Source organism: Haliotis asinina, chromosome 14 (assembly GCF_037392515.1).
Source record: "Haliotis asinina isolate JCU_RB_2024 chromosome 14, JCU_Hal_asi_v2, whole genome shotgun sequence".
Classification (NCBI taxonomy): domain Eukaryota; kingdom Metazoa; phylum Mollusca; class Gastropoda; order Lepetellida; family Haliotidae; genus Haliotis; species Haliotis asinina.
Window position 1 is genome coordinate 2,902,319 of NC_090293.1, and position 72,089 is coordinate 2,974,407.

Genomic DNA, 72,089 nt, shown 5'->3' on the forward strand with positions numbered 1-72,089 from the left:
CCTGAAAAATGTTTAAACGGCGGTTGAAGAAAGGGCATCCTAGCTACCCAGCTACTCGGCCTTCAGTAGTATTGGCTCTTAGTATACCTTAGCCTTCACATTCTGATTACTCAGATAACTTGACCAACGCAACCAGCCGTTAATTGAAAGGGTTTGGTCACAGTGTTGTTCATGATCATATGTAAGAATACACCTTCAGTTCACATATTATCCAATTCACATAGCTGCAACAATCTTGGTAAATGACATTTCGTTACATTATCAAATCTAAATAACACACACACACCTAGTGTTTGAAAATATTGTTACAATAAAACCATGCCACTAATAGCAGCTGGACGACATGTTGAGAAGAAATCCTCACTTTAGGATTGTGTCTCTGTCTAAACAGTACATAGTCTCATGTACTCAGTCTGGTAATTTCAACAGTGGCAAAGGTGCGAGACAAGGAGCAATTCTTTCACCCCTGTACATTCTCTTGTGTTTTATGGGTACATGTTTCAACATTAGTGTTTAGAGGTGTATTAGAAACAGAAATGATGACGTTAATCTGTTTTCCTCGTTAAGTTGTTATCGACTGATAAATTCTCATAGACCATAAAATATATACTTTTATCAGTTATGAATTACTGCATTACGTACTTAGAAGTTAATGATTCCAACAGAATGTCTGGGTTTGTGGGATATGTCTCTATGTCTTTATGCTAAATATCAAGAATTTTAATGCACTGTTGTTATCCAGTGGTGTTCAGGAAGCATCGTTAGATATCAACGATATTCATCACCCTCGGTAATACTTCCCGGGGGAACCTGAACAAACACGCACCTTCACGGCAGTCGTATTGCCATTGGCTGATAAACAACAAATGTCTCTCTCTGATTGGTTGGAGTGGAGAGACACAACTTGAAATATGTCCTCGCAATGGTCGTTTCTAGGATCATTTTGTGTATCTCAGGATACACAATATACAGACCGGACACAACTTCGGGAGTCAGGTGTGTTACCACAACATTTTCCTCTGCCTGTTGTGGTAACAGATGATATTAAAAGGGCGGAGTGTTCGATAGGTTCCATATAGCTTCAACCTAACCAGGCGATGGCCATTTCAAGCAGCATGGGTCATTTTCTTCATATCTCAGGTAAGGAATACATTCCTCATTGCTTCGCGCCGTCTACTGAAATATATGAAAGAATTTCCAGGACATTCATAGATCGTATCCCACGACTGATACGGGAACCTTCTCTTCTGCATATTGTAGACTGAATCCCAAAGACTCACATTATTTAACCCCACTGATTTATGTTTATCCTGCCAGGTATTAATTTTTGAGCTATTTCCCTTTTCACGTTCAATGAATATTCGAGACTGGTTAATCACCATCAAGGAGTTTCATGAGTGCTCATTTTAATACATATGAGCACTTTGTAATATGTAATGAATTAAATATTTTTATGATTGAACTTATGTGTCATACGGATGGCAATTATCATATAAAAGCATCCAGGTCATATCTCGGCCACATCACTTCATCAAACGCTGACTTATCAATAATTATCTGGTTTTAGACTTAACCCTGTCTTGACTATTATCAGTTTCCTGTTTGCCGCACACTGACACGTCGATACAATGGATTATCATTTTAAGACAATCAAATGCTAGAAAGATCAGGGCTACGTTTCACAAAAAGCCTCCTAAATTTAGGAGGTTGAAGCCCTTATGACCTTGTTTACGACACAGTGTGAATGTACGAGGTCATTGTGAAACGGGGTTGTTGAAGTTGCAGTATGAGCTTGTGAGTGCTCTGTTACGTATTTTCGAATTATAAGATACAAATCGAAACTGATCTATGTCCATAACGTTATCTGGGATTACATCAGAACCGGATACAGCTTTTCTAGAAAGCCCACTCTCGAGAAAGGGGGCGCACATTTCATTTTCACCCCTTTTCAATGGTTACTTAACATACTCTCAGTACAAACTGGGGTGCGCACTCCTTGGATCTTTTATAGTCAAATGCTGTACTCATGCTTTGCACAATCATTGTGGCTGATATTCGTGCTGCAGGACATCCACGCACATCATGACACTCAAGTTTGATAAAACCGGTTGCAAAAAATGTTTGAGTTTACAATGTGTACAAAACTGTAACTATCATTTTTTAATTTCATTTTGTGTTCTTTTTTTCTTTTTTTTTTGTTTTTTTTTGTTTTGTTTTGTTTGTTTCTTTTTTTGGGGGATTTGAAGTGTGTATACAATTTAAATTTATTAAACGATGAAACCCAGACTGAGTATGTTTGTGGTTGGTTGTTATACATACACACATTTCTTCCTTTCAAAGTAAATACACACACATACCTTATTTATACAGATTAGTTTGTCTCCTCCAGCCTCAAATGAATAAATTGTGACAAGGTATTTTGCCATCGGCAGTAACGCTACTTTGCGTCATCGTCACCGGGACTTGGGCAGCAAACTGCCTAAACGACGCCAGTTGTAACGGACATGGCACCTGCCCCACGGCCTGCACGTCTCCTTGCAGCTGCACCGGCGGCTATGGCGGTGACGACTGCTCTGTTCGTAAGTTGATCTTCGTACTTATGAGAATTCAAAGGTGTTCATTTTACGATAAACTAGATCTAGCTATGTAAATAAATAAAAAATGCTTCACGAGATATATATACTCTTATACTCTTATATATATAAACTCTTGTCTTGCCTCACTATTGTCTGGTACTCGGACCGTTCAGTCCATGAACACTTTTCAAAATACGTTTTCTAACACAATTGCATCTAGCAAACGAGAACGATTCTCACTAGAATATTATGTGAGGATGTAACATCATATTAAGCTACATCAACCAATTGCTGTAACGGAGCTACAATGCTTTACACTTATTATACATCTTCTTACTTTTCTCTTAGTAGTTAAGTTCCAGTGTCCTTGTGATATCTGTGATGATACAAGGTGTACGCTAAAGGGCCCAACTGGTGGCATTGCATATCACTTCTTTGCCTAAATACAACGTGCACATTGGCTACAAGGCAAACTATGGAAATAAGAAGTGCTTAAACTTAAATACGCTGACATCAATATTGTTTGCTTTCCTTAAGTGTGTTTTTATTGTTCATCACGAACACATTTCTCCCATTTTGGTCATGGTCGTTAAATTGGAGTTAAGAAGATAAAGTCATTGATGTCTATTATACATTCAGCATGGGAATATTCAGCAAATTGTCTCCGAGATATTCATATCATATGTCTGCACAAAATATCGCTGTAAAGCAAGTTCACATATGGATGCATTAACTTGATTTTCAAGCTGTTTTTTGACGCCATCACGACACGATTCGCACGAGAAAATTGATCTGTTCAATGTTTAGCCGACAACCTGTTTCCCTCTTGTTTCAAATGTAATGTTCTGGAGGGCGTTCCCATGTATGCAAATTGGAGTCATTTCTCAGATCGTGACTCAACTAATACTTGTCAAGCAGTACCGTACAACCCACCTAGTGACAACAGGAGAATTGCTCTAAGCAAATGGCATACGGTGACTTTCAAAGAAGCTAGCGACCTTGATCAGCCAGCCCCGTTAGCCTCATCTGTAGCCCAAATGTGGCCCTTACAATAATTCACATCTCTTAGTTCCACTCCAAAATTACCAATAACGAAAATGAAATGTCATTGCAGCCCCAGTGTGCACGGCTACCGGAAATCAGTGTGGCACCAATGGCAACTGTTCAACTACATCCTCGCCCTACGTGTGCACCTGTGAGAACGGATACTCCGGACCACTATGCACCGTCGGTTAGTTCAGTATTATACTTCCTGATCCATTTCCTCAGCTCTTTCATTGTCATGACTGCTTAAATTGCGACAACCCTGAAAGAAGCAACTGAATTGGTCACACTTTAATCGTATGTTCAGGATGAATATATTGATATTAAGTGTCGTAGTAAGACAAATTAACTACACGTAGATACAGGGTTGAGACGGCCAAAGAGCCATCTAACACACGCTTCACGTCGGGCATGTATCCCAAATTAAGGTGGCATGCAGTGTGGTTATTTCACCGACATATGTTTAAAGATGTCCACTCACTCAGCTTGAATTAAGGAGTTTTTCACATTTCTCCATTTGTGTCTGTTTCGCGTGTTCACTTCAGGCAGCGCTGTAGTGGAACTGCACAACCCCTGCCTGTGTCGCTGCTGTCAGTATCGCTAGAACCAAGTTTCACTATCATTATAATTCCATTCCAGCCCCCATCTGCACGGCTACCGGAACTCAGTGTGGCACCAACGGCGACTGCACTACTACGTCATCGCCCTACGTATGCACCTGTAAGAACGGATACTCTGGACCACTATGCACCGTCGGTTAGTGATTCTAGAATAGAATGTGTAGAACAGAGACGTTGGTGATGCAGCACACGTAGAGCGTAATAACTTTTCGCTGGATAGAGTACGTTGGGGACGTTGTCAAGATCGCTAGTATTTATAATGTACATGTGCTAACTTCAAGTTACAATGTTCAAAACATGTTAAAAACAGCTCATTCATTCAACAGTGTTAAGACTATATGAACCATTATATTAATGTTATTGCAGCCCCCATCTGCACGGCTACCGGAACTCAGTGTGGCACCAACGGCGACTGCACTACTACGTCATCGCCCTACGTATGCACCTGTAAGAACGGATACTCTGGACCACTATGCACCGTCGGTTAGTGATTCTAGAATAGAATGTGTAGAACAGAGACGTTGGTGATGCAGCACACGTAGAGCGTAATAACTTTTCGCTGGATAGAGTACGTTGGGGACGTTGTCAAGATCGCTAGTATTTATAATGTACATGTGCTAACTTCAAGTTACAATGTTCAAAACATGTTAAAAACAGCTCATTCATTCAACAGTGTTAAGACTATATGAACCATTATATTAATGTTATTGCAGCCCCCATCTGCACGGCTACCGGAACTCAGTGTGGCACCAACGGCGACTGCACTACTACGTCATCGCCCTACGTATGCACCTGTAAGAACGGATACTCTGGACCACTATGCACCGTCGGTTAGTGATTCTAGAATAGAATGTGTAGAACAGAGACGTTGGTGATGCAGCACACGTAGAGCGTAATAACTTTTCGCTGGATAGAGTACGTTGGGGACGTTGTCAAGATCGCTAGTATTTATAATGTACATGTGCTAACTTCAAGTTACAATGTTCAAAACATGTTAAAAACAGCTCATTCATTCAACAGTGTTAAGACTATATGAACCATTATATTAATGTTATTGCAGCCCCCATCTGCACGGCTACCGGAACTCAGTGTGGCACCAACGGCGACTGCACTACTACGTCATCGCCCTACGTATGCACCTGTAAGAACGGATACTCTGGACCACTATGCACCGTCGGTTAGTGATTCTAGAATAGAATGTGTAGAACAGAGACGTTGGTGATGCAGCACACGTAGAGCGTAATAACTTTTCGCTGGATAGAGTACGTTGGGGACGTTGTCAAGATCGCTAGTATTTATAATGTACATGTGCTAACTTCAAGTTACAATGTTCAAAACATGTTAAAAACAGCTCATTCATTCAACAGTGTTAAGACTATATGAACCATTATATTAATGTTATTGCAGCCCCCATCTGCACGGCTACCGGAACTCAGTGTGGCACCAACGGCGACTGCACTACTACGTCATCGCCCTACGTATGTACCTGTAAGAACGGATACTCTGGACCACTATGCACCGTCGGTTAGTGATTCTAGAATAGAATGTGTAGAACAGAGACGTTGGTGATGCAGCACACGTAGAGCGTAATAACTTTTCGCTGGATAGAGTACGTTGGGGACGTTGTCAAGATCGCTAGTATTTATAATGTACATGTGCTAACTTCAAGTTACAATGTTCAAAACATGTTAAAAACAGCTCATTCATTCAGCAGTGTTAAGACTATATGAACCATTATATTAATGTTATTGCAGCCCCCATCTGCACGGCTACCGGAACTCAGTGTGGCACCAACGGCGACTGCACTACTACGTCATCGCCCTACGTATGCACCTGTAAGAACGGATACTCTGGACCACTATGCACCGTCGGTTAGTGTTATGCTGTGTTTCTCCTAAAAGTCTTCTTGTTCCTCTCAAAAGGCCGTTTCATAATCATTTCTCATCTTCATGTTAAAACCCTATTAAGGTGAACTTTTTTTACGATATTTACTTGAATGACTTTTGCTCAAGAAGCCTTGGTGGGTTCGGGTAAGGGACAAAATGTTGATATCCAATAACGGCATCGCTTCATGTTTTCACTTTGGTGTAAATTAAATCACTCCATTAATTCAGAATGACGATCTATTAAGCTATGTTCATGTTTAGTCTGTGTTCCTATACTCATCCGTTCCACCCATTTTGTACAGAGCAAAGAGCCGATTTGCACGGCAACCGGAACATCCCTCATGTTGTCGCTTTACTATCATATTATTTTCCTTCTGCAGCCCCCATCTGCACGGCTACCGGAAATCAGTGCGGCACCAACGGGAACTGCACAACGGCAATTTCCCCATACTTCTGCACCTGCAAGAACGGGTTTACTGGCAATTTGTGTACTGTAGGTGAGTAGGATTACAAAAACCATTTCCTGTCTCTCCAAATATACTGAACAGCAAAAGAAACAGATTTGAAAAAGCAAAATCTCATAACATTCAGCGTTTGTGTTTATGTCCTATATCTAAAAAACTGACAAAACATAGTTGCGTTTCTTTTGCAGCTCAGTATATACGTTTCTTGTACTTGTGTATATTGAGCCAATGTAGTAGCCTCCATGATACGTTCAATCCCTTCAGGGAGTTATTGATATTCCATACTAACACACCACAGCAGGCTGAGTGTTTCTATGTTATAATTTCATTCCAGCACCTGTCTGCACCGCAGCAGGAACTCAGTGTGGAGCTCATGGTGACTGTAACTCCTGCAACACCAACTACGTCTGTCAATGCAAGGACGGATATGGCGGTACTACCTGCTCCACAGGTAATGCAAAACTCACACAAAATATCATGGTTTTCTTAATTTAGCGGGAGAGAGCAACTGTTTGGGTGTGGAATATATCATCACATTTGAAATACCAGTTCATTAATGATTCACAGGATGATATCGGGATCATATTTATTGTTAAGGGTGCAACATACCTCGGAGAGTATGGATGCGCAAGGATATCGTTGACCAAATAGGACATAATCAACAGGTAAACTATATGACCTTGATCACATATCCAGGAAGTAAGTTCAATTCCAGGTTGGGCGATTCCAGCATGATAAGACGGTCTCCCTTCTTCATCGTTAAGTTAGAGCTGAGTTACAACAGTCGTGAGTCTAGGATCACTTTGTAGATTAGAGCAGTTGGTGCAGCACACACAGGACGTAAAAACTAGCTGGATGGAGTACTCTGAGAATGTCCTCATAATCGCAAGTTTTGCAAATGTGTATATTCTAGCTTAAACTATTTTGACGAAAGTGATTTGTTAAAAGGACATTTGTTCCATTTTGAATTTCCAGCCCCGTTCTGCACCGATTCTGGGAATGAGTGTTTGAACCAAGGTACCTGCAACACCACTGCCGCTCCCTACGTGTGTAGTTGTCCAGCCCCCTACTCCGGCAACACATGCAGTAAGTACACCACGTTGTCTGTGGTTTATGTTTCTTATACCAAATATATTAGATTTCAGAACTGATTGAAACAGTAATTGACACCAATACCACATTACTGTAAACTGGACTGTACAATCATGACATTGAGAAGAAAGATTACAATACTATTTGTAGCAAAATCCTAAAACTTGCAAGGGCAAGATGTGTTAGGGGAATAATTGGCTCATCGACTGGTAAATTGTCGTTGAACTTGATTTCATTCCCTAATGAAAATGTTTCGGGTTTTTTTCCAGCTATCTTCAACTCAAGTCATCACGTGACCTACTTCCTGGCGTCAATAATCCTGTGCCTTTTTGGAAGTGTTCTGTTTATGTAACTGTTGAGTTAACAAGTTACCAAGCCGGTGTTCTCATCAACAAGAACACTTGTTGCACGTGTTGTTCAGATAGACGGAACTGCTTCGTTAGACCATATATTTAAGTGAATATTATAACACAGTGTACTTGTTACCTACTTTAGATGTAATAACTGTGTGGTTCTGTTACAAACGCGTGTGTCTTTGTATTATCGCACAGTGTGATCTGATGTCATGTTGAGAGGGATGCTAGCTGCTCGTTGACACGATGCAAAACTATATGCTACCGACACCTCTCCTGTAACCAGTCAAAGACAACCATCTGACAAATGTTTGGGGAACCAAGTCATGTTTGTGGGTTTGTCGGGGAATATTAGACTTTGACAAATGCCTGTAACCAAGTTGTTCTGTACCGTGATGACGTGTCGAGTTACTGACACCTGTTGGTTGTTCCACTGAAGTAAAGGGTATCGTTCAACAATCATTGTGTGCGTGTGTTTCTAAAGCAGGTCCGGGAAAGTGCTCTGTATTAGATATGAAGATACGTTGGCACCTCATTCGTCGCATTAACCTTGGGGTGCTAATAGTTGGGAGGGATACAGCATTTAGGCACTTTCAACTGCCTGGGTCAAAATATAGTGCAAAGCTCCATGGGATTGTGATACCATGTAGTACCTTCCAGAGTTCTGTTTAAATATAGCATAAATGTAAGAACAAAGCTCACCACTGCCCCCTAGACAATGTCAACAGAAATAATGCTACACAGTTAAAGATTGTTAGTCAAGGAATGACACACAACAGTTGTGTTAACAGTCAACCCCAACACTATCACTTACAATATTCATAGCTGCAATATTACTGAACAAACCAAAGTCCCAATACTTCCTTTGAGTCACGGAGCACCTGATTTGTTTAACAAATCCACCAAAGCTAGACTATTACCGTGAACATGGAACGGTATATGTTTTCCAAATCCAGGAATTAAAGCTATTTCTGAATTAGATCCCAATGCTGGTTCGCCCCGAATATATATCGTCGTATGAATGTGTATCAAGCGCTAGATATGAATGTTATGCAAGTTTTAAGATTAGCCTTGAAGGTAATACATTCGACCTTGTGCACATTTGCAACCGACTCTGTTCCCGCTCGAGCTGGGTGTACAAGGTTAAATGTTGATACCGAGAGACTTAATAAACCAGTAAAGTCTGAAAGGATATGTACTGTAATTTATACAACGTAGACGATCTGTTACATGTTCACATATCCGTCCTTAAAGAACATTCGAAAGCAAACACATACAACGTAAATCTTCAAGTAGCCACTCGATGCAACCATGCGTCTTATGCCAACAACAAACTATCACGATGTAAAATACGTAATGACATGTTTCAAAAACGCATTTAAGATTCTAAAGATTAAAGATATGAAACTGTAGTTTATTTTCTAAGTTATCACGGTGTAAGAATCTGCACCGAAACGTCAGTCAAAGCAATATACAAGATGTAGTCCACAAAACCTTCATGATAGCATATCTTACTTTTCTCTCCTCGTGGACACGTCAGTAAAATGTGGGAAATAGTTGTTTGGAATCTACGATGGCAGATGACAGAAAAGACTTACTCTGAAGTTTCTTTAGACAGTGATATTTTGTAATGAGGTCAATAACTAATATTCCACAAAGGTTTACCCAATGTCGTGGATATCTTCCAATAGCAGACTTGATAATACTTTTAACCATCAAAAACGTTTTGCGGAGGTAATTTTGCGGGATTGAGCGATGTAACCATACGCACCACACTATCATGTTAATGATCTCTACTGGACGCAGGATGAATGTGAGGTCACAGCAAGCTGCCTGAACATCGCAAAGTTCTCACAGTACATAGTCCGCTTCTATAGAAAAACATGGAATGGCTGTTCTTCTGCTGTTGGTAGTTACTGAACTACTGCCGCCCGCATAAAAGTGAGATGTTTTTGTACTACAAACATGACACGCTGTCAATAATGAACGATATGTTTATTCCCAATACAGGATATATACCACCCCAATACACAGTAACTTCATAGCACCTCTATGCACATGCGCACCTTTGTAAGAGGTCTATGTGTATGACATGGCGCTTTGAGAAATCCAAACCTAAATCTTGAAATAAATATAAACCTAAACCATAATGTAGACCTACACTTCAATCAAAATGTAAACCTAAACTCAAGACTAAAACTTAAATCAATACTCACAACCTGAATCTAAATTAATTTTGACCTACACTAAAACCCAAACCTAAACAGATGATTTTGTGACATACTTGCATTATTTTCTCGAGATTTCGATTTTATGGTATTATAGCTAAAATCGATAGAATTATCGATAAAACGCCCACACGTTATCAGAAATGAGCGGACAGTTGTAACTTGATAATGCCCGCAAAATGCTTGACGACGGGCCATTATCAAGACCTTTGTTAAGTGACGTCACAAGTAGCTCAGCTGTCGGGTTCATTATTGACGATACGAGGCTGAAAAGTAATGATGACGTCATTTCCGCTGTGACTGATATTTTTAGGGTAGCTGAAGAAGATTTCTTCCTGACCGGGATTCGGGCCTTGCAACATCGCTGGCAAACGTGTGTGAACTTGGAAGGGGACTATGTAGAAAAATAAATTACAAACGTGGACTTTGTAACTTTTTTTCAACGAGCCAACCCTCGTATATCTGGCTAACATTCGTCACATGTAACTGTGCCATTATGCACTTTCTTGCCTGTGCCATCCATAGCAATTGTACCATAAATTACAACATACAGCAATGAAAACATCGACTGGTCGTCTAAAGTTGTTGAGCACTGAAAACAATGGCGGTTGATAGTATTGGCAAAGGTCAAGGTCGAATGTCGTCACTCTCAATAGTGACATCATCTGTGTTGTTCTGTGACGTGTCTATGTTTGTAAAAAGTGTGTCAGGGACATCCGTCGTTTGTTGTTGGCAGTAAATGCTTGTAAACCAATTCCGTTGTTTTTATTCGTATTTTATTAAAATTTCTATTGATTTTAGCTATAATAACGGTAACGCTATTTTTTCAGGGCATTATCATTTGCAGGAGCCCTCTGTCTTTTCGTCGGGCAGTTAATGAATGACCTCGGGCTTCTGCAAATCATAATGCCCCGAAAAATAGCGTTACCCTTATAATAAAAATATGCACATAATTACAATAGCTAGAAACCAGTGACTAACACACAACACGCCCCCTCTTATGTCGGTCCTTTAAGGTTACTCACCTTTGTGGAAGATAATCTGGGGGCGTTTGATCTGTGGTAATGTGTGAGTCGTATGGTAATAATATCGTCGTTTCAAATACCTTTCTTGTGACAGTTTGCCGCGTAGTTTGTTTTGACGGTCCTTAAGATGAGGATAATGGGACTGTGCTTGAGTTTAATGACATGTTAGGCACACATCTCATGAACCAAAGGTTTCTTATCTCCACATAAGCACATCTTAACTAACACGAAACGTCTCTACAGAAGCTATATCTGTCATCATAAGAAATCTTTTTGTCACGCATACTGTTTTCATCGAAACGTTCCAGTGTAAAAATATGTAAAATAAGTAACGAAATCATGTTCACAATCATAATAATCACTGTTCAAAGCAGAGTCCATTGCGCGAATATATGTTCGTGGACGCAATATATTTTCAGTTGCTACCAAATGGGGGATAAAAGTAGTTCACTTGAGCGCCTTATATCTGTTCTTTGACAGTTATATGCGCAGTTAAACTTATTTGTTATGTAATTAAACTAATTTGATAATTCTTTACAGAAAATAGCTCAGTTTATTCTAAAAAGCTCAATTTATTCTAACGAGAGAAAATAATTGTATGTGCAAATCCATGCCTTGTGAAACCTGTTATTTACGAGGAGCGTGACAAGGTCAACTTTAACAGATCTTTGTGACGCAGAGAAAGATTAGCCTGTCCAAATTCATTCCTCAACAAACTGTGAAATAGCAGTCGAAATGTACGACGCTGACAGGAGGGGTAACCTGATACCCTTTTACTGTGCTGATGTTTAAACAGTAGTTCAAAGGTGTGTTGGGTGTGGACACGGACGTGTGGTATTCGTGTGACACGGCGCTGCGTTATCTGCTCCCATAGAACAGGAAAAGAAGGAATATCCATAACTATAACAATTCTTCAATCACATAAATACGTTAAGGACTTACTTGCAATGAGCTTGTACACGCTCTTGTCTTTGTGTTTACTCGGATATTTCGGCCAGCGCAACCGACGTGTTCACATATCAGAAACATGTTCATCCCTTGTGTAGTCACCCGTGAAGATCCGGGTTAGACTAGGTCTTCTCCTTATGAATCTATCAAATAGTGATAGAACTAGCTATATATAGATGTCAGCAGGAAGAAGAGCGTATCCTGCCCCATCCGTGCCATTCACAAACGAACCGTGAAGGTCCGGGATAGAACAGGCCTTCAGCAACCCATGCTTGCCATAAAGGGTGACTATGCTTGTCGTAAGAGGCGACTAACAGAATCGGGTGGTCAGACTAGCTGACTTGGTTGACACACGTCGTCGGTCCCCAATTGCGCAGATCGATTGTTGATCACGGGATTGTCTGGTCCAGACTCGATTATTCACAGACCGCCGCCATATAGCTGGGATATTGCTGAGTGCGGCGTAAAACTCAACTCACTCACTGATGATGTCGTGAAATGACTTGGGTTTTGAGGTCATTACGACAATGTTCCTTACATTACTTCAGACATGATTATTTTACGTAGTTGAGCAAATTTTCATACAGCGAATCGTACAGAATATAAATTTCCTGATTCTTTAAGCACCCTCCTGCTGTCGTACTGGGAATGAGTGTTTGAACAAAGGTACCTGCAACACCACTGCCGCTCCCTACGTGTGTAGTTGTCCTGCCCCCGGCGACACCTGTAGTGTTTACCATCATCATGGCATCATGGTAACTATTTTCAAGTTACTTTTCTCTTTGGCAATAAATTGGTTGTTTGGTTGCATTTTGTTTGATACGTCATGAGGCATTAGTGTGAGGTGTATATGAAGACATATGACGGAGGTGAGAAAGTAACGAAGACTGGACACCCCACCACAAGAGGTTCACCCAGCCATATACAGGCAGAGTGTCTCTGAACTTTACTGTTCTTTTTGTTCCAACTCAGGTCATCGCGTGACCTACTTCCTGATGTCAGTAACCCTGTGCCTGGTTGGAAGTGTTCTGTTAATGTAAGTGTTGAGTTGCATCCTGACCGGTGTTCTTTCTATCTAGAACACACTACTGTCTCCACACACCTGGCACAACAATATCTGTGACGAAACAACGACTAGGAAGTATTAGCATCATATCACAACGAATGTCTATAGCTTAGGTTTTTGGGGTGGGGGCGTACATGATTACATTTTCTACTATGACTTCTCAGTCGGATTTTGACACTGGCCAACGCAGCCATAAACATGATCGATATCTCCAGAGAATACATTTCGATAAATCCTCACTGTACCTATGACCTGATGGATGTATTATCTCCCTTGGCTGGCTCAGCAGTCTCAAAGTAGTCAATCAGCTAAGCCGCCGTTACAACCGAGCTTGCGAGCAGTGTCAACAAAGACAGCGGCCGCAGCTGAGAGAGTTTGTTTGCAGTGCGGCTCAGATTTGGGGGAAATCATACAATCTGACAGATCCGAGACTTTAAAAAAATCTATGCCAGAATTCCTTCTCACTCTTTCAGGGTAGAAGTACCCTGCATGAATTGTGTTACCAATTTTAATCGGAAGTGAAAGCGCAAGCGAAAGTCAGTTGTCATTAGTATCGAGTGTGCCACATAAAGCGTCCTACAATGTCTCAACTTGCTCAAGTCACACTTTTAACCAGACGGAGGAACAACACCAAGCGGTGTCCAGAAGTACGTCATGTGGTACATAAAGGTCAAGTGAACTCTTCTAATGGATATGCTCCTGAAAGTTGAAAGGATGTTCTGCCTGCCACATTCACTGCCGAGAGCTTCACTAATATATTTCAGACAATGACACACATGTATTGCAGACAGTGTAAAGTATCTTTAGTTATCATACAATGGGTAGTGTTCTCGGCAGGATGTTGGGGTGACATAGGGATACCGATGCAAATTAGAGAGGTCATATGCAAATTTTAGGGACTACTTTCACACAGTAAACAAACATGGCGTCATAACGCCCATCTATCGGCGATCGTGTCCAGATTGACGACCGTGGTTACGGTACTGTGAGTGCCTTGATCAGAGAAAATTGTTGTATGGTAATGATAGATGAGACTGACTACGAAACGCAGGCGTCTTGCACTCACTGACTCGGACAGCAGCCAGGAAAATCTCGAAAGAACTGTTTTACATTTTGTCAGTAGACAAGGGCGCTGGCAAAATGCCTCGCGAACAATATAATTATTGTTCAAAAGTTTAACTGAAATTTACCCCAATTCCACACGTGTTCTTGTCATTTTTCAAACTAAGTTAATATTTGTTGACAACAGTACACACTTAAACATAAAAACTGACTGGGAACTACATGACGTAACGCAGTCAAATGAGTGATCAGTAGAACCCTTCGTCACCGAACTTGTGACGTCAGGTATTACTACGCACATATTTGTGACGTTATAGATATGCGGGCAGATGTCAGGAAGTTTAGTTTCATGATCTGGGGCAAATGAAATCACATTTTTTAAGATTTTAAAGCAAGAATGGCATTGTATGATAAATAGGTTATCACAGTCGTGTGTCTTGGGATGGTTAATATCCTGCATTGGTAACAAACATTGTATTTAGCGAGCCTTGGCGAGCTAAATACATAGTGTTTATTCCTAACGCAGGATATTAACCATCCCAAAACACACTCGCGTGATAACCTATATGTCTCCACATTCAAGACGATCTCTGTTAAAAGCAGAGTCGATTGTACGTGTGTTCAGAAGAAGCACTGTTAAAATAGGGATGATACCAGAGTTCGATAATAGGTGAGCATATCCCGTTCAACCCGTGGCACCTGTCACCAAAGTACAGAATGTTTCACATAAGAAAGAATGCAATAAAAAATCAAAACGTTGAGTAACAGAGTGCCTACTCAAAGTTCATGCACCCCCGAATTAAGATGATCGGTTTCACTCTTGAATTCAGATGGACAGTGGAATGATACGACATATCATCGATCAATTAGACAGGCCGAAAAAGACCACGAATTGCCCTGCTGCTGTCCATCCTGCCCTTCAACTTTCCATTGCCTCATCAACATGTCATTTGCACAACTCTAATTTTGGTACAAGGTTTCTTCCAAAGACCCCGTTGCAACTGTTGGCAGCGAAATACATCTGGCCACGGCAAGGCTTTTTTGTCTTACCTCACACAGAAATGTCGTTTTCTGATTGGCTAAGCCAATCAATACATCCCGTTCACAAACGAGTAACATATTCTGTTATACCCGCTGCTGGATATTGAAATTAGTTTGGTACGAATTTCGTGATAGTAGTGTTTGGACTGTTGCCTAACTCCTGTAATCCTTATTATCATCCAGTATCCTAACAGTGAAGCATTCGGTAAGACAGATACCATTCCCCACATGGGTAGAATGTGTGAAGCCAATAATCTAGTGTTCTCAGCCGGGATATTGCTGGGATATTGCTAAAAGTGGCGTAAAACTAAACTCACTTACTCATTCCTTGAAATGTTTTTTCACAGATAATTTCATGATGTCATTACAGAAAGCAGGACACGACCAACTAGCAACACGCGCTCAACGTATGTAAATGATATTTAGTGATATCATCTGAGATGTTCTATATTGCATGTATTTTCAAGTCACAGCAGTTAGTCGATAATATTGTGTAAACAGCACACTGTCAGACAAAGCCAGAGGCATGACAGGAAGAGGACGGTACACATATACATTTACAGATCAAAGATAATCTTCTTTACAACAGCCTTGAACACGATACTGCAGCACATCTGATGGGTGGACATAAAACGGAATATTGTTTGGTGGATGCATAAAAACAACCCTTCCGTCGGGTAACTGTCTGGATCTCTCTATATATATAAACAGACACACACACACACACACACACACAGATATATATACATATATATATAGAGAGAGAGAGGGATAGATAGATAGATAGATAGATAGATAGATAGATAGATAGATAGATAGATAGATAGATATCAGTAGATTGAGGAATATGTCGTTTCTGTGACGGAAATTATGTCCACTAAACTTTCATACATGTTATTAAACTGTCGGACTAGCGTCAAACTTTATATGACTGAAGTAATGATTTCTCTCTGGATCTGAAATGCATTACAAAGACAGTATCAACTTTTATGAATGTATACACACGGCAAGCTTCGTGTGAAGATCAATTATAAATGATTTTCTTAAGTCAAATAAAGATTCTTTCAAAACGTATTCTTTAGGACATCTGACCAACAGGGGATACTAAGAACCGATTCCAATCGGTCCCATGGTACATTTAATCAAAGAGGTATTCGTTATTTCTTACTAGCTGAGCAAACAGACACTAAAAGTTTGTGGTGAAAATGCCTCCAATACCCATCAACAGACGTCCCCGTCGCTATCATTCTCCAGTGAAAGACTGATATTTCTTGTAAATGTAAGTTAATTGATGGCGTTTGATGGAAATTGAGATTGTTTGCACGTGATTCATTATCGGCAGCAAAGGCCAGTGTAAACACACTGGAAAACCATGTCACTTGGCCACGAGCAGCGCGCCACAACACCAAACAGTATTCGATAAGACTTGCACATACAGCACTAAATGTTAACATCAGGAAACATGGGCAAGGTTTTCAAATATCACAGACTGTACAGAAGGTCACCATCCTGAACGGTGCAGTTGTGAAACAGGCTAACAGATTCATTTATATACGTGTGAACGATATTTGTTCGGGTTTATTTCTGCAATTTCGCGTACTGGTTGCAAATGTCTACATAGAAGGTGTCAAGATTATTGCAATATTGGACATGTTGTCAAACATTCTTTTTTAAATTTTCTAGTTTATATGTTTTGTTAACATCAGATATGCACTAGTGTCAGGTGTTATCTGACATGAGGAAATGTTTGCACTGAAATCAATTCGTGCTGTGTGTACATTCCGGCTTTTCACGTATTCTTGGCACAGATTGGCTGAAGATACAGACCAACCATTTTGACCTTTTGTTTTATTGGATGAAAAAGGGTTCGCCACCATAAGCACTATTGACGTAGTTAAGGCTGTCCTACATCACCTTGAACACTCACTGTATCTCCAAACATAAATATCTCGCGTTGCTACAACACACACAGGTTAGGCCATGGATACAGATGGTATTAAACCAGGCGTTTTTAACTTACGCCACAAATCAACCAGAGAAGGTCGTCCAACCCCACATCATGGCTAACCTTGTACCTGTGTTAGTGACCGGTAGGTTCAATGTTATATTTGTATTTATTCCTCCTTATCCTGACGTCACACCGTTTGTCTCTGTATTAGTCCTCACGTATGAACGGTGGAATCATGAATTTCAGTGGTTTGGGAAAGTTTGTTCTTACGACTGAAATAGAGAGATTACAATCCTGAATCTTTCCCAATAATTGTTCATAATTGTTCCTAATAAATATTTGTCACTTTGTGAACAACTGAATTATTATAGTATTACAATAAGTGTTGTTCATTCAACGGGCACCTAAGCGACATTCAGTGATACATCCATATCTTGTTGGAGGTCTGGAAACTGAACATTTCATAACATTGGCGAATTGAAGTCCGATGTATTTTGTAAAACCGTCATACAAACACGGCGGCTGATAGATTCATGTAGTAGTAATACTGTAAGTAGAAGCGGTAGCAGTAGTTGCTGTTGTAGTAGTAGTAGCATTAGTGGTAGTAGTAGCAGCTGGAGTAGTAAAGGTAGCTGCAGGAGATGCAGTAGTAGTAGTAGCAGCAGTAGTGGCTGTAGCTGTACAGCAGTAGCTGTAGTAGTAGTTTTTTGTAGTAGTAGTAGTAGTAGCAGTAGTAGTGGTAGGGCTAGTAGTAGTAGCAGCAGTAGTAGTAGGAGGAGGAGGAGCAGCAGTAGTAGGATGAGCAGTAGTAGCAGTAGCAGCAGCAGTAGTAGTAGTAGTAGTAGTAGTAGTAGCAGTAGCAGCAGTAGCAGCAGCAGCAGCAGCAGCAGCAGTAGTAGTAGTAGTAGTAGTAGTAGTAGTAGTAGTAGTTGTAGTAGTAGTAGTAGTAGTAGTAGTTGTAGAAGTAGCATGAGTTGTAGTGATGTGGTGTTGGCGGTGGCAATCTTTTAGCAGGTTAAAAATTTGTCTGCAGCTTGCCGTCATAGATACGTTCATGTGTGTAATTTAAAAATGCTGTAACCCTTTGTTAGCTTTCCACATTTCAGTTGTCATGGAAATGTGTGAAGTACATGTTTACATACACGTCCATGGCTTCATGTACACAACATGTCCGTAAACAATATGTGTTTTCATGATTTTGCATTTCACTGGGTACTAGCATTCCTATGTCAGGGCAGTGGTCACTGGTATCTTATTGCTGACAAGAGTCTGTGGGGGGTTAGTCTCTCAGCTTCTTGTCGGATTAAAGCCCAACATCAAACAAATCATAGACATTCTCGCTAGCATGAATCTCCAACAGTAACTGGTATAACGCACTCAGCACGGCGTGTCTTAGAGTAACAGTGTAAACCTGACATCTAAGCAATCTCCTTTTAGCACTGGTTCTTGGAGCGGCTCTTGTTCAAGATGTTACTGCTGATGTTTGTCTGAGTAACGGCAGCTGTAACGGCCACGGTACATGCGACTCCCCCTGTATGACAACATGCGCGTGTACAGACGGCTACAGCGGCGACGACTGCACCATACGTATGTTCTTGTTAAGGACAACAGTGATAATTACGATGCACTCTTCCCTAAAACAGTTCACAGTAACTTATTTCAAATATTCTAAATCAAAGAAAAAAGACCTCTGAATTAAGTTGTCTCGTTGGTGCTATGAATCCTACAGGCTCTACAAATTCCTCCACTCATGGTAGCTGATGCTGAATTGCGATTTCATTGCGATTATTGCAAGTAATAGACGCTACAGTATTGTTAAAACATTTCAGTTTTGCATGAATTAACTCTTTATTTATGCATAAGATAAGACCCGAGGTAAATTCTTCGTACGTACCTGAACAGTGTCACCGACTTACTGACCTCTGATAGATTAACGTACACTGCAGTGTTTCTCAGCTTCTGTTTTGGATGAATCCGTATCGGGTCAACTTGTTCATGGAATGTGGATAACGATCCATGAGAAATTCGTCTGTGCTTACATTTCTTTGAAACCTAACAGATATTCTGCTTCCTGGATTGAATAGATCCATTTTAGTTCTTCCTCACAACCGACATCTGTTTTTTCGAGACTATTATTCCGCGGTGTGTATTTTTTATGTTGTACTTATTGTTTAAGCTCCAATCTGTACTGGCGGTGGAAATGAGTGCGGCACCCACGGCTCTTGTGATAACTCCACAGCTACCTACGTCTGTCGCTGCACTGATGGGTATTTTGGAAATCTGTGTCAAAATGGTAAAGGCAGTGTGTATTCTTGTATTGCCACCTATGTGTGAATGACAAGTGTACGTGTAAGGTTGTAGTCTGTTGTGCATCGCTATCCACTGTACATCTTTTAATGTTATAAGGGTAACGCTATTTTCGTAACTGACCGACAAAGGAGACCGAGTAATAATGCCCTGGAAAATAGCGTTACCGTTATTATAGCTAAAATCAATAGAATTTTTAAGAAAATACGAATAAAAACAACGGCATAGCTTTAGAAGCATTTACTGCTAACAACAAACAACGGAGGTCACTGGCATATTCTTTACAAATATAGACACGTCACAGAACAACACAGATGACGTCAGTATTGACAGTAACGACATTCGACTTTGACCCTTGCCCATACTACCAGCTGCAATTGTTTTCTATACTCTTATAGCTAAAATGGATAGAATTATCATGAAAACAACCGCTCGTTATCAGAAATGAGCGGTCCACTGTAACTTGATAACGCCCGCAAAATGCTTGACGATGAGCCATTATCAAGCCCGTTGTTAGGTGACTTCATAAGTAGCTCAGCTGTTGAAGTTCAATCACCTACGGCTCGAATGAACTTGGGTTCGTTATTGACCATATATCTGGTTCACATTCGTCACATGTGCCTGTGCCATAATGCACTTTCCACGATTGTGCCATAAATGACAACATACAGCAATGAAAATATCGACTTGAAGTCTAACGTTGTTGATCACTGAAAACAATGGCGGCTGGTAGTATGAGCAAAGGTCAAGGTCGAATGTCGTCACTTTCAATAGTGACGTCATCTCTGTTGTTCTATGACGTGACTATATTTGTAAAATGTGTGTCAGTGACCTCCGTCGTTTTGTTGTTGGCAGTAAATGCTTCTAAACCGATGCCGCTGTTTTTATTATTCTTTTATAAAAAATTCTATTCATTTTAGCTATAATAACGGAAACGCTATTTTTCAGGGCATTATCATTTGCAGAAGCCCTCGGTCTTTTCAACTGCCCTCCTTCGTCGGGCAGTTAATGAAAGACCTCGGGCTTCTGCAAATGATAATGCCCTGAAAAATAGCGTTACCTTTATAACAGTGGCTCGCTCATGTCTCATAATGTGCGGGCGTTTTAATGATGATTCTATCGATTTTAGCTATAAATATAGTTAGTTTCCCCGACCGGGAACATGTATTCGGCATTGTGAAACTTGACATACCGTAAGTATACAACTTTCTGTCTGTCTGTCATTATTGCTGCACAAAATTAGGTGCATATGCAAGTTCAACAAAACGTCATTTTGATATACACTCTGTCTGAATAAAGAATAGGAGGTCTCTCAAACACTGACCTTGAAAAGAGAAAAATCATCCTTTTACATCATCATGTGTATTTTGAATTGGAGACCAAAACGAATTATTTTTGGTCTTTTGTATTTACTACCATTGTGCAGTATTTGCACCTTTACATCTTCAGTCCCCACTAAGTAACGGATTTGTCGGAAAAGATAGTCACTGCAGAAGAGCGTCATAAGTTATGACGTTCTTCTGCAGTGACGATCTTTTCCTAAAAAAAATAATCTATAGCTCCGAGAACACCTCATACATAAACGCATTCAACACGGGTGTTCAAAGATGGATGGTTATAAAAATGAAACAGTTGAAACTAAAAACAAACTCACGGGTGCTCCGTCCAGTGACGCCATGTTTAGATGGATGAGTTTCAGGACGCGACCGACAAATCACGGAACGGAGCCGAGAAATCTCCGAAGATGGCCGAGCGTGTTTCAAGTATTACCGACATTGTTTCCTATAGGGGCGTTGTGTTTATGTTATTACCGCTAAACTACCGATATCGCTGCAGTTGTTTCGCGAGTGGGCTGCGCTTGTTTACATTTGAGATGCAATTCCTTCAAATTTGCTGTAATTCCTTCCGTTACTTAGGGGGGCCTGACCTTAGTGAATAAGTTAAAATCTGGTACATCAATCACTTGTTTGTCTGGCTTGTTTTCAAGACATCGTCACATACCGTCACACACCGTCACACTTTCACAATCTGTGATCGTCTGTGTAATTGACATGTGTAACAATATCAGTTATTTAAAACGATCACTTTTCACAGTTAATTTATCTGTGAATATATTCAGCACCCATCTGTACTGGCGGTGGAGATGAGTGCGGCACCCACGGGTCCTGTGATAACTCCACAGCTGCCTACTTCTGTCGCTGCACTGATGGGTATTCTGGAAACCTGTGTCAAACAGGTAAACACACTGTACATTTACTTATCAAGGACTTTTGATAAACGGTTAATCGAAACCTAATTTCAAAATATATATATTATCTTGATACGTAAGCGTGTTGATACAACTTCCGTTTACTTAGGAAGAGCACAAACCTGGATCATTTGTTGGCAACCATTCCGAAATAGCAGCTGAACGCACATAACTTCTTACAATGAGTCTACTTTCTGTCAGCTCCCATCTGTACTGGGGGTGGAGATGAGTGCGGCACCCACGGCTCCTGTGATAACTCCACAGCTACCTACCTCTGTCGCTGCACTGATGGGTATTCTGGAAACCTGTGTCAAACAGGTAAACACACTGTACATTTACTTATCAAGGACTTTTGATAAACGGTTAATCGAAACCTAATTTCAAAATATATATATTATCTTGATACGTAAGCGTGTTGATACAACTTCCGTTTACTTAGGAAGAGCACAAACCTGGATCATTTGTTGGCAACCATTCCGAAATAGCAGCTGAACGCACATAACTTCTTACAATGAGTCTACTTTCTGTCAGCTCCCATCTGTACTGGGGGTGGAGATGAGTGCGGCACCCACGGCTCCTGTGATAACTCCACAGCTGCCTACGCCTGTCGCTGCACTGATGGGTATTCTGGAAACCTGTGTCAGACTGGTGAGTGAGGTAAACCCTTTCTACATTATACACTAGTAAACTAACAGTTGATCTCAAAGGTGAAAGGTGCACTCCAGGTTTGTAACTGTTGCAAAAAGAAAAGTTTTAGCTAGAAATATCCACGTATGACGTTGCACATAGGGCTCTCAGGAACAGCCTGCCATCTTTCTAGTTGAGCCCTTTCTATCTAAACATTTTGCTATAAGAAAATGTCCATGTCCCAACAGAAGGGCGTCCTTCAGATTTGATACAAGATAGGTACGAAGTCGGCAACGATGTAAGAGTATGTTTATTTGTGGAACGAAGGACTGAATTATGTGTTGTTATTGATCTGATCAATTCCCCAACAACGCTGAAACAGTGCTGCTTATGGCATACTCACAATGGTACAGGAGACTTTGCTGCTCCTAAAGAATGTTTAAAGGATTTCTATACCCTAGCAATAGTCTCCCTGTTTATGTTTGATAAACTAAGATGTTGAGGAAGACTCTCGGAGAGAGAGCAATATGTTGCCGTTAGCCAACTGTTTAAGTGAATACCTGTTAGTGTCAAAAGTGTAGATTCACTTCCATTGATCACTCCTCAAAGCGGTCTTTAAAATGTACAGTATAACAGATACATGAGGTGATATTGCCTTTGTTAATGCCGGGCAATATGTTTTAACTTCAGCACCCATCTGTACTGGCGGTGGAAGTGAGTGCGGCACCCACGGGTCCTGTGATAACTCCACAGCTGCCTACTTCTGTCGTTGTAGTGATGGTTACAAGGGTGATACGTGCACAACAGGTCAGTACTGTCGGTATTGACAACGGTCAATAATGACCAAGCACAAGCCCAGTCGTATTGCAGATAATCGTGTTTGTAATCTATCAAGTCGTTGTATCTGTCTAACGTCCACAATACTGGAATATGACTAACTTTAACATTCATGGAAACAATATGAAAATGTCAATAGCAAAGTGATGTACTCGTGGCAAACTTCAGCTCCCATCTGTAATGGCGGTGGAAATGAATGCGGCACCCACGGGTCCTGTGATAACTCCACAGCTACCTACTTCTGTCGCTGCACTGATGGGTATTCTGGAAACCTGTGTCAGACTGGTACGTTATATATTCAGACATCAATGAATAACATCAACAAGCGCCTGCTAAAAAGGTGAAATCTGGTTTTGACTTCAGATACTGTTGTGTTATTATAGTGCATGAACAGGATGATATCTGCACAAAAATCGCCTTGAACTATAAACATGTTTTTAGTTTTAAAGAATTCCACCTGCAAGTCACATTTTTTCGTTTCACTCAGGTTGAGTGTCTCCTTAGCTGTAATAGCATGAACTATCTTTAGAAACCACCCGCAGCTACATCTTTCATGTGAAGGTGTGCGTAAATGTTCTGTTTCCATGTGTAACAAACATTTTCACAACAATTCTATTTTCTTTGTTTTATAAATGTCATTCTTGCATTTATGTAATGTGAAGTAAGGTTAGGGGGATGGTTGAACAAGTATTAATCATTATTCCCGTCATGACTTGCCTTGGACATTAAGTGGGCAGGGGTAGCCTAGTGGTTAAAGCGTTCGCTCGTCACGCCGATGGCCGGGTTCTATTCCCCACATGGGTTCAATGTGTTAAGTCCATTTCTGGTGTCTCCTGCCGTGATATTGCTGGAATATTGATAAAAGCAGTGTAAAATCATACTCACACACTCACTTGGACATTAGGACTTTACCTTGACGTCAATAGAGCCAACATTTCATCCCGATGTACACTGCCGTGCTAAATACAGTACAGAATAAACAATTTAGATTATAAACATTTGCACGTATTGCCAAAACACCATGGGTATCGTACCCAACTGCAACGTTGCCAGTCTCGCGTTCATTGACCAAAGGACCCGTAAAGCAACTCATTCTTGTCGTAAGACACATGTCATCGTATCTCGATTGCGTTGATCGATAATCGTGTTTGCTGGACTGTCCATTCCAGACACGATTATTTACAGACTGCCGTCAAACAGCTTGAATATCATTGAGTGTGGCGTTAAACAGAAATCAATCAAACAATCAATCAATCCTGGCCAACATAAACAATACAATCGATGTTAATGACGTTGACATGTCCAGTCATTTTGCTCGAATGTCGACAGGAAGCAGTCATCTCGTCATTTGAGATGCAACTGAAGTTGTGTCCTGACACCGCGGATGCTGATGACGTCATTGTGTACATCCGGTTGCGCAGAAGGGTGATCCACAGCGATGATCATCTCAGAGGTGACCCTCGATCTGCCAGCTCTGGGACTGTCTGATACCAGGCCTGTCTGGTTGACATTTCGCCTATATGACTGTTTGAAGCCACGTATGACGTTTCCATGTGGCCCATGCTCGCTCCGCTTCAGATAATACTGACGTTTTGATGTATCCTTGTAACATGTGGAGCACTAACATTCTCAGTCGATTATGTTTCATACGGTTGGCACATAACATGTACGTTTTATCTCACACGCTCATAACAGAATCGCATGCTGCAAGTGAAGAGGAAATCGCTAAAGGTATCACTAGATCTCCAACAAAGGCATGTCGTCTGCATCCCGTTCCAACTTGGCTCCTGAACCACTGTTGAAAAGCCTTTGCACCTACCATCACAAAAATTGTCATCAGCTCTTTACCTAACTATGAAGTCCCGGGATCAATAAGGTGGCTCACATCACACCTCTTCTCAAGAGACCAGGATCTGATCCGGACTCGTTGATAAACTACGGACATGTCTCAAACCTTACTTTCGTGTTAAAGGTGGTGGAAAGAGTCGTGTCGTCTCGGCTGAAACAACACGAGCCAATCCAGTCAGCATACAAGAGTGGACACAGCACTGAGACAACACTACTGCAAGTGCACAAACCTTCGATATCTCCGGCCGCTATCATTGTTGCCACTGGCGAGCTCGGGTGTGACGGCGGCTTATCTGATTGGCTGTTGCGAGAAAGCGGAGCCAGTCAAGGGAGATCATGCATTCTTCGGGCAGTAGATGCACCCGAGTATAGAGAGGATTTCTCTGGAGATATCGAGGATGTATATGTGGCTGTGTTGGCTGAGACGTACAAGCATCAAGGGTATAGTGGAGAGATATGGGAACGTATACCCTGGAGATATCGAGGATGGTTTGAGCAGTGAAAACAGATATCCCACATTAAATATATACAGCACACTGACGTCATGTTTTAGGACTGATGTGGTATTTGCCATAATGCATGAAGTTCTACTCATTATTCATTACTTGAATACACATACGCTGAAAATATACTGGCCGCAATTATGCTGGTTTTGAAATCCTATCTGATAAAGTATATAACTGTGTCTCAGCTCCCATCTGTACTGGCGGTGGAGATGAGTGCGGCACCCACGGGTCCTGTGATAACTCCACAGCTACCTACTTCTGTCGCTGCACTGATGGGTATTCTGGAAACCTGTGTCAGACTGGTACGTTTTACATTCAGACATCAATGAACTGTATCAACAAATATCAGAATACATTAAATTTAGTTTTGACTTCAGATGGCATAGTGCATGAACCGATTGTCGTTACAACAAACAGAATATCGTGAACATCAGGTCATTGACATTGACAATAACAACAAGATTACATTTAAAAATTTAGATTCTTCTATATTTACGAAAATAGAAATCTACCATGGAAGTTTAAAAGCTCTAACTTTGACGTGGTAAACAAATGTCCACCCAAAGTGCACGTGCACAGATACTGAGAAGTTGTTTCAAAGGCATTTAGAAGATGGAGGAATCAAACTAAAAGTGCTTTATGGTTCAACTTCTTTATTATACAAGGTCACAACGTTTCGAGACAGATTCTAGTCTCTTCTTCAGGTGAGGTGAGGTGAAGAAGAGACTAGAATCTGTCTCGAAACGTTGTGACCTTGTATAATAAAGACGTTGAACCATAAAGCACTTTTAGTTAGATACTGAGAAGGTCGGGTTTTATAGTTTTGTTTGCTTGTCGAAAGGCGACATGAGAGCTTGTTTTGTGTGTAATGGACATGACGTCCTCAACCAGAATGTGATCATCTCAGCTTCTTTTCTGATAGATGTTATTTCTACGACTACCCTCGACCAATCAGTTATCATAAATACAAAGTCAGATGAATGTTAGTTCAAGATTTGTAGTGCTGCCAAATTTCTTCAGTAATGTGAATAGGAAACAGAAAGTTTCCAGTGGCTTTCAAGTAACGTTCATCCTCCCACAGCCCAGCAACAGATTATGTTCCAAGATGGGTTTGGTTCTACGCCTCACGTCACGGTAGATTACAGGAATTTGAAACTCGACTTTGTCAGTAATTCTACACAATTTGATTTCTATCGTGTTTTCTGACACACAAGCTTGGGATGCTGTGTTAATCGCCAAAATGGCAGTTTGTAGTGTTGCATATATATAAGTGCCAGTTGACAATCACTGCCAGTCAAGATATTTCAATTTTTCTACCACGCTGAAGAGGTCTTTGATAGAATTAGAAGACAAAACTAAGTGGAATCTGACGAATCTTCACCTCTTGGCGGGAAGAGATGAATTATCCGTGTGTATATTTTCTAAGTAACATAATCACTTCAGCACCAATCTGTACTGGCGGTGGAACTGAGTGCGGCAGCCACGGCTCCTGTGATAACTCCACAGCTACCTACTTCTGTCGCTGCACTGATGGGTATTCTGGAAACCTGTGCCGAACAGGTAGATGATATGATCGATCAGAATAAATCAATGAAAAATAAAATTATTCACAAAATATTGGCTTTTACCTAAGATTATGCTGTGTTTTTATAGAGTATGTATAGGGCATAGCTACAGAGGACAGATTTACATCATATCATTGAAATGCATTGTTAAATTAGAGGCAAGGGTGCATTAAAATGTGACATTGCCCATCTTAAAGAATACGCACTTTCACATGACAAATCACAAGGCAAAAACGTTTCAGAAAACCACAATACATGTACATTGTCAGGCTAAGCAAGTTCAATATTCAACTGTTTGCTATAATATTTGTGTACCACTACGTGTGTTCCAGCCCCGGTCTGCACGGCCGGTGGGAGCCAATGCGGAGACAACGGAGAGTGCAATACCTGTGCTACAATAAATAGCTGCCAATGTTACGGCGGATATGGTGGCGACACCTGCCAATCCAGTAAGTGCAGGTTCCATATAGTAATGGGAGTCTCCATTGCGGCGGATAGTCAATACTGGTTATTATAGTACATAACGTTTCATCTTTCGGTGAACAACCAAATTGGTACAACTGAAATTTCACTTCCCTCTGCCATAAAATTAGTTAATTGCAATCTTCTTCCATGAAATTTTAAATATCGCTGTTTGCTGCGTGAATAATTGTACAAGCAAGCAAATGCTACAGACAAGTAAGTGCATTTGTTTCTTTTATCAGGTCCAACATGCAGCGCTAGGGGTTCTGAATGTGGCAACCATGGCATCTGCAACACGACAACCACACCTTACGTCTGTGCCTGCAGCGACGACTACACCGGAGATACCTGTACAGTAGGTAAGTCCACAGATCCTGCCCCACCCAGGTGTGAAGTATCTAAACATGTATAGTATCACTTTCTGGATGTGAAACATGACCTGTAAATATGTTCACAAACAAGCTGTCATGTGACATTACTCAGTCTCTCCTGTTCCAGCTCCTATCTGTACTTCCGGTGGTGGCGAGTGTGGCAGCAACGGTACCTGTGACCGTACATCGTCCCCCAACAAGTGTTCCTGTTCTGGGGGATACACTGGAACACGTTGTGAAACAGGTGCGTGATGTGTTCTACCTTCAAAACGTAAGGGAAATTTTTACACACATTTGTATCCATCTTTCCTAATTCCCATTTCAACACTTACAGTATCGGCCTTATCCACACAGTTTACAAATAAATGTTGTATTTTCAGAGGACTGAGAGTGTGTTGTCATATGTCAGAAAACAAACGTCATGTCATAATGTTCCTGGGTATTTTTACAAAACCCTTGACTGGTGAGAATCAGTAACGGAACCAGTTACACGATTTTCACTAGTTCACCTAACTATTGTCTTATACAGTTTGGGAACTGGTCTTTCCATTATGCAAGTACTGCTCCATATCAAATTGTATACTTTTACAACATGACGCGTCTCAATCTAGGAAACACATGCCAAGGTCTAATGAGATATGAATAGTACAATGTCATTTAGAAAGTGGTCAAATATAACATATGTTAACACTTTGTCAGTAAAGTTCAGATTGTATTACTTTGTTGGTTTTAATGTCTCCGAGTTGAGCCCACGCCCTCAGAGTCAAAAAAAAATGTCTAGTTCAATATTGTGTATGGCTGCCCTTTGCATTCACCACTGCCAAACACCGTCTCCTCATTGACTGCCTGATGCTTGGGAACACGTGGTTGCGGATTCTCCGCCATTGCTCTTGCAAGGCAGTGCCAAGTTCCTGCAAATTCTGAGGTTGGTTCCGATGACCACGAAACCTTCTAAGTGCATCCCAAACATGCTCTATTGGATTAAGGTCAGGGGACCTCGATGGTCAGTCCATGACGTTGATTCCAGCGTTTTGAAGGAAATTTCGTGTCAACATCGCGGTATGCGGCCGAGCATTATCACGCTGGAACTGTAGACATGGGCCATGGGCCGCTATGACAGGAGTGAGGGGTGAGCACCTTGTCGCGGTAAGCAGCACCTGTGAGATTTTACGGATGACCAGAAGTCGGGAACGGTTGTTCCTACAGAGAGCACCCCACATCATGCAACTTCCGCCTACGAATCTGTCGACTTCCTGTACACAACATTGGGCATACCGTTTACGACGTCGTCTCCAGACTCTATGCCTGCCGTCCGCGAATCTGAGGGTAAACCTGCGTTCATCTCTAAAGACGATTCGATTCCAGTCTCTCAGGGTCCATCAGAGCTGACGTTGGGCCCACAGCAGACGTTGACGTTGATGAAACGGCGTCAATATTGGCCCACGATATGGACGGCGAGAATGGAGATTGGCAGCCCTCAACCGATTTCAAATCGTCTGTGAGGACAGTCGACCTCTAAACATCTCAGCCCTGGTTCGTGTAGCCGGTAGAAATCTGCCACGTAGGACGATTTGACGATTTTCTGCTCGTGACGTCACACGTGGACGACCTGACCTTTGGGCGATCAGAAGAGGTGTCAGTTTGTTCCACACGACCTCGCAGGTCATACACAGTACGACGGCTGCATCCCATTGCTCTTGCGACATCAATAACAGATCTTCCCACTTGCAACATGCCAGCGGCACGTTCACGCTGCACATTTAAAATACTGTTAGAACTGTGGTTTAAAAGTGTGTTTTTTTTCAATTTTTGAGGCCAATGCAAACGCGTGAAAATGAAAAAAAAACTTTCATGCGAAGATCACGTGATCGACTGCACGTGCGAAACCTGATTTGGCGCTAACGTCATTTGCACGAGGAATGGATGGGTTTGAGTGGGTTTTGTTAACGTTTTTCTAGAGTCGAAAGATAGGGATCCCATTTCGGATGCATAGATGTATCATCAGAGAAAAATTATTCATTATTTTTAAAAATGACATTTTGTGAAGTTTCTTTTTTGACTCAGAATAAATTACTAACAACATGTGCGGTACAAGCTCTCTAAACCAGTGATGTGTTTTTGTTGCCAGCTCCTACTTGCACCACCACTGGCGGGGAGTGTCGGAACGGAGGGACCTGCAACAATACCGCCATACCCTACACGTGTACGTGTGCAGCTGGTTTCACTGGCACAACGTGCGGTATGTTCTGTGGTTATCAGAAGATGTAACTTAAGGGCAACTTCACAACCATAATGAGCAAGAAAAAATGGAAGAACAATTTCACTTCGAGTATAAGACATTATCCAATTCGTGACGTCATGGCAGTAATGACGCTATACATAACAATGGTTATGACGTCATAGCAGAAATGTATGACTTCATATTAGACTATTGGATTGTACCTTTCTTACTGGCAAAACAATTCCATAGATTAGCACTGACATTGTCAAAGGTAAGGCACTGCGATGCTCACGTCTAAATCCAATCTTTCATATATAACGACTGAACCAGCTTCATTCAATATGATTTTGAAAACTGTTTCTGTCCTTGGAAATATTTCGGTTTGCCGAGGAAGGTGTGAAATAGATGTAAGTTTCTGTGATGTTTTGCAGGGACTCGTTCCGGGGCAAGTCACGTGATCTTCTGCATGACGTCACTGGTGCTGGTGGTAGTGGGCTCCTTCACCCTTTAAGTCTGACAGACCAGATGCTGAATATTTAACAACCAAAGTACCACAGCAGACGTCGGTTGGTATATCCAAAAGGCCATGGAGATCGATGTAACACCTGAGTAATTATCAAGTTGTTGCCATTAAACCTAAACACTTGCTCATTGTGATTCCTGTGGAGTGTGTGGCTGATACATATATTCTAATACTTACTCCTCTGCTGAGGAGTGTATGTTGATGACGAGTGAATCTCATTAAAGCAACATGCACTGCGCCATGATGACGTGTAGAATTACTGACCAACAGTTTTTCCACTGAAATAAACGGCTTAGTTCATGCAGCCCTTGTTTGGGTTGTATTTTGAGTTTTCAGGGTAACAACTGCGGTAAATGTCCTGCATGTACAATGTTCACCACCAGAATTCAGGACAAACACGCTAATCAGAAGGTCAATCTAACGCTACACATGTCGTTCTTTCCTTCCTCTGATAACGAGATATCGCTGCTTTAGCAGTATCTTTGCCCGCCTGTTTCCGAAGATCACCGAGGGCTGGACTTTCAACTCAAACGTAGCATCTAACTCGGCAAGACAGAGACTGGCAGCAGGAGCCTAGCAGTACGCGTTGTTCTCAGTTTTTGTCTATCCAGGGTGCAAATATTGCCATTCTGTGACAACTACCCAGACAAATTATTTATAGCCAAATTACCAGACGCTAAAAATAAGCATTGTAGTGAAATGACAGATGCTGATATCACTTCAGTACCCACGACACAGTGGCTAGGTGCAAGGGCAGCCTTCTCAGACGATTCTACTGACACAACAATGAAACACCATGCATGAATACAATGATGGCTGAAAAACAATGCATGAATACAACAATGAAACACAAAGCACCAATACAACAATGATGCTCTTGGGACCTACCAATCACGGAATCGGACAGACTAACAGGCCCAGAGAATGGTTGTTTGTTCTATCGCTGGTAACATCATAGTGTAGGACCCCTTGTACTGACGTAGAGCAGTGTTCGCGATTGGGTTTGTAAGAGAGCGTGCAGAAAATATGTAACTGATATGTAGTTCAAATCTGTTGCTCATGGATAATTCAATACGATCCTGAATCATTTCAAACTTTCTTTTTTTCTTTTTTCTTCTGTTTTTCATTTCTATCGTGTTTTTTAATATATTTTTTTTTAAAAAATAGATAGATCAGAATCCATGTGTCCGCAACATGCACGCAAAATATGTTTTGGGTGTATTTACCACGGTTATTCGTTAACGCGAACACTGTAGAGGGTAATGGCCAAGTAACTCTCCATTCCTGAAAAATAACGAATCCGAGGCCCATTATTTTTATGGAATGGAGAATTACGAGTTATTTACCCTAAATAAATTACATTCAAAGTATTGATAATATAATGCAAAGAGTACGAACTATCAAGGTTTTACATTTTAAACTGGTACACTTCGCTCCATTCCTGAAAAATACTGGGGTGAGTAGAAAATGGAATGACGTCACAAATATGTAATTTAAACAAAGATCCATCTCTGCCATGTCACCTCACATCTCGTATCCACAGACCTCGAACCCCACTCGGCCATGTCACCTCACCTCACGTATCCACAGACCCGAAACCCCACTCGGCCATGTCACCTCACATCACGTATCCACAGACCTGAAACCCCACTCGGCCATGTCACCTCACCTCACGTATCCACAGACCTCGATCCCCACTCGGTCTTGTCACATCACCTCACGTATCCACAGACCCGAAACCCCACTCGGCCTTGTCACCTCACATCACGTATCCACAGACCTCGAACCCCTCTCGGCCATGTCACCTCACCTCACGTATCCACAGACCTCGAACCCCACTCGGCTATGTCACATCACCTCACGTATCCACAGACCTCGAACCCCACTCGGCCTTGTCACATCACCTCACGTATCCACAGACCTCGAACCCCACTCGGCCATGTAGCCTCACATCACGTATCCACAGACCTCGAACCCCACTTGGCCATGTCACCTCACCTCACGTATCCACAGAGCTGGAACCCCACTCGGCCTTGTCACCTCACCTCACGTATCCACAGACCCGAAACCCCACTCGGCCATGTCACCTCACATCACGTATCCACAGACCTCGAACCCCTCTCGGCCATGTCACCTCACCTCACGTATCCACAGACCTCGAACCCCACTCGGCTATGTCACATCACCTCACGTATCCACAGAGCTGGAACCCCACTCGGCCATGTCACCTCACATCACGTATCCACAGACCTCGAACCCCACTCGGCCATGTCACCTCACCTCACGTATCCACAGACCTCGAACCCCACTCGGCCATGTAACCTCACATCACGTATCCACAGACCTCGAACCCCACTTGGCCATGTCACCTCACCTCACGTATCCACAGAGCTGGAACCCCACACGGCCATGTCATCTCACATCACGTATCCACAGAGCTGGAACCCCACTCGGCCATCTCACCTGACATCACGTATCCACAGACCTCGAACCCCACTCGGCCATGTCACATCATTTGTAGTGAGCATGTGTATTTTACGACCGCATCAAATCTGTGCGTCTGCATTACGGTTCGTGTGTGCCTTAGTTTTCACTAACTACAAGCATTTGGGCCATGAGAACGTGGTGCTGAGAGAACGACATGGACACAACCAATTGTAACCTTCTTATGCCAACCTTGCAATATCATCAGGCACTATTTGGGCAAAAGTTTTTTACGGTATGTATTCATATACATCACCCGTTGATGACAGTGAAAACGGATATTACATTCCCCCAAAAAATTGCTAACATCAACACAACAGTTATACATCGTTACCTTGATCCCGTGATGTCAATTGTTGTAGATCGATCAAAGGGGTTTAACTCTTCGTAGCCTGGCTTTAACGCTTATGTTGGTTTTATCGCCAGGTCATGTTGTGGATACCTGGTGCACATCTGCCGCTTTCCCAGTTCACTGGTTCTATGTCAGTCGCACTGTGCATATAATAAATAGAACATTCAAGTGCGAAGTTTACTGATTTTCACAATACGTTCGAGATCATGACCTTGTCTTGGTTTTGGTGCAACTTGACAGAAAGCCTATTTCCGTCTTAGAATTGTATGTGCAACAAGTCAGAAGGGTTGGTTTCATCTTAATGCAACTCTAGACACCCCTGTGTTTCCTATGTGTTTTCAATGACTCACACTGAAATAATATGTTTATAAATCTTCACCAAAACGAGACATCCTCGACAGCATACATAATTGGCAAAGATTTCATTACACATTTCACAGCCCGCTGTTATCAGCAATTACTCTGTGGATGAGTAACTAAGGTCATTACAAAAACACAAGATCGTGTCTTAGATCCTTTTGTGTATTGGTGATTGTGTATGATCGATCAGACAAGGGACCTAACTCCTAATAGCTTCCCTTCTACGTCAGTGTTTCCCATCTGTGAGACTTGTCATATGCGTGATTTCCACACCAGAGGCGTGAGAAGAAGGCCATGTGTGTAAATGGGTATAAATCTCAAATGATCCACAAACAATTTTGATAGAACACGCCCTCCTTGTGTAGAGGAAGATACTTTCGACAGTAAATCAATGGGGATGTATACATTTCAAACAGTGTATCCAAAAGATACCGTACCTATTTTAGAGAAGATGTAATAAAAAGTGCGCATTGATTACTCGCCCAAAGTTTACACTTGAAATGTTGAAAAAGACCTTCCCAATCATGTCAAGCCGTTATGTGATCAGCAGACACTCTATCTATTATGAAATCGGTTGTATTTATCGTTAACCTGTACGATGTGTACACCATACCAGAAAGCCAGGCTGAACGTAGAAACAACATTTCGTTGGTCCAAATAGCGCAACTCCCCAGACATGAGTCTCATTGACCTATTTGGACAATGACCTACTTTTCAGCCAATCCGAATGTTCTCGAGTGAAAGTGAAAATAGACCTCATAAACAAGTCCGTTTACACTGAATTCAAATTCCTTGTTTCATAAGAAATTTTTATTCATAAATGAAGTTTAATTTTAAAATTCAATAACACCTTATTTGCATATTCTATAGCGAGGAGTAGGCAGCATGACCTTAACTACAGTCCCGTAAGAACCGGACCAATGAGTCACATAAATATAAATATACATGTTTATCATTTATTAATATCCAGCAGCTTTCTTGACTCCACCAAAATAGTTGTAAACTATCATCATTGAAAACGCAAAAATTGTTATCTGTCGCGGCGGGGTGAAACCACAGAAACGGAACAGCCAGTCATGGTAGGGGACATCTCAAAATCTCAAAAAGTCTGTCGTTGTGTCATAGTCACGACTTAAAGGGATGGCACGTTTGCCACAGTTGCCCGTTGTAAGCAATCAGTAACTTTGTTCAATGGCGTTAGCTACCGTGCTGCCACAGTTTTACCAAGTTTAAGTTGTGATTCTGTTGAGGGATTCCTTAACCGAAACCTCTACGTCACGTAATCCGAAAGTTGTGTTTGATCTGACATCTCCTTCGACAATACCCCATATCATTTCAATGGGGTTAAGGTCACGGTAATAGGGTTTTTATGATCTGATATTGCTGAGGCTTCGTTACCTTTAGAGGCCGTGCGATCTGAAATTTGTCTAACCCTAACCCATGTCGGGACTTTACTGTCGGGGTCCTGCACACTGTGGTATTGGGGCAATGTTCAAAACGATAAAAGACTTCTCTGGTAGAGCTGGCACCAACTTGTTTTAACCCAATCGAGGAAAACCGCACCATTCATCTCGGAATGGTAGTATCTGTTATCGCTGTACGACAGAACATGCTGTACGACGTGTTTGCAGGGATAAGAAAAGGATTGCAATATACAAGTTCCCAGATGTATCAAATCATGCTGATTAATATTTATGTATTCAGTAAAAAATATTCTGCTTATCGCACCAAGATGCGCAATAGGATGGAACCCAGTCAACACGAAACGAGACTGTTGAGTAACTAATGTTTTGACTTGGTCACAAGTTCATGGCCTAAGTAGAACAGGGCGACAAATGTTGTAATGGTCTCTAAACAAAAATGACCAAAAATACAGTTTTGCTGTCAGATACCGGTCCGAAATGTGACCTTCACACTCAAAAGATCTTCACTATCATATTTTATATTGGTTCCTCACATTCGCTCCTCACTCAAAGGTGTCACAAGTTTAAGAAGGTTGAAATCAGTCGGTATTGACGATGAAGAACTTTTTAGGCTTATTATGCATGTCAGTTCAAAGTTGTGAGTAACTATTTCAACAGGTTTTATAATACCCAAAACGAACACGTGTTATATCTTATGTATGTTTATGTGTGCACGTGTTTGTGTGGTTGCTTGTTTGCTTGCTTTTGCTCCTATATTTGAGTATTTTTTAAATACATTTTAAGTCTTTGGTTTTATGGATGACAATGGACCAGATAAACATAACTGATCCTAAAGACATGGATTTATTTCCCTTTAGCAAGACGTCATTCATAGTCTTCATTCATACAGTAAAATCTGTCAGTAAAATCAAAGTGGGGTCCATCAGAATGGCCATCAAACATCATCCTGCACCCGAGCTTTCGGGATTACACTGTCACCGCATCCAACTGTAGAACATACAGACTGAAATATACGGTACATAGCAACAACGGGAGTTCACTTTAGATATGATACTTTGGATGTGATATCCATCAGTAAGAGATCCATTGCAAGAAGACGCGTGCAGAAATTCTGCAGGAATGACTCAGCGGTCCATTACAGTGTTCGATATGTGCCTTGACGCATAGACCGTCTTTAGTGACCGTTCGAATTTCATCTCACATGTTCATATTAATCTGCGTGCAAAACGACGTACATTATGTAAGTTATGTTTTCGCACATCTTTGCTGATACCACACATATTCTTACACCGTAATCAAGCTTTCTAATCCTCCAGCTCCTTAAGGCACATCCCACTTTATTACCGCTATGGCATTTTTAACATTACCCGGTATTTTATGTTTTTACAATGTAATATACTGTTTTGTGCAGACTATAATAGTAGAGGTATATTTTCTGCGCATGTGCATTTATTGTCTTAATAGCTCAACGTTACTTCCAAATTGAGTAGTTTTTTTGTTCATACTCAGCTTGTGAAAAGTGTGATACAGAAAAATAATTGTTTATGTTGGACTAACTGTATATCAGCCGTCACACAATTATGTGTGTGCAGCTTGTTATATATGTGTGTGTGCGCGTGCGTGTCCGTGTCCGTGTCCGTGTCCGTGTCCGTGTAAATAGGTCATTTCTGCTTTTGTATAAGTAACAAATATATAAAAGATGAGCGCAGGTACTTAAGGCTTCTTCTTACAAAAACCCCTTTATATGGACGTAAAGATATAAGGATAAATGATATTTAGAAGATTTTGCAAGCAGAAATATCTGTACTCATTTCAAATATTTATATATATACACACACACATACACACACACACTTATACATACACATACACATACACACATATATATACACACATACACACACATATTTATATACACACACGTGTGTGTGTGTGTGTGTGTGTGTGTGTGTGTGTGTGTGTGTGTGTGTGTGTGTGTGTGTGTGTGTGTGTGTGTGTATGTATCCCTACGCTATTCAGCCCAACAGCGGTGTGCTTTTAATATTTTTCAGCAAGTCCTAACACGTCCCTAACTTGCCAACAGTTATTCAGTTTTTGATCATCCAGGCATGTCAATATATTTATTTTGCAGGCAAATTATTGTCCACTGAACTTCCTCACTGATCTAAAGTATGGCCTCGTCCACGAGGTCGTGACTATCTGACAGTGTTCTGTGGAAATTCTGTCATGACAACATGGACCCCAGACATTCGTCTGTGAAAAACATTTTGGCACAGCGATTATAAGATCACAACCCAAGCTCTTCACAGGGTTGTGTAACAGGCTGTGTCGGAGTATCAGTTAGATGGTAACTGCCTGTGCTCCTAACATGGTTGGAAGTGGGTCTGGCACACGATCATCTATGTTTGAAGAATAAACACCTCGTGAGAAATGCAAACATAATGAGTGGAATATAAACACTTTGATAGCTTGTCAAACCTTTGTGTCAACATGTCATGTAATCTTCAAAGTTGTTTTTAAAACGGTTAAATATCTAATATTGTATTTTTCTTGTCAACCGGAAGACTTGAAAACAATGTGTTAAATAGAGTCATTTATATGAGTTAAATGTCAAGGCCACATAATACTGGAGTCAGTCGATTCTATAATTTCCACAAATGTCCACGAAACATATAATTCATAGAAGAAATCAAAGACTGTAATAATCATTCTCCACAAACATTTTCTTTCGTTTTGTCACCATTTCGCAATGTCATCGATCTAAAATTCACTCAAGTGACAACTGATTGTGAGACCTCAACTGACTTTACCATTCTCTAAAGTCCGTATGAATTTGATGTTCTTGGATTCTTATAAAAAAATGATTGCTTTGTGGCCATTTTAGCGGTCATCGGCGAAGGCAGGAAGTGTACAGGTTTACCTGTGACAGTTTCCTCTGGACACACCTGTTGGCGCGAGAAGGATCTAGCTTACCTGGAAAACGCCATCCGCCAGACCACACCCTCCCAGCGTCGATCTAGATCTAGAAGGTGGATCTCCACCGAGGATGTACTGGCTTACAGACCTGAGAGACCTGTTTTCTGTGGTGATCAGCGCAACGGCCTTCCAACAACATTCACCACTATGCTAAAATAATATAAAGTTGTAATTCCATTCTTTTAATAATTCTTATTAATATATTAATATGCTTCTTTAAGAATGCAGGTGTAACTGCAGTAGTAACTGAGCCACTTTTAGCAGCGTTCCACCTATATCAAGATTTGCGGGAGTTGCACAAGTTATGGGGAATCGAATCTTTGACAAAACTAATCAGGTTACACAATACCAGGATAACCCGCTATGAAGTCAAAGGTACATTTGTAACTGTAAGATATTTCATAATGATATTAAAATTTAAGTTTCTATCTGCATTTCTGTTATGTACTGCTAACAAACATGATTATTACGTGTCAAACGAGGATCCAGAAGTTGCCAGTACCTAAAATGAGAAACCGAAAAAGTTCACAGTTATGACATTTTTGTAAACTTCTAGTGCAAAACTGTTCTATTATAAACATGTATATTGCTCCATATTGTTACTTGTCACCAGCAGCAGGTAATCACTGTGGTGCGTAATGCTATGACGTATCGTGTGATGTCTTGTAACATAGGAACCGGAGTATAAACAAGACTTCTCATGTCGTTTCATCTCAGTGGATCTCATTAAATCGTAATGATGTCAAGTAAATACATTACACTGCGCTTCAGAATCATAACAGGTCACAACCGGATGTCTATTTAATCATCTCGATAGGATCTATACATATTCCTTTTCTCCTCGAGGTGACGATTAAAATAAAGGAAAATACCTAGCGAAAACGTCCAGCCCAGCTTCAGAAGTGAAAAGAAACACCCACTGTATGCCTATTGTTGACGAAATCCCAGCGATAATCCACAGCGCAAATCATGATGGCGGTATCGCATGCCAAGTGCCTATATACTCCACGTACACGCTGGATCAAGCAGCCTCGGACTCGCCAGCATATCGATCACTTCACAAACCCGCCGCCTTCCAGCTGGTCCAGTCACCTGCCATCCTCGCTGACCAGGAAACAGTGTCTGCCAGTTCATACAACACACCTGGCTTGTCACACACTAACACGGCGGACACCTTACAGAGAGTGATTCCACCTTGTTGTCAGCAGGACCAGCCTATGTTCCGCTACGGTCTGTTGATTACCACGATATGTGATGTAAACAAGTCAGGTATTGACAACACTGATTAAAGGTGTGTTCCTCATGCAGGCAGTATGACGTCACTGCCATGTAATTCACATGAGGCTGGTGTAGAGGAGACATAGGGTCTTCCGACTGGAGTGTTCCAGAAGTGTTTCATCGAGGTTGTTGTTCAGGACCGGGTCAGTGTATATTCCAGGGCAGAGAGGCTGTCGTGAAATACTTCCACAACACCTGGTGGCTACCATGATCAACTCTCATGGGGGGATGTGTAGCTAGATCCTCCTTCACCGTCACCGACAAAACCGCGGCAGCGCAAGACATCAGGTAAAAAATAACACTTTGTTTATCACCTTTTTTCTTGTGCGCCCTTAATGATCTGGTCTACAGATTATCACCTCAAGATGGCAGTGTATACGTAACAACGTTTTTCGATTGTTACTCTATACGTCACATCCTCCGCTGCCGCCCTATCACCATTTCATGCTTACTTTGAACTGTCTTATATCACATCCCCATTGTATCCGTTTACACGTGGTACTTTCGGAAAAAGTCATCAATTACTTAACCGCAACCCCCTCCCTCTCCCCCCCCCCCCCTCTCATTCTCTCTCTTTCTTTCTCCCCCCCCCCCCCCCCCCCTCTCTCTCTCCGTCTCCCCTACTCCCGCTTTGGTTTTATATTTATAATCAAACTGTACTTAAGCTGTTGTACCATATGAGAAAGGTTTATCCCCCTATATGGATAAAACACGCCGGATTAAATCATTGCTATATATATATATACCATGGGACAAGTCTCTGTATAAGCCGTGGGGTTGGGATTATGTCAAGTCGAGGTCAGGCGAAATGTTTCGGTCACAATGAGTCAAATCCGCAATGCTTACTTCAGACTAGGGGCAGAATAAATAGACTCTATTGTTGCCAGAATATAGAAATCCAATCTCAACCAGCAGATTGCAGGTAACAGGCTTCTAACTAGTCCGTGCACGTGTTCCGATCAATATATACAGGGAGTGACAGGAGCTGTATCATTAGTTGTATCACAGCTGTGCATCTGTTGTCGATCAGCTGGGCGTGGAGTCTTTACAACTCTCAGCCACGGCAACAGCAAGGCATATCTACCTCGTCATGATTCCAGCTCACTCAGTACTCAGGGTGAGGGCAGGTATATTGGCACTTAGTCTGTCCATGTCATTAGACCCAACGCCCAAGGTCGTGTGTTGTTAGCTGGCTGGCTGATGTGATTGTTGGTTAGACAAGGTGAAATATTACCTATCGATACGAGTATTGTGAATACCGGTTTCCCTAGAGAAAGGAGTTGAGGTAAACATTGATTCAACTGTGGTGTAACTGTCGGGAAACTGTGAACCCTAGGTTGGTGTTGTGGACGGAACAGCAACGGCGCCGTTGGCATCCAGTCATTAACACTGCTTGACAGGAACGTAAATACCCTCATGAATGTGACCATATACCTTCAGCAACCCATGCTTGCCAAAAAAGGTGACTGCGACTAACGGAATCAGATGGTCATGCTCGCTGACTTGGTTGACACATGTCATCGGTTACCAATTGCGCAGATCTATGCTCATGCTGTTGATCACTGTCTGGTCCAAACTTGATTATTTACAGACAGCCGCCATATGCCTGGAATATTGCTGAGTGCGGCGTAAAACTAAACTCACTCACTCACTCATGCACAAACACAAGCATAGGAAATGCAACTTTAAATCTGAACGATACTGGGTTATGATACATCAATTACATCCCTATAAGGAAGTACATCAGATATATTTAGTATGTGGAAGTGTCCTCTATCTATTCTAACCAATCCTAATCAGGGATAATGTACGCCAATCTGCCAGAGTTTGCCTGCCCTAATCCAGGAACTTTTGAGCAAGAATAGTATGAGTGGAGTGTTTTGACACCAACTTTTAGACATGGATGGAACAGTTGAACAGTCGCTTTTAGGTCATTTGAGGTAAACCAATTGAGGGGAATTTGCTGTTTGACGATCATCGAGCGGTATCACCTCATCATATAGCTGAGGCTGACGTGTAACCTAGCCTGATTCATAAGTATTGATTATGCAGAAATCCTGCCTTGTATGCATAAGTAAGCAGATTTGTAAAGGGTGGGGCTCACTTGGTCCTCAGGGGGATGACACTGAAGGCCACATAAATAAGTTTTGTACCTCATCGCTTTTGTTTAAAAAATGGGTAGGTAGAGCGGATTTCATTTTTTTACTTTTCTTTTTTTTCTGATTTTCTATGCAGTGATAATCGAAAGCTTGGAGTGCCAGAAGCTGAGAAGTCTGTGTCGAATTTACCAGAGTAAAAACAAAAAGTCTCGAGTGAGGCCAAATGTTAGGGTCGGGCGGTAATGAGAACCAAAAACAGTAAGGCCCATCGGTTTGGAAGGAACTTCTACACTTCTACTACTGCACGCTTTCAACCCAGAAAGCCCTCTTACAGCGACTTCCCATTGGTGTATGCCTGTAATGTTTGTTGTTGCTAATACTCAGATCACATAATATACCTGTCCACACAGCTAAACAACGGCTTGTTCTATAAACAGATTAACAGTACCATGAACAAATCCAGGCATGACAAGCCGCATTGACACCGGCAGTACAGTATGCTTCACTGGTAGAAGGGTTGGACACCCACTTCACTTATGTGTCATGCTAACCAGTAAATGCTGAAAACACACTGTTCTTTTGTAATAAACAGCAACATTTGATGATGTTTGTCTTCCCGATCCAGGACACTTGACTGTATATAGCTTCATGTGTCGGCAATAGCCGTCTCTTTCTATATGTGCGTTAAACTATCAAAAGCGTTTTTTTTTTTTTTTTGTCAATTATCCTCGCTAGTGGCTCTGTTATTGTGGTCAACGATATCGGAAGCTGTGACTGGGTTTAAGGTACCAGCAGTGATGATGTGTTATGGGAACATGTGTCATTAAACACTTCACTATGCCAGAGAGATAATAAGATTTTCCTTTTGATGGCGATGCTAATTTCTTGATGCAAGGGACAGACCTATGTTGGAGCTGACAACGATATCATTGTCATTGCTAGATCAACTGGTTACTGTTAGCTTACCCTATATGTACTTCGGAACGGGATAATTACTAATTGTTTTGAAAGTGATACTGTAAGCCAGAAACCGTCTAAATTCGGTCTCGTTTCACCTGTAATGTCCATCCTTAAAGACAAAAGAAAGAAATACATGACAAATAAACATATCATTACACCTTTGCTCATTGAGGCGAGGGCAAATAATCAAATTCAATATCTGTTATGTTTTATTTCAAACACACCTTCATAGACAAATAATGTATGGACATGATACTTGTTAAACTGCAGATATAACACGGGTTATAACCAACTCCTACAAACGAACAGCGATGTTAGGTCGTTATGACAATATATATCTGAAATCTAACAAGGGGCCGCGTCAGTACAGGTCACTGTAAGCTAGTATTTGTAACATTAAGAGTATTGATTCTTGTGTAACTCAGATGTGATTAATTTTCTGAAAACTGAATATCAATTGATTTCTACAATGCATGTCACAAGTCACACAACAATGAAATAATGAGTATCGATCGGAAGAAGCGCGCATTTTGTTTCATCCGTTAGAAGCCTGGTGCCATCCATGGTTTTCAGCGATTGGTTCATAGCTGTTTATCTAATAGCTTGATCGGTTTGTAGAAGTTGGTGAGTCAATAACAGAGCATACGAATCTATGGATAACAACTTCCTGTTTATATCATACAGCGACGTTTCGGTGTAGATTCTAACATCGTTTGCAAACTGAAAGTGATAACATTTACACCGAAACGTCACTGAATTCACGTAACAAGAAGTTGTTAGGCAGAAAATAGTACGCTGTATTAGCGCTAGTTACGCAGGTAGTACAGCCTGGTAATTTTCTGGTGTGGAAGTTCGACATCCAGGCCACATGTCTTATTTAATAACAACCTAGAGACTATGGCGTTTATAGAATGAGCAATACAAATCAACAGTTACATATTAACATACTGACACATTTCAGTTCAATAACAAAATATATAACGACCTGCATTAAAAAAGTTTTGAATACTGTGAAATAAATCAGTTACTATTCTTCTTCCATGTTTGATAGTCGACTCAGTCGTTAACAAAAGTTAGTGGATTGTTGTAAATATCATTAATGCAAGATTTTGGTTTTACAGTCCGTAGTGGTAGTATCATTATGGTAGTAACATAGGTTTCATGTACGTGTATGTCATTATGATAGTAACATAGGTTTCATGTACGTGTATGTCATTATGACAGTAACATAGGTTTCATGTACGTGTATGTCATTATGATAATAACATAGGTTTCATGTACGTGTATGTCATTATGATAATAACATAGGTTTCATGTACGTGTATGTCATTATGATAATAACATAGGTTTCATGTACGTGTATGTCATTATGATAGTAACATAGGTTTCATGTACGTGTATGTCATTATGATAATAATATAGGTTTCATGTACGTGTATGTCATTATGATAGTAACATAGGTTTCATGTACGTGTATGTCATTATGACAGTAACATAGGTTTCATGTACGTGTATGTCATTATGATAATAATATAGGTTTCATGTACGTGTATGTCATTATGATAATAATATAGGTTTCATGTACGTGTATGTCATTATGATAATAACATAGGTTTCATGTACGTGTATGTCATTATGATAGTAACATAGGCTTCATATAGAATGTTTGCTACATTGATGTCTTCCCAGCAAACACTGGAACGTGTTGCCCCCACACCAGATGCTGGTTCTTATTAAACACACTGTGACATCCGGGGACAACTAGATCAGCCAATAAAGTTGTCATATTTAAACGTCGTTCGAGTTCATACACGACAGTAAAATACCCATGTTCTTGATTAATAAAAATGTCCTCTTCTGTATTTACTGACACAGCTGATACAGCAATTAAGGTTGTCACTACTGTGAATGCTATGCCCCATTCGTCCTGTGTTCTCCGGTTGGAGTACCGGAGTTAGCGATATACACGAACATGAGTTTTCACCGAACTGTATAAAACGTCAGCCTCCAGACAGTAATGAGTATCGTCCATCTTTCAATGGGTGTGAAAGGCAAAACTGCGGTAATGAGTGAATGGATTTCTGAAAATCTGGTTAATGAAATGATCAACATGTATTTGTACAGTCCAGCTGACTGCACCCTGTACTCACATAATTTGCATAAAAAGTGGGAGTTTGTTTGCTGCCTAACTGTGCATCACTTCCGGCTTTCCCCCGTGGATGTGCCATAACTCTGTTACATATTCATTCACAAAGGTTATACACAAGGCTGTGGTCAGTTATTATTGTAAGGATAGAACTGAATGAGAACATCTTGTTTATTGCATAGAGTGACGTTGAATAGCGTTTGGTCGATCAAGTTTAGCCTGATAACGGTCAAAGAATCAACATCGAATTTGTCATCCATTAACATGTATACTTCATTATGACTCACGAACTTTCAGAATGCCGACGTGTATATGAAGTGTATATCACATTGTGGTTTCAACAGAAAGTTAATCCTTGGCCGTGGTGTGATACCATGATCTTTAATCGTCAAATACATCAGTTTCTTCATATGACAGCCGTGCGAGTGGCATTCTGGACGCAATATGGCTGGCGTGCTGCTGAAACCTCATTCACAAACCAAACTCAGTCCCTTCATAAACAATGTTGTCTCTATCTGAATACCATCAGCTTCCTCAACAAGATGATGATAACAAGATTCCACCTCTGGTTCCCCACCTCTCTCCCTATACACGGATTCTGTTGACAATGTCAGACCTCAGATGTGTTTACCTGACCAACATCAGGTCTGAAAACAACTACACCTAACTAATAATATCTTCCAAGATACATAATATGTTTTATTGCTACATTACGAATATAATCAGCTGCGTGGTTTGACAATACAACCTTTGTGCTTTCAGCATCCGGGTTTGTGTTTTAGTCAATATTGTTACATATCTGAGTGAGAGGCCAAGTTTTCTTGTGTCTCTTTCATCCATTGCTACGTAAACAGCATGTAATATCCGCGGACCTAGTGAGGCACGCACCTCATGTCATTGTCAGGCCAACCATAATCTGTACCAACTGTGCCTGTATACAGATAAGTCAGAGAGACATCAAGTACACACTATCCTTACAGTTTCCTGTTATAGAGATGGGAATAGTTAGATAACCGTTAGACAAGTGGTGTAAAAGCTTGTGTGATGTGATATGACATAATTGTCATTACCGAAAGGCCAGAATCGGCAATATCACACATCTGTATTCTCACCTTCCATTTGAGGGACAAACTGGTCTTATTCTCATGGTTGTTTTGGCCCGTGAAGATCCGGGTTAGAATTGGTTTTCAGCACCCAATGATTGTCACAAGAGATGACTTATAGGATCGGGCGTCCTATCTGGTAATGGTGAATCACTGGGTAGCGTGGTCCAGAATTGACTGATATTCATATGAGTGGAATTTAAGTGAACGCTATTGTTAGACAAGAAACAAAGCGTTCATATGATTTCGACCTACAACATTATCCATACATCATGGAAACAATATATCCATTTACACTTTTGCTGCCCTAAGTATGTAGCAGGGTTACCCCTTATCTTCCATTTCGAAAAGCAGCATTGCACAAGAATCATATTTTTCTCTATCAACTGGAGTTGTTTCAAAATCAGAGGAACAGAGAGTTTTACTATGCTTCAGTCAGGACACCAGCAATAAACTGTTTCGCAGTCACAGACAATTTGCCAGCAGCATCAGCCTCGAAGAATACATTTTCTGCAACCTAGATTCGCATAACATTATAACAGTTCGACAATTTCGATGGGTCTAAGAGTGTTGGGATCAGGAAAGATATTCATGTTGTCTAGGCAGTGGTTGTTCTCATGGTTTATCCACACTGGATCTCATATTGGGCCATGTGCCAAAGTACCTTGAACGAAACAAAAGTATATTTAGGATACTGTGTCACACATTTTATTATCATCTTTTCCTTTCACGTTTTGTGTCCTATAGTTCACTTAACATTTTGGGTCAGTGAACAAGAACAACAGCATATTCCTTTCTCTCAGCGCATTTTAAGTAGCCCTTATTTTGAAAACACGTAAAACATATTTGCTATATTTTCCTGGACATATTATTGACGGGAGAATATCCAACAGTTTTCTTGGTATACATACGTCAATCTCTAAATCAGACAGCTCACCATCAAAGATAATACTGCTCAGCGGACACCAGCATCGCCAACTCCGTGTTACTTACCCTCATTCAAAGTCAGCTCCACTTCGAGATACTTTGCAGCATGACAACCTCTGACCCAAACCTGACCTAAATTGCAAAGAGCAGTATGGGTGTGCAAGAACATAATCAAAGCTGAACATGCTTCAGTTACTGAGATCAAATCATTTACAACTCAATGCTTTCACATAAAGACTGCATGCATTGGTGTGTAAATGTCATGATGCTTGTGCATATTTGTTACGATTTCCAAAAGGTCATGGTGTAGTGGTTGACGCAAAGACTCCCTACACGGTTCGATTCCCTACATGGGTTCAACGTGTCAATTCTCTGATAAAAGCAGACAATATCATAAACATAAAAAATGAAAAGTATATATAAATGAACATCTGTGTATTTTCAATAGAGTATTTAATTCTATAGCAAATGTACAAAATTTCATTTCATGCACTATCAAAAGTACCGGATGACCAACTCTGAAAGACACGTGGTATCATAGTTTGAATTTTTACGCAAATCGTCATTTTACGAAATAAAATTTACCTGTAGTATCACAGACAGTGCACGTTGTGTTTGCAGTTTAGTCCTATTCAGACAGACAGTCATGTTGGGGCGATTGCTTTAACATAGAAATGATCTTACAACAGTTATTTTCCTGTCGGCGGTAATAGATTCATTGACTGGCGTAAGTTTAAAAACACCTGCTATACTCGTCATGGTCGGATGTGACAAGATAATAAGCACAAGCAATGCAATCAGGACGGCTGGTGTGGTCTGATGTTATAACAGAGGCAATTAAACCGCAGACAGTGATATACATTCCACAGTATTGAAATCTCAATACAATGCAGACTCACAACACCTGTTTGTCAATCGCTCGATAACGGTATATGGCAATTACTGGGGATGAAATAAGTTGCCCTAGATGGTCAGATAGAAGGACACTTGTGTAAATGTTTGTCCATGGTCATATAGGGCCTTTGCCAATAGATTGTTGACGAATACCATCTGGTCAGTTTTCTGTCCACACAATCTATTTGTCCACCGTCACAAAGATTACCGGCTTATCTGACCTCTTGATCTTCTCTGACCTTCGTATAACCTTCGCGACAGGTGGACAATGGTCAAGGAACAAATATATACAGATGCATAGCTCAGCTCCGTTTAGAAAACGGGAGTTGTGACAGCTGAATATACTGTTCTTTGTCTGCTTATTGACCATGTCTTCTGTAGGCATGTGACTTACAAGTAGGAGTTGGCACGACTGCACGCTAATAACAGTAACAAAATCGTTTTCATAAACAAGCGTTATGTTCGGGAAAATGAATTAAACAAATACAGTGTCCTTCAATGAAGCAGTCTTAATGGCCGACGTTTGTATGTGGCATACCATGTCTTGACACCAAGTGTCATCACTGATTTTCAGTGGCCCCTTCATTTCCATCGCCTTCTAGTACTTAACGCCCACTGACATCTGTTGTAGGTGTATATTCGGGATTAGTTATCTCCTCGCGTTGTTGGTTTATAGAATATTCCCGCCTGATTTCTCAGTAAAGTGCAGTTTCAGGAATTTGGGGGACTGAGACCCCCATCCGAGTCGCACGAAAACAGAAACATCAGTGATCTATCCCATTCGGGTTGTGGTCTCCTAAGTGCCATTGTGGCAATTCCATAGATTCCACGTTCGCTTCCTAAAGTCAACGACCGGGAACAACTGTTGTTCTCACAAAGTCATATGTCTTCATCAGCTGCAGTGTCACTACAGTCTATTCATCGGAATCGAAGTTTATACATTACATATAGTTAACTAGCAACTGTTTAACATATACAGATAAAGACATATAAGTAATCTTTGTTTCCTTTCAGGACATACCCAGTCCTGTTCAGCATGGAGGACGCTGAGGACGTCATGAGAGAGGCGTCCCCGGGGACATACCTGCTGTACAAGGACTTCCAGTCCGACCGCATATACCTGTCTGTCAGGTGAGTAGTAACTACACTCGTGGAGCCCTGTGTCTTCAAGTTTGACTACCATGTGCATGAAACTCCTGCTTCAATATCTGCAGCGATCAGTGTGTATAAGATCTATGTTTATGCGTCAGTTTCAACTGACCTTGCAAGGTTGTGACCTTTGGGCACGACAAGACCTTGTACCCTTGGGTTAGAATCACAAATTCGTCTTGTTTTTAAGTTTGTCAGCACAAAACATTTATAAAAGGATTCACGAAAGTGGTAAACTACCTACACTTGAGTATCTCTCCTTTCCTTGAAATATTGTTTTAGGCTAGATGTATTCCATTTTCTCTCAGTAGTCCCCCTTATGCCAGCAGGTCTGACCTACAGCAATCATGCTAGGTACACTCGCTTCAAAATGGCTGACTCCATAGTGTGAGTGAGTCTATCTGGGAACCGATGACATGTGCAAACCAAACCTGACCACCCGATCCCCTTAATCGCCTTCTACGACAACCATGGGTTACTGGAGATCAATTATATCCCGTACCTTCACAGGATGACTCTGAAGAAACATGTCATCGTGTCCATTTCTGTACTCACGAGGTCAAGCAGTTGAAATTCTGGTCTGGACACATTTACATGAGTCCGTCATATGGCAGGAATGTTTCGCATGTCAGAAATATACGAAATCAGCTGGTAGGAATCAGGATACATTTGTGCACGTGTAAACTTCAATTTTGTTGCTGCTGTTCACGAGATATTTTTCAAAGTCAAAATCCACACCCAATTCGCCTAAACCAACTCACTCATTCACTCACTCACTCACGCTTTGTAGGCGGCACAACCAGGTGGTACATCACCGCATCCTTGAGATAGAGCGCCTGTTCTACTTGGGCCGGCAGCCGTACCCCTACCTCGACTCAATCATATTCTACCACATGAAGCACAAGCTGAAGGGGGTCAAGCTGAAGAAACAGGTGAGCTAACAGAGCTGTAGGACACAGCTAGGGAGGAAATCATATGGGTGTGCTCTGTCACCTTCCCCCCTCCTCCATCCAGAACTATAGACAGCTGCTATTTGTGTAAACACTTTCGTGGTTCAGGAATTAACATGCACCTCTAAGATCTCTTGGGTTCTATGATATTTGTATGCTTAACCTTTTTAAAACGATCGTGTTTGGGGTTTTTTTTGCAGGATATGAATCTGTATAACGTTCAACATTTACTAATGCATGGCTTATTGATCGTTCAAGGGGAAGGGGATGAATTCTCACTCTTGTCATTCACCAGGACGACTTCAAGTAGCATGACTATCGATTATATACCGGGTCTCGTGTATCTTAACAGCATTTGACCGATGGTATACTGGGGTTGTTTTCCTCTTGCATTCTAATGCGTGTAACATTGTCGTTCACTATATTTCAATACACCAACTGACCACGGGAGTTCTCTGTTCCAGGCGTATCTCAGTGCACGTGTTGTCAAAGCATTTACTACCAAGGTCATGTCCAACAACGGCCAAATGTTGGACTATAGAGACAATTCCAACAACAATAACATTAATCCTGGTTTCCATAGCAACAACGGAAATTACTTCCATTCCATGCAAAGGATGAATGGACGAATTTGGAAGTGCGGTTCCATGGATTCATTGATGACGTCATCCTCAGGCGCCTCATGGTGACAGTAGGTTGCTGTGGCAACTGAAACTTTCGAGAATTTCGTGTGAGGCAGCTTTCAGAAATAGCTTTGACGTTCAGGAATTTCAACATTGTGGAAATGACAGTTATAACGCATTCTGCTACACTTTTAATTCATTTTCCATGCTTCTCCTAATGGAAGATGGCGAAACTATATATCTGCCTTCCGGATTTATACCCCAGAGTGGCATATGTTATGTTATTGTGTGACCGGCCTCCTCTTGGAGCGAGCTGTTCCTAGTTGTAACAAGTACAATAATGGTGTTGATGTGACAGGTAACGTTATATCTGGACCGAAGACGTGAGACAGCTTCTCACAAAGAGAAGGGTCCTGCTATCACTCATGTGTCTGGCAATGTCATCTACAATGTCCTGACAGGTTCAGTGACGACATGTATGTGGCTACCACGACAGCAACATCGACGGGGTTATCTCAAAAGGTTTTGTTGCTGTGTATGATGCGACAATACGGGGCCGGTGCCTACAGGGGACGGCATGGACATAATCCGACCTCAACTACGTTGTCGGTACGCCTGTATAAGTGACGCTTCCAAATACCTTCCATTACAACACTGTGCAGCGCTGAAACCTTCGGTATATGAGGCTCAGTTAATGTAGCCAGGGTTCCATGGCTGCCATCTACCCATGCACATCGGCATCACATAGAGATGTCCTCCTTCATCAAGCTGAAACGAACTTACATAACTGAAATACATTTCATAGCGATTTTAAACTAAATCCACTCGCTCCGTGTCAGTTATCCAACATACCCAACTGGCACCGTGTAATGGCCGCCGCCATAATCACGTATGTGCTATAGATATGTCAGTATACCGTCATAACTCTCAACGGTAGATGATGTAAATCTGACTATGATATATGCTTTGCCTTCATGTCTGTGATATAACCATGCTCGCCTTGAATTCAAACAAGTGCACAACTGTCTTTAAATATGCAAATTTATTTATAGATGTTGAATGTACATTTTATATCCAAAGCTTAACCTTGCTTATCCGAAAACTGTATTTGGCAAGGGATAACTTCATTCTTATTGCTCACGATGCGCAGACTAAGATACCCACACTAGTGTGTCATTACACCTCACTGGCAGTCTGAGCATGGTGCGTTAACTTGGCTCCAAGTTTTTATTTCAATTGATGGCGTTTTCCCAATATAAGTGGAATAGTGGGAAAGTGGAGTTACTTGATCTATTCGTTATTCCAGCTGGAAAGCTAAATACTTGTTGAGCCAAATGACTTCATGTCACTGTCAACTGTTTCCCCGGTAAAGACCACTGTTCTTGCTAATCCACATTGCAACACAAAACACTTTCATCACTGAACATGACTGATTAAAAAACCCGAAACTGGATTTCTGAACAGCACAAGTGTAAATATTTCCTTCACTTTTCTTGTTTCAATATATATAGTTCTGACCGGAGTGGTTACCCTCACAGAGACACATCAGTCCCACTGCCAAAATGCCTTGATAGCCCGACGCCAAACTGACCTTTTACATTCCTATACATGTGTTACTTGTTCTAACAGGCACTCATGCACGGGAGGTGCCGTTAGTCCGAGAAAAGACTTGCAGCGGTTCTGAAAGCCATTGTGACAGCACTGTTATAGTTACTAAGAGTTCCAACATACTGCCTTCTTTCTTATCTCCCCTTATACCACAGTCGGGACCACCATCACGGTTCACTTACTTAAATGTTGGAGCGGACATCAGACAGGAAGTATACTACCATCAACAAATCATTGTTCTACTGATATGGAAATGGTGGCTTATCACGATATGATCATGCCAAGCCTGTGTTATACTCAAAGGTTATAATGAAGGAAGTGAGTATAATTGGCTTCGCACTATGAAAACGGAGCGTGGGAGAATAATCAGAAAGGGTTTATTAAAGTACTAAACACATGCTCGTGGAGAAGGAATGGGAGGTATATTTACCATTCCATGTCAATGTATATGAAGACTAGTTCGCCGCTGTGTGTAGTTACCTGTACATATGAACTGATTTATACATGAATAAAACTGAAATGAGCTGACTTAATGTTTGTGTTGACTTGTTTCACGCTATCGGAGTTGACACGATAAGCCATGTAGTTTTGACGCTCCATCTCCGACACAGGGGTGAGTGTTATGTTACGTCGCCTTTAGGAATATTACACCAATATTACGGCGGGGGCGTCAGAAACGGGCTTCCCACATTATGCCAATCGAACCTGGGTCTTCGGAGTGAAGAGCGAACGCTTTAACCTCAAGTTCACCCCACCCCCATCCAGTACATGAAGCTTTTTTGCAAGAAAGCAGAATTACTTGAGCCCCAATCTTTCTCTTTTTACGATACAACAATGCAGCCCGTTTTATTTGGGCCACTACAAGTTGTAAACAACAAGCATTAGGGAGTCTTGACAGGGAGGTTATTTTTAATAGGAACGTTACGAATATATAAAACTGTATAAATCAATTCAGGACAGCTGTTCCTTGCCGTACAGTTCATTCATTCATTCATTCATTCATTCATTTATTCACTCACTTATTCAAGTGTGCCATTTCGACCAGCGTTTCCTTCACAATTACTTCCCATTACACACGCTTACCATGGAGCACAATGGTGTGACAATGGTACATCAACTACCGTTCACTAAACATGTTCACCATAACGTCTTGTATAATATTACCTTCGTATCCTTAACACACGGACAATACATCATGTGTGGTCGCTTGAAAGCTTGCATCACAACCCATTCATTACTGAAGCTGGTACATTAACCTCCAGTGAAATAACAAATAGCCCCAATCATTGGCTATCACAACACCTAGCCTCCATGTGAGAACACGATACACGGAACTGAGTGAGTGAGTGAGTTTAGTTTTACGCCGCACTCAGCAATATTCCAGCTAAATGGCGGCGGTCTGTTAATAATCGAGTCTGGACCAGACAATCCAGTGATCAACAACATGAGCATTGAGCTGCGCAATTGGGAACCGATGACATGTGTCAACCAAGTCAGCGAGCCTAACCACCCGATCCCGTTAGTCGCCTCTTACGACAAGCTGAGTCGCCTTTTATGGCAAGCATGGGTTGCTGAAGGCCTATTCTACCCCGGGACCTTCACGGGTAATACACGGAACTGACACAGCACCGGTCAATATACAGTATATTGTATCAGTGAGATATGGTTGGGACAGTTTGACTTCCATAACACTGATGCATAGTAAATTATGTTAATATCGTCTATAATAATGTTTATCATGAGTATATGGATGGCAACTTCTTCTTTATTGTATAACACAACGTTTCTACGTCCTGCACTTTGTTTAAAAAAACATGTTCACAGAAAAAACAAAGATGTGTTTACCTAATTTTCTGCACACCAAACAGTTACAGGTGTGTATGGTGATGTCATGAAACATATATTGTGATGTCTTATTCAACTGCACCTCTAGTTCAACGTTGGAGTGCAGACTTTGACAGTTCATCAACAGCGTGCACCTAGATTACCATGACCCAAATGTTTGTCGATAAAATGATGTTTCTTTTGGGTTGAATTTATGTGAGATGAGGTTGAGCGTCATGATACTGCTTTTATACTGCTCCAAGTGTCTGGATGCACTAATCCGGTAGCCGGTCTTATAATGCTAACACAGCGAGACGCCATTTTGCGGTTTTAACATAAATACCCCACTCACATTCCGAGTACAAAATATCTCGAGTAGTATCACACTTGAAAGACAGGCGAAGAGCGATTTAACATCACGTTTAATGCTACTAAAATTACGTCACAAGTGATGGCGTGCATGCGTGTGTGTGTGTGAGAGAGAGAGAGAGAGAGATTACGAGTGCATGTGTTGCTATGACTACCACTGAAACAGTAAGTCAACCCTAAAATCCTGAAACGTGAAAGAAACTCATTGTGAGACCAACAAATAACAAGGAAGGTATACAAATGGACAGCTGTATTATCAAATAAACTAGATTTTAATTCAGATCGTAATCTCTGATCAGCCTAAAAGTCAGTGACAGTTGTATTCACCATGCAGCCAAATTATCAAACTTCCAAGACGAGACATGTGGTTATAACATGAGTGCAAAACAGCAGACTTGACGGGTAAGCACATCACCGCATACAGAGCGATATGAACAAAACGTCGTGTGAGATAATCTCTGATCTGGTGATGGTGGTAGCAGGATGATGATGCTGCTGCTGCTGCTGATGATGATGATGATGATGACGACGAATTACTGCAGTGACTCCCTCGGAACACGAAAGCAACATTGACAATGCTGAAACTGTTACATTGTTCAGCGTTCAAAAGAGATTATATGTGCGCCTGAAGCAATATACGATGCGTTTGTCGAAAGGGCGATAACCTTTGTCGTTATAAGCTAGTTCCACACTTAACTGTGGAAGGTGTGAGGTGAGGGAAATAGGGCTGAGGCCACCTTCTAGATCGCTGAGGTGTATAGGTGTACATGTCCGTCAATCTACTTGTACTTGTTTGGTTTTATTGTACAGTCATTATGAAAATGCCTTGCAATAAAAAAAACTAAATTGAATTGTCCTCAATGACCTCAAGCGACGACAGCGGTCATGCACTTAAACAAATATGAGGCGTAACCCAGCTACGCTTAACACTAGCTCGTTGTAACTCAATTTATAAGACATTATGGCACTGGCCTGGATTACAAATAGCGATTTGGATGGCCCTGTCCAATATGTAAATTCTCTCTTAGATTCCCATTTTATCTTGCATGAGTAGATAGATGTATTTTGAATATATATTGTTCCCTATTTAGATGGACTTTGAGATGGCATCGAGGACCGCGGCTAAAACTGTAACATGGACGGGGTGTTTTTTTCCATTACACCCAATGTGTGTGGCGAAAGGTCCACAAAGTCGGCCTCCAGGTGCATTACAATAATGGTTTCGAGATATCAAAATCTGTCCGAAGATGTGCTGGATTGCCTCTGGTGCCCAAAAGACACAACATCAACTATGATATATATGGCTGAATACGCCACATCTCAATGCATTGAGGACCAGGGCCCACTTGCACAAAACGATCTTAACGCTACGACTATCTTAAGCCTATATAGGAGAATGGGAGTTACAATCATTGTAGCGCTAAGATCGGTTTGTGCAAGTGGGCCCTGGATGTTGGCAGCTGGAACCATAGTAGGAAAACAGCATTCAAACCATCTTCGAGATGGCCAAGTTCCTGGTAGACGAACAGGGTCTAAATGAGGCAAAGATGCTTCAGTATATTGTCGGCCAAAGACTGACCCACAAGAAGAATAAATACAGAGATTTGGAACGACAATTGGACACATTGCTTACAAGCTTGCAAGAAACGACATCACGCTGATGCAGCTCACGATTCTTTGGTTGGCTATATATTACTATAGCTGTAACACATTATATTATGTATTGTATGTTATTTTATGTATATTTAGCTGTCATCCTTATATGTAGCACTTATGAAATTAGATTATATATTGTATGCCATTTTATTTATAGACAACAATGAACGTTATTAAGCAATGTTACTGCAGCATTGATTGTATAAATAAAAATGACATTTTGTAGCACGATCCTTGTTCAGTTATGTTCCGGTGAACATTTTAGCATTAACTGTGTCGTTGTGAAAACATTGACAGCCCATTGTCTAGAAGTAGTCGACCTAAACGCCATAACCCTCCAGAGTGACCAGTGTGTTTTTACACGCATCCAAAGGTCGGACTTACGGGACCTAACCGAGCAAAGAGTGCATCGACAAGCCTTTAGTAACGTGCGGTGCACTGAGGTCAAACGATCAGCTGGTGTCAACATGGCAGCAATGAAACCTGTTGTGATGCATGTTGTTTTGTTTTGATTTAGTGAAAACATTCAGCTAGATAAATGCGTTATCACATCGTGTCGAGGGAAATACGGGGTTTTATCAGTCCCGAGTAAGGACGGAGGCTCGGGGAATACAACCTTATCTCGCCGATATATCGTCAGCTGAAAATATGGTTGCGGTTTGTTTGTCAATAATTTATGTTCTTTGGACAGAACATAAAACGAATGATTTTACCAATTAAAAAATGTTCGGAAAACATATTAATTAAACGGTTTGTTAACGTGAACAACGCGTGCACCTGTTTGGCATCGAGTAAGAACATTTCGCAACACACGAATATATAGTTTAAGGGTAGCAAGACATTTCTTCGTGTACGGTTATGCTAGATCTCGTCATAAGTATATGATGAAAAATGCAGGAGGATAGCTCTTTATTTTTATAACTTTCGGGATAATGATGTAAGATTTGTCTAAGAAATGAGTTGAGTTTAACTTCAATCAGCAATATTCCATCTATATGGCGGCGGTCTGGACCAGACAATCAAGTGAACTATGACATGTGTGAACCAATTCAGTGAGTCTGACTACGCGATCCCGTGAGTCGCTACGGAAGACATGTGCATATATTTCAAAATTCTTGTAGAAATATAGTTACATTTTAAAGATAAGTGCATAAGGCCCCCCGTACCTTTTACATAGTGTTATAATAGTGTTCACAGAGTGTTATAATAATGTTCACAGTGTTATAATAGTGTTCACAGTGTTATAATAGTGTACCTTTTACATAGTGTTGTGATAGTGTTCACAGTGTTATACTAGTGTTCACAGTGTTATAATAGTGTTCACAGAGTGTTATAATAGTGTACCTTTTACATAGTGTTATGATAGTGTTCACATAGTGTTATAATAGTGTTCACAGAGTGTTATAATAGTGTTCACAGTGTTATAATAGTGTTCACAGAGTGTTATAATAGTGTACCTTTTTGTGTTATGATATTGTTCACATAGTGTTATCATAGTGATTACATAGTGTTAGTTATGAAATGGCAGACAAAGTATTAATTGTGAAAACAGTAGAATGCAATATAACATTGTGAACTTAGTTGCTAGAAGAAATCATCCTTAATGTCAACGACTGTGTTAAAACAGCGTAAACTTTGCATAAACACATTCGTCTTCTGATTATAAAAAGTTCATGACTGTTTTCCTAGTAAGGCGACTCAAATATTTCTGTGGAATATCCTCCTTTCTTAAATCGACATATGCATCCCTGATACAAATTCTATGATATTCGTCTTCGATAGACGCTATAAAGATTACCTTAGATTTTCGGCAAGTATTGATCGTTGCATGTGTCAAAAATCTACTACCTGTATTTCTACGTTTCTTGCTTATTGTTTATTTCTATAATTGTTATAAAGGATCTATATGCTGTCAATAGAGAACTTAAACTATAGCATTCATTCATTTCTGAAGAAACATATCAACAAACATATCAATTAACATTAAAATCTCCAAAATATTAGGACATACTTGTACACCATGAATAGTTTCATTTATTAATTCATTGATAAAGAAGGAAAAAAAGAATACTTTACAAAATCCCTTGCCTGACATCTAACGGGCATTCAAATAGTCAGTGAATCCCCCTTTGATACATACACAACCGTTACGCCAGAACACATGTCTACATAAACAACAGGTTCCCAACCAATCAGGCCTGTCTGAAACAACCCTAATTTCTGTCGATTTAATGAGTCAAATCTTTCCTGACGTCAACAAATGCTACATATATTGTACGTGTTCTTCTTATTAACCCATTAATCTCCAACTGTTTAAATATTGCTTATTTTTACATAAAGTTTTACCATTGAGTTATTGATGAACATAACTAAATATAGTTTTTTAAAATTTATTTCCATATATATTTTTAAAAATTGAAAAATAGCGTTCATAGGGTGAAGGTCCCCAGTTTTTATTGGGTATCATCGTTTAACAAAAGTCACATTTTCTTCTCAGTTCATACTAGCTCACTCTATTAAGATTTATACATTATTATAAATTCGGTTGTAGCCAGGATATGGTAGATTTTATCATTTCATTTAAGCATAAATAATCAGTCTGTCATGTTGTAAATAGTTTATCCATCATCTTCGCCCGTGTCATCATCAGACTCCAGTATTATTTGGTGACTGTGATAAATGTAGAAACGTCAGCACAACTGTCTTCCTCTAGGATTCAGACAACATGCATACTATAAAAACTACAAAGATTACACATTACTCATGGTATTTCATGATAATACTGTGTACAAGGTATTTAAACTAGTGTTTAAATGAAAGTATAAAGTGTATTTGACCAAACCTGAAAAGAAAAGAAATGAAAAGCATTTCTAAATGAACATGTGTTTAATATAATTTTCGATTATTCAGTTCTACTGCAAATGCACTCAACAGTTTCATTTCACTGTTTGACACTGACAGACACATGGTATCACAGACTTAACAGTTGGACGAAGGCCAAACGTTCACCTATTCCTCTGTAAACACGCGCCCAGTTGTCATTACATTACAACTGAAACCTACTCTCGTCGGTGAACATCACAAGTCACCAATCACGCATTAGTCACTTGCCGGGTCCATGTCACTTGACGCCGTCGGTTTTGAAGAGTCAGAATGACAACTGATGCATTCTGCGACAGCATCGACGTGCATGAATACATGTTCTCGTAGTCGCCGGAACTCTGTATGTCAAGTTATGCGGCGTCTCTTAGTCGCCGGAACTCTGTATGTCAGCTTTTTCGGTGTCCCAGTGCCGTCACTGTTTTTGATGTCCCCGTTAAAAATCGATTTCTCGATTGAATTGTCTAGACGTTGTGTTCATCAGCGGGCGTTGTCACGCGTGGCCGACCACACCTGGATCTGTCTGACGTATTGCTTGTTTGTCTCTGGTCATTGCATCAGTCAGATGCACGGGTGCACTTAATTTCACTTTTAGTTTTGTGAATTTGTATGCAAAATTTAGCAGTTTGTAGTTTCTTTTGGGCACTAGTTTACTTTATAGCTTCTGGCTATTCCGCCGACTGACAATTATAAATTAGAAAAATTAGATTGTGTAATCAAACAAAATTGCTTTCAACGCACACATTTCACTTGTAAATTAAAACCCCGGGGACCTTAAATAGTATGCAAACTGTTGGGATGCGGTTGCGAATCATGTCTTAAATCATACATTTTAATTATCATTGCACAAATAAAGTATAATTTAAAACCCCGGGGACCTTAAATAGTATGCAAACTGTTGGGATGCGGTTGCGAATCATGTCTTAAATCATACATTTTAATTATCATTGCACAAATAAAGTATTGGACAAGTTAATTACACAGAAGAGAGTGTTTGTCTAGACTGCGTAATTTGATAAGTGGAGGAAAGGAAGTACTACAATTTGTACTTTCCTAAGAAAGTGAAATCCCAAATATGACATATGTTACATCTGTTACTACATCGTGTAATCATATCAAGCATTCAACAGGAGGTTTTTGTAATACATTTGGCTGTATCGAATATATGTCTAACAAACTTGCTGACAGCATCAGATTAATGTCAAGATATACTCCTCACATGAAATTGAGCAACAAGTATTTTCAGTGTGATATTTTCATTGCCGGTATGTTACTGAAAGGTATATATTAAAAGAATGCATAAACTTTGATGACTGTGAAATTTATTTATATGGTAACATTGAAAACATACCCCGAACACAACTACCCCCAGAAACAAACATACAAAATGGGGGAATGAATGTGAGCCACTCTTCAAACCTGCACCCTGATTGGTGTAAACCAACCTTTAATACTTCCTCTGCTACGACAAGCAGGTCCTAACTTCATTTTTATTGATGATAATGCCCCTCCATGGATGATAATGCCCCTCCATGGATGATAATGCCCCTCCATGGATGATAATGCCCTCCATGGATGATAATGCCCCTCCATGGATGATAATGCTCCTCCATGGATGATAATGCCCCTCCATGGATGATAATGCCCCTCCATGGATGATAATGCCCTCCATGGATGATAATGCCCCTCCATGGATGATAATGCTCCTCCATGGATGATATTGGCCGAGAAAGAGTTGTCAATGACGTTGTTTAGATCGACAACATACCACACACTGACTGGCTTGCAAGGCCATCTGATCTTAATCCCACTGAACATGACTGAGGCATTATTGGAAGTAGTGTTTACGGTCTCCATGCTCACTCTTAGACTCTGGGTGAGTTTGAGCAGGCGTTACAGAGAGAACGGCGGAACATTCCACAACAGCAACTGTAAAGGGTCATTTGATCAACGGCAAGACGTGTAGAAGCGTGCATTCGTGCTCATGGTGGTCATACGCGTTACTGGACACTGCTTCACTGTCCAAAACTGACATTAATCTTAACATTTTGCTCCATCACCACAGCACACTTTACATGACTGTTTCATGGGTACATGCTTTTGATATTTTTAAGTCCATCATTCCTCAATACCATTTCATTTCTATGTGTTTGTGTGTACGTTTGCATCCCCCAATAATTTGCAATGCCAGCAACTTGTCAGTGTAATGAGACAAAAAAAATATGCTGCTTAACCTATTGTGAGGTGTATATTCCAATAAACTACGGAAATGGCAATAACTTTGTATGTCATGCTGATTTTAAAGCAATGCTTTAGATACAGTTTAATATCCTGTCATCACAATATTGGACTTGTGTTCAAATATACTGAGTCAAAACAGAAACTTCACATTCTTTCTCCAGGGCACTATAAAAGAACAAGAGATTGTAAGATGGTTAAATTGTTAATATTTCATTGCTGAGACCTGTGCAATGTACTGGATACAAATGACAGTGCCACAATCAGTTCCATTAGGCTACATCGCCGTTCCAAAACATTGGCATACAGAATGTCAAGTCACAAGAATAAAAATTCGAAATTTCTGAGTTCAGTATTGTGTATGGCCACCCCGCGCATTCACCACTGCCAAACATCGCCCCTCATCAACTGTCTGATGCTTGTGAACACAATTCTGCGCCACTGCTCTTGCAAGGCAGCGCCAAGTTCCTGCAAATTCTGAGGTTGGTTCCTAGCACCACGAAGCCTTCTCCCACGTGCATCCCAAACATGCTCTACTGGATGAAGGTCACGGGTTGATTCCAGCGTTTTCAAGGAAATTTCGTGTCAACATTGCGGTATGTGGCCGAGCATTATCACGCTGGAACTGTAGACCTGGGCCATGAGCCGCCATGAAAGGAATGAGTTCAGGGATGAGCACCTGGTCGCGGTAAGCAGCAGATGTGAGGTTTTACGGATGACCAGAAGTCGGGAACGGTTGTTCCCATAGAAAGCACCCCACACCATGCAACTTGCACCCCAGAATCTTGAGCCGTTCACGCCGTCGTCTCTAGACTCTATGCCTCCCGTCTGTGAGTCTGAGGGTAAACCTGGATTCAGCGCGAATGACTCGATTCCAGTCTCCCTGGGTCCGTCGGAGGTGACGTTGGGCCCACAGCAGACGTTGACGATGAAACAGCGTCAATATTGGCGCACGATACGGATGTCGAGAATGGAGACTGGCAGCACGCAACCCATTTCGAATGGTCTGTGAGGACAGTTGATCTCTAAACATCTCAGCCCTGGTTCGTGTAGCATGCAGAAATATCACGTAGGTGACGTAGGACGATTTGACGGTCTTCTGCTCGTGACGTTACACGTGGACGATCCGACCTTGCGCGATCAGAAGAGGTGCCAGTTTGTTGTCAGACACAGTACGACGGCTCCATCCCATTGCTCTTGCGACGTCAATAACTGATCTTTTCGGTTGCAACATGCCAACGGCACGTTCACATTTGACAATCGTGGCATTTAAAGTACCGTTAGAGCTGTGGTTTAAACGTATTTTTTCAATTCTTGAGGCCAATACAAACACGTGCAAATAAAGAAAACTTCGATGCGGAGATCACGTGATCGACTGCACGCACAAAACCTGATTTGGTACTAATGTCATTTGCACGACGAATGGATGGGTTTGAGTGGGTTTTGCTAAGTAAACGTTTTTCTAGAGTCGAATCCCATTTCGGATACGAAGATGTATCATCAGAGAAAAATTATTTATTACTTTTAAAAATGACTTTTTGTGAAGGTTTTTGTTTGACTCAGTACATATATAACACTAAGAGTGAAACGTAAAACGTTTGTGACAAACGGACACCTGGTCAATCAATACACATTATTGTTTTGCCCACAAAACGACATAAACGAATTCAATGAACAAATGTGTGCATGTGCATTTCATGAATATTCCAATCATTGTTATTAATATTGTCAGTTTTATTTATAAGATTTAATTAAATCACTGATAGCCTATTCGTATGGAATTACAAAATTGAGTTACATCTAAGTGCATGTTGTTGGAATTACGCAGACGTTTCTTGTATCAACACCAGTGTCAAGGTTACAGTATGGTTTAGTATGTCAAATGTGTGCATTGCTCACGTACATATTTTTCAAATAAACAAAAACTTCCAAAGGTTAAAATATGCATAATCAGTATCAAAGTACGAGGGGGTCCCAAAAGTATCCGGCCTCCCAAACTAATATGCTATCTATATGATAATTGTTGTGGCTATTTTTCAACACAATCCCTCTTCACTTCAAAGCACTTGTCCATCGTTTCTCTAGCATATCTAACCCGTATAATCAAACATTATCTGTCACCAGGATCTAGAACGCCTCCAAAGTAGTGATTACTTCTTCATCCGTTTGAAATTTGCTGCCCCGACAGAACAAGAAGAAGTCAGATGGATCTGCAGAATAGGTTGGGTGAGAGAGGGTCTTGCAGCCACAGTCCTGTGCAGTACATACACACACACACACACACACACACACACACACACACACACACACACACACACACACACACACACACACACACACACACACACACACACACACACACACACACGCACACACACACACAAATAAAGATACTTCGTAACAGCCCTGCAGATAGGGCGATTGTTTTTATTCTGTTTCAACCGACCTTCATCTCAGATTTCTAAGTTTTAGCCTCGTTCACATGACAGAAATTTGCACATGTGTATATTTACTCAGGTGTGCAAATGCAAATTTGCTAAGTGTTCACATGGAGTATTAATAAACCATGGTCAAATGTGTAAAATGACATCATTTGTCAGCTGTACATGAAGGAGAACAGTCAAGGAAAGACTACTTCTTTCAAGGCGAAAGCGTCGTTTTGTAATGAGTATATGTATGGAGCTGACCATTGGAATGTCACGAGAGAAATACCTGTGGAAGATGGACAGAAGTCAGCATTGGTGGGAAAGAATTGTGCTTGAAACGTTCGATGATGATCAATGGTTGAATAATTTCAGGATGACTTCATTCATTCCATGCTGGAAGATCGCATTAACCCAGACCCATACCCCGTTCGAAAGCCATTGTCTACACCGAAAAAAAACTGCCATTGCAATATATTGCTTGGCGTCAACCTGTGAATATCGGACACTAGGAAATCTATTTGGTGTTGCAAAATCAACGGCAACACTATGTGTTCACGATGTTTGCAGTGTCCTTGTGGAAGAACTCTTTGATAAAATTTGTGAAATTTCCAAAAGGTGAAGATCTGAGAGATGTTACTGAAGGATATGAAACATTATGGGGTTTCCCTAATTGTGCTGGATGTATTGACGGATGTCACATACCAATCAAGGCTCGTGAGGTCGCTCATGGCGACTATTTGAATCACAAAGGGTTTTATTCCATTCTGTTACGAGGTGTGTATGATTACAGATACATTCTGAGGGATATCAAGATCGGCTGGCCTGGTCGTGTGCACGACACACGTGTTTTCATTAACTCTGAAATATTTCACAACGAAGAGAACAACACGTTGTTTCCAAGACAACACAAGCAGATAACACTTCCGGATCGAGTTCCTTCCATGTCCATAGTTATCCTTGGAGATCCGGGTTATCCTCTGAAAAAATGGCTGCTGAAGCCATATTTAGGGTTAATCTCACAGCAGTACAAGCAATGTTTAACTACCGCCTGAGCAGGGCCAGAATGACAATCGAGAATACGTTTAGAAGATTAAAGGGGCGATGGAGGTGGATCCAGAAACGTCTTGAAGTAGATCTTGAGTTTGCACCTACAGTTGTAGCTTCCTGTGTTATATTGCACAACATTTGTGAGTTGCGTCAGGATGTTTACGAAGAACGTTAGGCAATTGATCGCGATGGCAGACAGGAAGACGACATCGGTCATAACGATGACGGTGATGTTGTTCATGCTGTGACGAAAAATGTTGAATACACACGTGAGCAAATACATCTATCCGTTCACATGACCCAAATACACACGTGAGCATTTTTGCACGTGTGTAAACATACATTTGCATGGAGTCTGACCCAGGAGTAAATTTACACATGAGCAATTTAGCACACCTGTACATCTGCGTTCACATGATAGGATATGCACACCTGAGCCAATCTGCACATGTGTAAAAAAAATACACATGTGAGTAAAACAGTACATATGAACAAGGCATAATTTATTAAGAGAAGATAGAAATTCTGCGTGATTTTGAGTCAGTCATAGGGTCGGATCGTTGCATTGTGTCTTTTCTTAATGTCGTGTTTCTTGCTACGGTTATATTCCCATGCTTACTCAACTGACGCTGAGACAATGCATGCAACGAACAGGCGAAAGGATGACTAAAAATTTAGAAAATACCATGAAGCGTGATATTTGACATTTTCTTGGTTTTGGAGACAAGGACTATTTGTTATTTTATTCTGAAATATATGAGAAAAGATGATGATGTGATGAAAAACAGACATTGATATCAAATGTTTAAACTGATCAATGATCATTACAATGCTAATTTTGAAGGTCAATACGAGTAATTATCTAATTTTTACATTTCATAACATTCACACGAAGAGTCAGGACGTCAGAGTGACGGTAGTCTACAATGGCCTTTGCTGCTCTAGAGTGAATACCTGCGTGGGTAAAACAAAGTGAGAATGATACCGTTATAAATAGAAAAATATAGAGAGAGATAAGTACTGGTTTACTTCTGTTTCACCACTTATTCACATTATTTTGTCATTCCGTGATCGTTGATGAAACTGGCATCTGTTTGTACGTTCCAATTGACACACGGTCACGGGAAATACTTATAGTGAATTTGAACCTCAAGCATTCATCTTTCACCCAAATGGAGAAGACTTACTTACTTCAACAATTTTTCATTCCTCACACCGTATCGTACAAACCTGACGGCACGTTAAAACCAAACCCACTCACTATCCTACCATATGCATTTACGGAGCTTATATGCTGTGTGTCACAAGACTCACATATGGAACCTCATGAAGGTACTGACCCAATTAGGCTAGTGTACATGCACAGGGCATTCTCGTTATTAACAGCCCGACATTGTGATTACTTGACATACATGCCACTGAATAGTCTGTTGAAACTAAATATCTTCAGGCTGTATCAAATGTGTTCTTCGATTCTATTACCAAAGAGCGGCCGTTCCATGTACCTTGACGTATGCAACAGGTGTTGATAATAAGGTGTCGGTGTTCATTGGTAGAGTTGTGTGTAAAACTTAAGTCAGAAAATTTAGTTTTATGTAGCTTTTATCGATACTGGAGTAGCATCACTGAGTGGGGCACGGAAGTGGACTTTTCACGTTTTGGGGTACCTGTTCATCGAGGCGATACTCTCTGACGTTTACGTTTGATGTTTATCTCATGTAGCTGCTTTCAAAATAGCAAAGTCTGTCGGAGCAACCAATTATTTATTTGTGGAGGCCTGTTGTAACCGAGTCCAAGTGAGGTGTGGGAAATCAAAAGGAGACACTGTTGGCCAGCTGTGTCGCCTTGTGGTTCAAGTCTCTGATCAAGGGTACAGTTCACATGCAGACATGTCAGAATCTGAAGGGCACCTGTTGGCAAAGCGGAGTACCAAGATATCCTGTATCAAGGCCAATCTCAAGGCTCATCTGTTGATGGTCTTTATCCTCATTGGTGTCATTGCTGGATTCGGTCTGGGAAGTGGAGTACGAGTTCTGAAGCCCTCTGAAGATGCCCTGATGTGGATGGGTAGGTTGGAATAAGTGTTAGGCAAGACTGCCACAATATGGTAGGCCATGAAACCATACATGTCTCGATACATTGGTCACGTCAGATGTGTAGTTTTCAGTACTGTTTCATACTCAGTGATAAGAGGGAAGGTTATGTCACTACAGCGCTATGCCTCGCAAATTGAAACTGGTATCATTGAGAGCAGAATGCAACAGAATTACACTGGCTGATTAATTATTACTAAGGATTACTGACATTTGGTCTGCTGGAATAACTTCAACTGAAGGAGTAACAAAGCGAGTAGTTGATTTCAAACAGCTGATGTGTCACTAAGTTAGATAGAGCTGTGCCAGTGTTTTGCACTGTAATACTAGAAAATATCGCCAAATCAGACAAAGATAGTGTACATTGCCTTGACTGTACCTGAATTACTTGACTGACACCGACATCGTTTCATAGACATGTCTTTGATGTCCAATGTTTAAATGAACTTACATTAGCATTAACTGGTAAATATCACTGTGATGGGAAATCACAATCATGTCTTAAAGATTAATACACGAAAACTTTCGTCGTAACTTTCGTTCCATGTCATCATATTTTGCTCAATGTGTCACGTCACGTACGAAACACAAACATTGCGCGTCTCGCCCCACCTCTGCAGAAAATATTGCTGTTACAAATTATAAAACTGGTTCCATGTATAAACCTTGGATGACGAACGAAAGATGACGAACTTTCCACTCGACGAGTGTTTCATTTATCACGTTGATTTCAACATGACGAGAGTTAGCAATCTAACAGTAGGAGTAAGAGTGAAGATCCCCGGATGTGATGTCCAAGCTGGGTGCCTGTTAATAGTTCCGTGATTTGTCTGTTTGCAATACCTGTCCGGAATAGTCACACACACAGTCATACAACTTTGTTCCCAACCACATCAATTCGTGAAGGTCCCAGGGTAGAATAGGCCTTCACCAACCCATGCTTGCCATAAACGGCGACTGTGCCTGTCGTAAGAGGCGACTAATGGGATCGGGTGGTCAGGCTCGCTGACTTGGCTGACACAATCATGTCATCGGTTCCCAATTGCGCAGATCGATGCTCATGTTGTTGATCACTGGATTGTCTGGTCCAGGTTCGATTATATACAGACCGTCGCCATATAGCTGGAATAGTACTGAGTGCGGCGTAAAACTAAACTCACTCACCCCCAACCACATCATCCCCAAATGGAATTTTCCCTGTGTTTTACATATTTTATACTTTTATATATAACCAGTTTATAGCGAGTTGCTCAAGCCTGTTTTATCAGAAATGGGAACATTTTCAATCACAGCTGCAGAATCGTCACCATATAGCATATGTTGTATTGGGTATGTACAATCATTGGTTACAGAGTTAAAGAGCATGAATGAAGGAATGTATTTCTTTATTTCCTCCAGACTTCCTAGCCGAAGACTTACTGACTTACTCAGACTAAATGCATGATGTTAGTATGTGCATGAAAGTAAATTCCTAGTATCACAAGTGTCTACGTAAACATTTTATATATGTGCACATATGTAAACATATTACAGCGGTTGTTGCACAGCAGATGAACAGTAAGATGTGTTTCGTATACGATTAAAAACGTTAACACGGATATTCTAATGTAGATAAGCTATTTCACTGTACAAATACGATTTATGGCTATACTTTGTCAATAATAGTTTGCTCTCTCCAAAATACATTTCACCTTATCCTGGGAATGTGTAAATCAACCTAAATATTAGCATGTATTCCAAACCCATGAAAATACACTTCGGGAATGATACATTTCAAAAATGCTACGCAGGATAGGAACAGGTCTTACTAACCTATGAGGTAAGCGAAATGTTGCAAATCATCCAGAACGACGTATTATCGAGATCGTTGATGTTAACCCAAAATAGGAAGGGTCGTAAGACTGAACCCAGTTCGACACTAGCTTTAGAATATTTCAAAACTTCCCTTTACAAATACATAGTGTCTCCTCTGACTTGACTCTTCTTACCGTTGTAATAGCTCGACCTTTGTTTCTTAATTGTTCTGGTTCGTGAAGTAATCATGTCTCCCAAACAAACTTTGGATAAATCCCCAAATACAATACAATAATGTCATTGTATGTTTAGATTAACCGGATGGTGGTAGAGTGGCATGTACGAAGGCAGATTGGCATTAACGTAAGAGATGAAAACATTTAGAAAAGTGCTAAAAGACTGATATCTCCTGTAATTTTCACAGAATTTAACCAAGCTAATTTTGTCTGTGATTTTATATGAAGCTTAGTCATATTTCTTAAATAAGAGTGACAAAGCATCGCCCTTGAACTAGAGACCAATTCTTTCGGTGACACCTTTAGAAACAAAGTTGGAGGGTAATGATATCAGCAAGGGGTTTTAACAGTCTGTGAAAGTCTTGAAAAGGTTGTGTATATATATAAAGTGTATATATATAAAGTATATATATAAAGTGTATATATATAAAGTGTATATATATAAAGTGTATATATATAAAGTGTATATATATAAAGTATATATATATAAAGTATATATATAAAGTGTATATATATAAAGTGTATATATATAAAGTGTATATATATAAAGTGTATATATATAAAGTGTATATATATAAAGTGTATATATATAAAGTGTATATATATAAAGTATATATATATAAAGTGTATATATATAAAGTGTATATATATAAAGTGTATATATATAAAGTGTATATATAAAGTGTATATATATAAAGTGTATATATATAAAGTGTATATATATAAAGTGTATATATATAAAGTGTATATATATAAAGTGTATATATATAAAGTGTATATATATAAAGTGTATATATATAAAGTGTATATATATAAAGTGTATATATATAAAGTGTATATATATAAAGTGTATATATATAAAGTGTATATATATAAAGTGTATATATATAAAGTGTATATATATAAAGTGTATATATATAAAGTGTATATATATAAAGTGTATATATATAAAGTGTATATATATAAAGTGTATATATATAAAGTGTATATATATAAAGTGTATATATATAAAGTGTATATATATAAAGTGTATATATATAAAGTGTATATATATAAAGTGTATATATATAAAGTATATATATATAAAGTGTATATATATAAAGTGTATATATATAAAGTATATATATAAAGTGTATATATATAAAGTGTATATATATAAAGTGTATATATATAAAGTGTATATATATAAAGTGTATATATATAAAGTGTATATATAAAGTGTATATATATAAAGTGTATATATATAAAGTGTATATATATAAAGTGTATATATATAAAGTGTATATATATAAAGTGTATATATATAAAGTGTATATATATAAAGTGTATATATATAAAGTGTATATATATAAAGTGTATATATATAAAGTATATATATAAAGTGTATATATATAAAGTGTATATATATAAAGTGTATATATATAAAGTGTATATATATAAAGTGTATATATATAAAGTGTATATATATAAAGTGTATATATATAAAGTGTATATATATAAAGTGTATATATATAAAGTGTATATATATAAAGTATATATATATAAAGTGTATATATATAAAGTGTATATATATAAAGTATATATATAAAGTGTATATATATAAAGTGTATATATATAAAGTGTATATATATAAAGTGTATATATATAAAGTGTATATATATAAAGTATTCCGACTTCTATAACATTAATGTCATTGATAGTTTATCCGCAACTTTGATTGAAAAGAGGAAGCGACTGATACCATCATTGTTACAAACAGGAGTGAAATAATGATTTTGTGCATGCACCTTTTACCGTCAGTAAATTAGGATGGTTTATTTAGGTATATTCGTATTTTCCTATTCCTCTACACACTCGTTTCCGTGCAACTCTAGATCATATTCTTATGCCCCTAAACACACAAACATAAACACACACACACACACACACACACACACACACACACACACACACACACACACACACACACACACACACCTTGCAATTGTTAAAATATTTTCATACCCTTACACGCACCTTACAACTGTTGATACACTCTCATGCCTCTATATACTCACACCTTACAATTGTTGATATATTATCATGCCTCTATATACTCACACCTTACAATTGTTGATATATTCTCACGCCTCTATATACTCACACCTTACAATTGTTGATATATTCTCATGCCTCTATATACTCACACCTTACAATTGTTGATATATTATCATGCCTCTATATACTCACACCTTACAATTGTTGATATATTCTCACGCCTCTATATACTCACACCTTACAATTGTTGATATATTCTCATGCCTCTATATACTCACACCTTACAATTGTTGATATATTCTCATGCCTCTATATACTCACACCTTACAATTGTTGATATATTATCATGCCTCTATATACTCACACCTTACAATTGTTGATATATTCTCACGCCTCTATATACTCACACCTTACAATTGTTGATATATTCTCATGCCTCTATATACTCACACCTTACAATTGTTGATATATTCTCATGCCTCTATATACTCACACCTTACAATTGTTGATATATTCTCATGCCTCTATATACTCACACCTTACAATGTCCATGGATCTATATTAGCGCAACCTGGACCTTGTACCCTGCAACTTTCGACAGATGTAGAAGCTTCAAAAAGAGTATCACCAGACTGTGGGTATCTCTGGTACGTGAAGGGAAATCCCAAAAGAAAAACCGTTACTGATATACATTGTGAAAACATCACAAGAAGTTCTGTATTGTATCTCTGTGGTACAAGCTCGGTGGTCTTTTGGACGGTAACATAACAACGCATGGTGTGGATTTCATATCAACACGACTTTTCTGGATAGTATCCAAATGACCCCCTGAAGCTTCACTGGCCAATCAGGCCTGTGACAATGGAGGTTTATTAGCCTGTCTGGATTTTTACTAGTCGTGGGCTGGCAGACTATTTCGAACACTGTGTGGACTACTTGTCCGTTCGTCGGGCGAATCCCTGATCAAACAGGCACAAACATACAACACCACTGTCTGCGCTACACATGTTTGCATGTATAATGGGGTAAGTAAACACTGTCCGCCTCCCGGGGTCACGGATTAAGCGTAAGAAAAGTCATAAAGACATAGACAGGGCTGAGTAACAGACAGAAAGACAGACAGAAATGATGACAGCCACAGAGACAGAGCGGGATGTTACTGGGAGCACTGTAGAGACTACCAAGGAAAGCAGTGATGTTACTGGGAGCACTGTGGAGCTGACCGTGGATAGCAGTGATGTTACTGGGAACACTGTGGAGCCGACCGTGGATAGCAGTGATGTTACTG

The 72,089-nt window shown here is 40.4% G+C and overlaps 4 protein-coding genes across 4 annotated transcripts in view; all 4 read left to right on the forward strand.

Annotated features, from left to right (window-relative positions):
- The first annotated feature begins 934 nt into the window (after positions 1-934).
- On the forward strand, positions 935-8,494 carry LOC137261085 (adhesive plaque matrix protein 2-like). Its single transcript, XM_067798757.1, has 13 exons — positions 935-1,140; positions 2,433-2,579; positions 3,691-3,807; positions 4,260-4,376; positions 4,607-4,723; positions 4,954-5,070; positions 5,301-5,417; positions 5,648-5,764; positions 5,995-6,111; positions 6,507-6,623; positions 6,925-7,041; positions 7,566-7,676; positions 7,952-8,494. The coding sequence occupies exons 1-13, from the start codon at positions 1,098-1,100 to the stop codon at positions 8,032-8,034; spliced, it is 1,437 nt and encodes a 478-aa protein (XP_067654858.1). The 5' UTR covers positions 935-1,097; the 3' UTR covers positions 8,035-8,494.
- An 8,857-nt stretch (positions 8,495-17,351) lies between these two features.
- LOC137261625 (protein jagged-1-like) lies at positions 17,352-31,172 on the forward strand. The gene is made up of 15 exons (XM_067799404.1): positions 17,352-17,495; positions 18,791-18,940; positions 19,530-19,646; positions 21,780-21,896; positions 22,110-22,226; positions 22,440-22,556; positions 23,226-23,342; positions 23,541-23,657; positions 25,912-26,028; positions 27,170-27,286; positions 27,624-27,740; positions 27,996-28,112; positions 28,252-28,368; positions 30,253-30,363; positions 30,777-31,172. Exons 1-15 carry the CDS (start codon positions 17,396-17,398, stop codon positions 30,854-30,856), a joined length of 1,728 nt encoding a protein of 575 aa, XP_067655505.1. The 5' UTR covers positions 17,352-17,395; the 3' UTR covers positions 30,857-31,172.
- Positions 31,173-39,518: 8,346 nt separating this feature from the next.
- On the forward strand, positions 39,519-52,729 carry LOC137261881 (uncharacterized). Its single transcript, XM_067799688.1, has 4 exons — positions 39,519-40,030; positions 48,886-49,002; positions 49,811-49,952; positions 50,435-52,729. Exons 1-4 carry the CDS (start codon positions 39,963-39,965, stop codon positions 50,657-50,659), a joined length of 552 nt encoding a protein of 183 aa, XP_067655789.1. The 5' UTR covers positions 39,519-39,962; the 3' UTR covers positions 50,660-52,729.
- A 9,202-nt stretch (positions 52,730-61,931) lies between these two features.
- Positions 61,932-72,089, forward strand: part of LOC137262004 (excitatory amino acid transporter-like) — a 28,488-nt gene continuing 18,330 nt past the window's right edge. Inside the window, exons 1-2 of the mRNA XM_067799805.1 lie at positions 61,932-62,010; positions 66,364-66,708. Of these exons, the coding sequence (XP_067655906.1) occupies positions 61,932-62,010; positions 66,364-66,708 (424 nt within the window). The remainder of the gene's footprint in view (positions 62,011-66,363; positions 66,709-72,089) is intronic.

Excerpts from the sequence above, each read along its gene's own strand:
- LOC137261881 (XM_067799688.1), top strand. The coding sequence starts at position 39,963 with ATGGGGGGATGTGTAGCTAGATCCTCCTTCACCGTCACCGACAAAACC. Across the intron at positions 40,031-48,885 it reads GCGGCAGCGCAAGACATCAG|GACATACCCAGTCCTGTTCA; the intron begins GTAAAAAATAAC and ends GTTTCCTTTCAG. Across the intron at positions 49,003-49,810 it reads CGCATATACCTGTCTGTCAG|GCGGCACAACCAGGTGGTAC; the intron begins GTGAGTAGTAAC and ends CACGCTTTGTAG.
- LOC137261625 (XM_067799404.1), top strand. The coding sequence starts at position 17,396 with ATGGTATTAAACCAGGCGTTTTTAACTTACGCCACAAATCAACCAGAG. Across the intron at positions 17,496-18,790 it reads TGTACCTGTGTTAGTGACCG|CACTGGTTCTTGGAGCGGCT; the intron begins GTAGGTTCAATG and ends ATCTCCTTTTAG. Across the intron at positions 27,287-27,623 it reads TGGAAACCTGTGCCGAACAG|CCCCGGTCTGCACGGCCGGT; the intron begins GTAGATGATATG and ends CGTGTGTTCCAG.
- LOC137261085 (XM_067798757.1), top strand. The coding sequence starts at position 1,098 with ATGGCCATTTCAAGCAGCATGGGTCATTTTCTTCATATCTCAG. Across the intron at positions 4,377-4,606 it reads TGGACCACTATGCACCGTCG|CCCCCATCTGCACGGCTACC; the intron begins GTTAGTGATTCT and ends ATGTTATTGCAG. Across the intron at positions 5,071-5,300 it reads TGGACCACTATGCACCGTCG|CCCCCATCTGCACGGCTACC; the intron begins GTTAGTGATTCT and ends ATGTTATTGCAG.